The sequence below is a fragment of the Nomascus leucogenys genome, unplaced genomic scaffold (assembly GCF_006542625.1).
Source record: "Nomascus leucogenys isolate Asia unplaced genomic scaffold, Asia_NLE_v1 Super-Scaffold_576, whole genome shotgun sequence".
NCBI lineage: Eukaryota > Metazoa > Chordata > Mammalia > Primates > Hylobatidae > Nomascus > Nomascus leucogenys.
Window position 1 is genome coordinate 138,004 of NW_022095784.1, and position 72,089 is coordinate 210,092.

Sequence of the window (72,089 nt, forward strand, 5' to 3'; positions counted from 1 at the left end):
CATGGAGAACAGAAAGCAGTGAGAAAATTTAAACCACCGAAGAAAAGAAAAAAAAAAACTGTAAGCCAAGATTAAAAAACCAGAAAAACTAATCTTGAAAAATGAAGAAGTTAATACATTCCCAACCATCAAAAGCTGAGGGAGTTTGTTACTTGTATATTTGCCCTACAGTAAATGCTAAAGGGAGTCCTTTACACTGAAATGGAAGGACACTAGACAGGAACACAAAGCGACATAAAGAAATAGAGAGGTTTCTAAACATAAAAGCCAGTATTACATTTTTTTAATGTGTAACTCCTTTTTTATTCCCTAAATAGTGTAAAAGATAAATGCATACCAAATTGAAATCTATGTAAATGGGCCCACAATGTATAAAGATGTAATTTGCAACACCAACAATTTAAGGTGGGGATGGAGCAGTATAGGAACAGAGTTTTCATATGTTAGTAAGATTGAGTTGGTATCAGTTGAAACTAGATGGTTATAAATTTAGGATGTTCATTGTAATCCTCATTGTAATCATTAAGAAAATATGTTTTTAAAATACACAAAAGGAAATGAAACATCAAAATTGTTCACTACCAAAAAAAATTTAAAAAGAAGTAGTAATGGAGGAAATGAGGAACAAAAAGTATAGGACATAGAGAAAACAGATAGAAAAATGGCAGAAATAAATCCCTTTTTATCAGTTACTACTTTAAATGTAATAGTTTAAACTCTCCAATCAAATGGTGAATAGTAACAGAAAGGATTATTTTAAACATGGTCTAACTGTATATTGTCTATTTTAGATTCAAATATTTAAAAAGTGAAAGTACAGAAAAGATATTCCATGCAAATAGTAATCAAAAGAGAGCTGGGGTAGCTATGTAAAGATCAGACAATATAAACTTTAAGTCAAAAGCTATCTACAAGGCTGGGCGCGATGGCTCACACCTGTAATCCCAGCACTTTGGGAAGCCAAGGCAGGTGGATCACAAGGTCAGGAGATGGAGACCATCCTGGCTAACACGGTGAAACCCCATCTCTACTAAAAAAAATACAAAAAATTAGCCGGGTGTGGTGGCGGGCCCCTGTAGTCCCAGCTACTTGGGAGGAGGCTGAGGCAGGAGAATGGTGTGAACCTGGGAGGCAGAGCTTGCAGTGAGCCGAGATTGCACCACTCCAGCCTGGGTGACAGAGCAAGACTCCGTCTCAAAAAAAAAAAAAAAAAAAAAGCTATTACAAGAGGCTGGACATGGTGGCTCACATATGTAATCCTAGCACTTTGGGAGACTGAGCCAGGAGGATCGCTTGAAGCCAGGAGTTCAAGAGCAGGCCGAGCAACAAAGCAGACTGAGCAACAAAGACCCCACCTCTACCAAAAATATTTGTTTAGTTAGCCAAGCATGGTGGCATAAACCTATAGTCCTACCTACTTGGGAGGCTTAAGTCGGAAGACTGCTTGAGCCTAGGAGTTGGAGGTCACAGTCAGCTATGATTGCACCACTGCACTCCAGCCTGAGCAAGAGTGAGACTCTGTCTCAAAAAAAAAAAAAAAAGCTGTTGCAAGAGACAAAAAGAACACTATGTAGTAATTAAAAGATCATCAGAAGATACAATTACAAACATATACACACTAAGCAACACAGTCCCAAAATATGTGAAGCATGCACTGACAAAATTAAAGGGAAAAGTAGTTCTATAGTCATAGCTGGAGACTTCAATACCTCATTCTCAACAATGAATTGAACATATTGTCAAAAGATCAATAAGAAAATAGAGGGTTTGCACAACATCACACACCAACTAGACCTAAGAGACATATATAGAAAACTCAACCACAAAAAGAGCAGAATACACATTTTTCTCAAGTGTGCATGGGACGTTCTTTGGGGTATACCATATATTAGACCCCAAAACAAGACTCAATAAATTTTAAAAATTAAAATTATGTAAAGTATCTTCTCCAACCACAATGGAATAAAGCTAGAAATCAACATCAGAAGGCAACTGAAAAATTTGCAAATATGTAAACATTACATTTAAATAACCAATGGGTCAAAGAAGAAATCACAAAAAAATTAGAAAATATCTTCCTACAAAGGAAAATAAAAACCCAACATACCTAAATTTATGAGATGTAGCAAAAGCAGTAATCAGGGCAAAATTTATGGCTGTCAATGACTACATTTAAAACGAGAAAAAAACTCACATTAATAACCTAACTTTACAACTTAAAAAAACTAGAAAAAAACAAGAACAAACTAAATTTAAACCTAGCAGGAGGAAGGAAATAATGAAGATGGGAGTGGAGATTTATGAAATACAAAACAGAAAAACAACAGGAAGAATCACAAAACCAAAATATTTTTCTTTAAAAAGATCAACAAAATGTCAATCTTTTAGCTAGACCAACAAAGAAAAAAGAAGGATGCAAAAAACTGAATCAGAAATGAAAGTGGAAACATTACTATGAACTTGACAGAAATTTAAAGGATTATAAGAAAATACAATAAACAATTGTACACCAACAAATTAGATAACCTAGGTAAAATGAAAGAGAGTGAGAATCATGAGAAAGCTGAAAATGTTAAGATTGGATTTATTGTGTTGCAGAAAGGCTGAAACTCCCTTGTAATGAGCAGAAGCTTTATTTTTGGTTCTGTGATATTAACCTTTATTTCACTAAGATAAAGCCGATAAAATTAGAACCCCTCACTTGCATTACAACTACACGGGGGTGGTGGGTCCATGAGGAGCAAACCCCCTATGTGACCAAAGGAGCAGCAGCAGGACAGAGGACCTGCCAGGGTCGCCAACAGGGACATCTTGGCCCAGACATCATGGACAGGGTCCCCCTTGGTTCACCTGACCATGCAGGTAAGGCTGTGGGGCCAGCAAACCTCGCCATCTCACTCAGGGAAAAGACATCCTGCTCAAGCTTGGAAGTTGGAGATGAGGATGAGTGCCAGGTGCCTTCTTTGCCCCCTATACCCCTAACAAATAAGTTTCTAATGCAAAGACCCAGGCCTTAGAGGTGCTCATGGTGATCAGCATGTGGGGGAGTGTGGGAAGGACTGGGTTAGGACACACACAGACACACACCTAAGGCAACACTGAAAGAGCTCTCCTCCCCACCCCTGAGGCCACAACTGGAGCTCTTGCTGACAGGGGCACCCACAGCATCTAAAAGGAAACCATCGCTGCCTTCTGCTCAGCAAAGATGACCCCATCCTCCATCCAGAAGGAGAAGGGTCTCTGGAGAGGCCCTCCCAGGACCCTGCCCTTGCTGCACTCAGGTCCCTGGTGTTTGGATTTCTGCTTCCAAATTGTTTAAGCGCAGTGCCTCTCATCTTTTCCCCTAAAGCCAAAGAAACCTCAGTGGATGCTTGGAAACCACATCTGGAGGCACGGGCGATTACGTGTCCCAGAGCCAAGGCTTGTACATTCCCAAGCAGAGACCAGCTGCTAGGATGGCTTCTAAAGAGCCTGGCATCCCTGGAGCAACAGAATCCAGTGGCACATAAAAGCAAACCAAAGGCTAGTGTTGGAGGAAGCACAGTGGATCCTTTAAGATGCTTAAAGGACTCTTGGCCTCCAAACCTCACTTCCACAAAAGCTTATTTTTCTTCTCACAAGATTTGTGTGTCCCGCCCCCAGCATTTCTAAGACCTGGCTAACGTTTATAGTTCACTGCCACATGTCTCTCACTTTCATCTGTATGAATTTCCCCAGTGTTAAAGAATCCATTGCGCCCACCAACCAAGTCAAGCACAGAGGTCGTTCCTTCTGGAAAGAGTCCCAATCCCAGCCTTGAGGATGAGGCAGGCATCCTCCTGCTGGCTGGGTCTTCTCTGCGAATTAGGATCTGCCTCCCGGGAGGATAAAATCCGTGGCTGCTGCTCTGTGTGGCTCACCTTGGCCAGGAGCTAGATTCCTGCTGGTGGGAAATGCATAGCCTACTTGCTGTACCCAAGCCCCTGGAGCTTCCATTCTGCAGCAGTTTCTCCAGGAACAAGGTCATCCCTAAAGGTGAAAGGATACCAAGTTTATAACTTGAGTTTATAATGTATTTCAAACTTTTTTTTTTTTTTTTTTGAGATGGAATCTCACTCTGTCACCCAGGCTGGAGTGCAGAGTGCAACGGCGTGATCTCGGGTCACTGCAATCTCTGCTTCCCATGTTCACGCCATTCTCCTGCCTCAGCTCCCAAGCAGCTGGGATTACAGGCTCCCATCACCATGCCTGGCTAATTTTTGTATTTTTAGTAGAGACAGGGTTTCCCCTTGTTGGCCAGGCTAGTCTCAAACTCCTGACCTCAAGTGATCCGCCCACCTCAGCCTCCCAAAGTGCTGGGATTACAGGCGTTAGCCACCATGCCTGGCCTTAAACTTTTTAATTATGAAAATAACACACATAGAAAAGTGCATAAAACATATATTTATAATTCACCCAATAATAGTAAAAGTCATGCCCAACCACACCCAGGTGAAGACCTAGAGCCTGCCAGAAGGTTCTCTCCCTGACCCCTGCCTCAGCCCCCATGGTGCCCACCATCTTGACTTTTACCATAGTCAATTCCTTGCTGTGTTTCATTTGTTCACCTGCATATGCATCCCTACACAACGTACGGTATTCATAGCATCTGTAAATTTTTTTCTTTTTTTTTTTTTTCTGAGATGGAGTCTCCCTCTGTTGCCCAGGCTGGAGTGCAGTGGCACGATCTCGGCTCGCTGCCACCTCTGCCTCCTGGGTTCAAGTGATTCTCCTGCCTCAGCCTCCCAAGTAGCTGGGACTACAGGCACACGCCACCACACCCAGCTAATTTTTGTATTTTTAGTAGAGACAGGATTTCACCATATTGGCCAGGATGATCTCAATATCTTGACCTAATTATCCACCCACCTTGGCCTCCCAAAGTGCTGGGATTACAGGTGTGAGCCACCGCATAAAATCCTAAGTCCCCTGCCAACTGAATGTACCGCCTCTTGGGCAAAAGGACCCCAGAAAAATCTTAAAAACTGAGTTATCAGCCATGATGGGATGGGAGGTCAGATATGCCTCATTATCCCCCCTCCCTTTTGCTTGCAGTATACACACAACAACTGACCAGCATTCATGTTAAAATAGAGGCCGTGAGACTAACAGAAAAGACTCTGTGGACATAAGATGCCACATTATAAACAGGACCCAAGGCCATGTCAGGCAAGGATTAAGTCCCCACACCCCTACGCTTTAAAGAATAAACTATTTTCTAACTGTCATAAGGTTCTTCTTTTTCTCTAGCAGCAAAACAAGCACTGGCCATGAGATAAACAATATTAGAGCAATTTGTAGCTCACCACTAGACAATGACTAACTGAGCCTGCTGTTTCATCAGCCATAACTACAGCTTTGATTGGACAAGAAATGAATTTCAGTAACTTTCTCCAGATAAGAAGACCAACCACCACAGACTTGTTCTGGCCAGTTGACAGAGGCTGCCTTCAGGTCCTGAAAAGATCTTTTCATGTATAGGGCTTAATTGTAATAGATTTAAATGTTCAGTCTCCTCCCCAGGAGGAGGGTGGATATAGGTCATAGGTTACATCCCCAGGGTGGATATAGGTCATAGGTTACATACATGTGTGTTCAATACACATGCATCAGGATGCATCAGGATGCTCTTCATGAATATTCATAGCTCCTCCTGTAAGCTGTTGAATATGTATGTTCAGCCAACTTGTTCGGCACAAAGCTCCTACCTCAGCCCCTCCTCTTTGAAAATGCCTGTGGCCTTTGCCAGAGGCTACGCTTCCCAGCCTGAGGAATGGCCACCTTACAGACTCTAACCCTTATAAGAAATAAAGTCTTCTCTCTACCTTTATAAATTTGTGATTTTTTTAGTTAACACATAAAAACTCTACTGAATATGAAGTATGCAATTATCTTACATACAGTTAATGAAAAATGATGCAGTTAAGTGAAAAAATACTTTCTTGATTAGAATTTTCATTTTATGCTTATTAAAAAGAAAATTTATGATGTGTGTGAACATAGATTTTATTATATATTATGCTCTTGCATGCATTAAAAAAGAAAAATTAAGCAAAATATTCTGGTTCAGGTAGTCTTAAAACCTCTTCCTAATTGGGCTCCACATTCTCCACATTGCTTTTGACCCAGATTGTCTGTGTCTGTGTTTCCCTTGCTGTATCATTCTCTATGCAAAAAGACTGCTGCCCACTGAGAATTTCTTACCATAGTGCATCTCCACTGGGCTTTCTTGCAGACCGCTGGCAGTCTTAGCATCATAATTACCATGAAAGTCAAGACCATTTGACCTCATTAGCCAATAGGTGACATCATCTTCGAACTTCCAGAGCCTCATCGTAGCTCATATAGAGGAGCTGCTGGTGCCACTGCTGAGTGTCTGGCTGAGTCCAACTGCACAGCTGGCCTTTTTGGCAGTTTGAGCTGCTTAAGAGTTTTTAATTGTTTTCATGTATGTATGAGGCATCAGCTTGAGTTAGTAAGTTACAAGTGATAAGTATTCTTTTTAATAAGCATAAAATGAAAATTCTAATCAAGAAAGTGTCAGTTTAATTGCATCATTTTTCCTTATTGGTACATAAGATAATGGCACTCTTCACAATCAATAAGGTTTTAAATGTTAAGGATATAGTATGTTGTTTAGGGACGCATACGCAGTATTTAGGAGTGCACTGTGCTACGGATCATGAAGGTGAAGATAGCAGGTTGACAGGGTGCGGTGGCTCATACCTGTAATCCCAGCACTTTGGGAGGCCAAGGCTGGCAGATCACGAGGTCAGGAGACCGAGACCATCCTGGCTAACATGGTGAAACCCCGTCTCCACTAAAAATACAAAAACTTAACTGGGCATGGTGGTGGGCACCTGTAGTCCCAGCTACTTGGGAGGCTGAGGCAGGAGAATGGCGTGAACCCAGGAGGCGGAGCTTGCAGTGAGCTGAGATCATGCCACTGCATTCCAGCCTGGGTGACAGAGCAAGACTCCATCTCAAAAAAAAAAAAAAAAAAGATAGCAAGTGCCTTTGGAGGTGAGGCAGGGGTGGGAGAGACAGACACCTGGGCTTCTGTCTAGGTCTTTACCCAGGTGTGGCTAGGTATTCACTTTCACTTACACCGTGAGGTATGAGTCAGACATTCAGGCAGGGCTCAGCTAGGCAGTTCTCCTGCTCCCAGTGGTATTGTCTGAGGTGACTGAGCAGTAATCAGTTGATGGACAGACGGGAGGTTGGATGGGCTCAGGGGTCCCAGAGAGAATATCCTAGCAAAAAGCAAGTCAAGATATTTCACCAGAGTTTTTAACCTTGGTTTCTTCTAAAAGTTCTGTTCTTTTTTTCCAATACTACTATATAACTTTATACACTTTCCTATTCCCTGCAAATATTTTCAAGCTTGTCTTGATTAAACATAGTAAGATTTGTTTTATATGCTACATCTAATTATTTCAACATTTAAGTCTTTGAGAATCCATTGTTAATTTTTTGGGAGGTGGGGTGGTGCTGCTGATTTTCATTCATGGTATCTTACTTCATTTGTACTTGACCATCTTTGACTATGTGCAGTTATTGTACTTGGGAAGTTTTTTTTTTATTTTTATTTTTTATTATAATACTTTAGGTTTTAGGGTACATGTGCACAATGTGCAGGTTTGTTACATATGTATCCATGTGCCATGTTGTTTTGCTGCACCCATTAACTCGTCATTTAGCATTAGGTGTATCTCCTAATGCTGTCCCTCCCCCGTCCCCCCACTCCACAACAGTCCCCGGAGTGTGATGTTCCCCTTCCTGTGTCCATGAGTTCTCATCGTTCAATTCCCACCTATGAGTGAGAACATGCAGTGTTTGGCTTTTTGTCCTTTGATAGTTTACTGAGAATGATGGTTTCCAGTTTCATCCATGTCCCTACAAAGGACATGAACTCATCATTTTTTATGGCTGCATAGTATTCCATGGTGTATATGTGCCACATTTTCTTAATCCAGTCTATCGTTGTTGGACATTTGGGCTGGTTCCAACTCTTTGCTATTGTGAATAGTGCCACAATAAACATACGTGTGCATGTGTCTTTATAGCAGCATGATTTATAGTCCTTTGGGTGTATACCCAGTAATGGGATGGCTGGGTCAAATGATATTTCTAGTTCTAGATCCCTGAGGAATCGCCACACTGACTTCCACAATGGTTGAACTAGTTTACAGTCCCACCAACAGTGTAAAAGTGTTCCTATTTCTCCACATCCTCTCCAGCACCTGTTGTTTCCTGACTTTTTAATGATGGCCATTCTAACTGGTGTGAGATGGTATCTCACTGTGGTTTTGATTTGCATTTCTCTGATGGCCAGTGATGATGAGCATTTTTTCATGTGTTTTTTGGCTGCATACATGTCTTCTTTTGAGAAGTGTCTGTTCATGTCCTTTGCCCACTTTTTGATGGGGTTGTTTGTTTTTTTCTTGTAAATTTGTTTGAGTTCATTGTAGATTCTGGATATTAGCCCTTTGTCAGATGAGTATGTTGCAAAAATTTTCTCCCATTCTGTAGGTTGCCTGTTCACTCTGATGGTAGTTTCTTTTGCTGTGCAGAAGCTCTTTAGCTTAGTGAGATCCCATTTGTCAATTTTGGCTTTTGTTGCCATTGCTTTTGATGTTTTAGACATGAAGTCCTTGCCCACGCCTATGTCCCGAATGGTATTGCCTAGGTTTTCTTGTAGGATTTTAATGGTTTTAGGTCTAACATTTAAGTCTTTAATCCATCTTGAATTAATTTTTGTATAAGGTGTAAGGAAGGGATCCAGTTTCAGCTTTCTACATGTGGCTAGCCAGTTTTCCTAGCACCATTTATTAAATAGGGAATCCTTTCCCCATTGCTTGTTTTTGTCAGGTTTGTCAAAGATCAGATAGTTGTAGATATGCAGCATTATTTCTGAGGGCTCTGTTCTGTTCCATTGATCTATGTCTCTGTTGTGGTACCAGTACCATGCTGTTTTGGTTACTGTAGGCTTGTAGTATAGTTTGAAGTCAGGTAGCGTGATGCCTCCAGCTTTGTTCTTTTGGCTTAGGGTTGACTTGGTGATGCGGGCTCTTTTTTGGTTCCATATGAACTTTAAAGTAGTTTTTTCCAATTCTGTGAGGAAAGTCATTGGTAGCTTGATGGGGATGGCATTGAATCTATAAATTACCTTGGGCAGTATGGCCATTTTCACGATATTGATTCTTCCAACCCATGAGCATGGAATATTCTTCCATTTGTTTGTATCCTCTTTTATTTCATTGAGCAGTGGTTTGTAGTTCTCCTTGAAGAGGTCTTTCACATCCCTTGTAAGTTGGATTCCTAGGTATTTTATTCTCTTTGAAGCAATTGTGAATGGGAGTTCACTCATGATTTGGCTCTCTGTTTGTCTGTGATTGGTGTACAAGAATGCTTGTGATATTTGTACATTGATTTTGTATCCTGAGACTTTGCTGAAGTTGCTAATCAGCTTAAGGAGATTTTGGGCTGAGACGATGGGGTTTTCTAGATATACAATCATGTCATCTGCAAACAGGGACAATTTGACTTCCTCTTTTCCTAATTGAATACCCTTTATTTCCTTCTCCTGCCTGATTGCCCTGGCCAGAACTTCCAACACTATGTTGAATAGGAGTGGTGAGAGAGGGCATCCCTGTCTTGTGCCAGTTTTCAAAGGGAATGCTTCCAGTTTTTGCCCATTCAGACAGCAGGGCAACCAGGCACAGTGACAGGGCAACGAGGCACAGTGACAGACACACAGGGCAACCAGGCACAGTGACAGACAGCAGTGAAACTGGGCACAGTGACAGACAGGGCAACCAGGCACAGTGACAGACACACAGGGCAACCAGGCACAGTGACAGACAGGGCAACCAGGCACAGGGACACACAGCAGGGCAACCAGGCACAGTGACAGACACAAGGAGCAACCAGGCACAGTGACAGACACACAGGGCAACCAGGCACAGCGACGGACACACAGGGCACCAGGCACAGCGACGGACACACAGGGCAACCAGGTACAGCGACGGGCACACAGGGCAACCAGACACAGTGACAGAACAACCAGGCACAGTGACAGATACACAGGGCAGCCAGGCACAGCGACAGACACACAGGGCAACCAGGCACAGCGACGGACACACAGGGCAACCAGCCACAGCAACGGACACACAGGGCAACCAGGCACAGCGACGGACACACAGGGCAACCAGACGCAGTGACAGAGAGAACAACCAGGCACAGTGACAGATACACAGGGCAGCCAGGCACAGTGACAGACAGGGCAACCAGGCACAGTGACAGACACACAGGGCAACCAGGCACAGTGACAGACAGGGCAACCAGGCACAGGGACACACAGCAGGGCAACCAGGCACAGTGACAGACACAAGGAGCAACCAGGCACAGTGACAGACACACAGGGCAACCAGGCACAGCGACGGACACACAGGGCAACCAGGCACAGCGACGGACACACAGGGCAACCAGGTACAGCGACGGGCACACAGGGCAACCAGACACAGTGACAGAACAACCAGGCACAGTGACAGATACACAGGGCAGCCAGGCACAGCGACAGACACACAGGGCAACCAGGCACAGCGACGGACACACAGGGCAACCAGCCACAGCAACGGACACACAGGGCAACCAGGCACAGCGACGGACACACAGGGCAACCAGACGCAGTGACAGAGAGAACAACCAGGCACAGTGACAGATACACAGGGCAGCCAGGCACAGTGACAGACAGGGCAACCAGGCACAGTGACAGACACACAGGGCAACCAGGCACAGTGACAGACACACAGGACAACCAGGCACAGTGACAGAGAGGGCAACCAGACACAGTGACAGACAGACAGGGCAACCAGGCACAGTGACAGACAGCAAGGCAGCCAGGCACAGTGACAGGTCAACCAGGCACAGTGACAGACAGCAGGGCAACCAGGCACAGTGACAGACACACACGGCAACCAGGCACAGTGACAGACACACAGAGCAACCAGGCACAGGGACACACAGCAGGGCAACCAGACACAGTGACAGACACACACGGCAACCAGGCACAGTGACAGGGCAACCAGACACAGTGACAGACACAGAGGGCAGCCTGGCACAGTGACAGACAGCAGGCACAGTGACAGACAGACAGGGCAACCAGGCACAGTGACAGACAGCAGGGCAACCAGGCACAGTGACAGGGCAACCAGGCACAGTGACAGACACACAGGGCAACCAGGCACAGTGACAGAACAACCAGACACAGTGACAAACACACAGGACAACCAGGCACAGTGACAGGGCAACCAGACACAGTGACAGACAGGGCAGCCAGGCACAGTGACAGACAGGGAAACCAGGCACAGCGACACACAGGGCAACCAGGCACAGCGACAGACACACAGGGCAACCAGGCACAGCGACAGACAGACAGGGCAGCCAGGCACAGTGACAGACAGCAGGGCAGCCAGGCACAGTGACAGACAGGGCAGCTGGGCACAGTGACAGACAGGGCAGCTGGGCACAGTGACAGACAGGGCAGACAGGCACCGTGACAGACAGACAGGGCAGCCAGGCACAGTGACAGACAGGGCAGCCAGGCACAGTGACAGGGCAGCCAGGCACAGTGACAGACAACAGGGCAGCCAGGCACAGTGGCAGACAGACAGGGCAGCCAGGCACAGTGACAGACAGACAGGGCAACCAGGCACAGTGACAGACAGGGCAGCCAGGCACAGTGACAGACAGCAGGGCACCCAGGCACAGTGGCAGGCACACAGGCCAATGAGGCAGAATGATAGACACACAGGGCAACCAGGCACAGTGACAGACAGGGCAACAAGGTACAGTGACAGACAGAGCAGCCAGACACAATGGCAGACAGGGCAACCAGGCACAGTGTTAGACACACAGGACAACCAGGCATAGTGACAGGGCCACCAGGCACAGTGACCGATACACAAGGCAGCCAGGCACAGTGACAGACAGAACAACCAGGAACAGTGACAGAGCAACCAGGTACAGTGACAGAACAACCAGGCACAGTGACAGAACAACCAGGAACACTGACAGACAGAACAACCAGGAACACTGACACACACGGCAGCCAGGCACAGTAACAGATGGCAGGTCTCACCAGCCTGAAACAGGGCTCAGTCATTCCATCAACAAACACTCATGGAGCATCTACCTGTGGCACATTATTCTAGGACGGTTGGCAGAGCAGGGTATGAAGCAGACAAAAGCTTGTCCCTCACAGAGCTTACATTCTACTAACAGGAGAGAGATAATAGATTAATTAGCAGACTAGCATGTTAGAGCATCTTAAGTTTTGGGTGGAAAATGCAGAGGGGACACTGGCACAGGGAGAGGTTCATATGTAAACCCCCATCTACCACCAGGCCTCTCTGTGGACTCACGCACTGAAATAACATCTCTGGGAGCCCTGCTATTACCTGGCCTGCACACCCCGCTGTCCAAAGCACAGTCCACCATCGTTTCAGAACAAGAAAACTGAGGGTAGGACCTCACCAGATTCTACACTCAGACAAGTGCCAAAGAACACTCTTTCTCATAGGACTCCTCTAATTTGGTAGCACATGGAAGCACTCCAATGTCTCAGCCATTCCCCTTCCTATTTGTAAATCAGCATCCTAAATGGTGCTGCCTCAGTGAGCTGGTGACAAATGCACTTGAAATGCATTCTCCTGCACACCCATAAAGTTGATTTAATATTTCAATCTTCCCTCTTCCTCTTCCACAATTTATGTGGCTGCTTTTTAAGCAAGTCTTCTTTGGAGCTTAAATGAGCACAAGCATAAACCTCAGTTAATTTATCTGTTTCACTAGACATAATTTCATATCCCTGAAGCACCTCTCTATCCCCTTTATGGGCTGGCAGAAGGGCTCCCCTGGCCGGCACATGGGGTGACAGTCTCTAATTGCATTGCCAATGAGGGCATCTATCGTGTTGTGTCTTGCCCACTTCGAGAGGCCATAAATTCAGATGCCCAAGTAACTGAGGAACAGGTATTTCCCCCACAGAAGAGGACACTGAGCAAGGCAGCCGGGGCATGGAGGCTGGAAGAGACCAAGAGAGTCTTCTGGCAGGAGCAGAGGCAGGCAGCCAACAGCTCTCTCTCTGATGCCATCATCACCTGGCTGGTCTAGAAGATTCACGTCAGCCTTTAGCACTGAACTAAGCTCAACTCAGAGACTTGTTTTGTGTTCTGCAGGGAAAGCATCCCAAATCTGCACCTTAACCACTTTCTAGTATCCTGGGGGATACCTTGAGGCAAGATGTTCATGTAGGTTAATGAGGAGAATTGCATTGCTTATTTCTGGCTTGGTAGGGAAGCCTGGGAGGGCGATGCTGGCAGGATAGGGACCTCGATCATCCTGACAGGTCCACTATATTAGGCGATATGAGCTCTTATTCAAGCTCTGTAACGGACGTGCTAGTTGGTCTTGGCCAAGCCACTTTCCCACTATGGCCTAAGTTTCCTCACATGAATAGAATAAACTGATTTCCAGGTCCTATAAGATGGTGGACTTAGCCATGTGCAGTGGCTCATGCCTGTAATCCCAGCACTTTAGGAGGCCAAGGTGGGAGGAACACTTGAGGTCAGGAGTTCAAGACCAGCCTGGCCAACATAGTGAAATCCCATCTCTACTAAAAACACAAAAAATTAGCCAGGCTTGGTGGCATGTGCCTGTAATCCTAGATACTCAGGAGGATGAGGCAGGAGAATTGCTTGAACCCAGGAGACAGAGGTTGCAGTGAGCCGAGATCACACCACTACACTCCAGCCTGGGCGACAGAGTGAGACTCCATCTCAAAAAAAAAAAAAAAAAGATGGTGTACTAAAATGACCCCAACCCTCTTTGAATAGAGATACCAAGAAATACTGGGTTAAGTATAACAAATATTACATGCATAGCTAAGCTCATAAGAAATTTTTTAAAATCTTTGGACAGAAACAAAAAACTAAATTCTACACTCTGCAGTATATAAGCTGCTGCCATGATGCCAATAGTAGAGTGGGAAGGTATTAGTACCAATTAATTAGAGGGCTAAGTGTTAACATTTACATAGGACCAGGCAACAAGGATTCAAGAACATAAAGATGACACAATTTTATAAAAGTACATGCAGTTTTGAAATGTATTCAAATATAACTTTCTGAAATTAAAAACATAGTTTTTGGATTAAAAATCCAAAAAGATGGGTTTAATAGCAAATTACATATGTTTGAAGAGAGAAACAGTAAACAGGAATACCTGAAAAATTCAATGAGAATAGAGATCAAGAGATTGTAGTGATGTCAACAATATGGTGATATAGGAGGTCCCAGTCCTCATCCTCCCATACAAGCACCAACTTAACAATGATATACAAAGCAAAATACCTTTATGACAAGTCCATAATTTGGAAAACAAAAAAAAAGAACAGCCACATTGAAATGGGGGACAAGAGCAATTTTATCTAACTAGCATAGCTCAGGGCCTGCAGAAAGTATCTCAGTCCATGACTTCTCCATTAGTGAGAAAGGAAAAGTGAGTGGAGTATATATTTATTGTTCCCAGTATTTTGCAGTGCTGCCCAAGGAATCACTTTCTATCCCGCCTCACCCAGAGCTCTGGAAGAACTGGCACAATTTAAACACATGATCGAAGCTAAAATCAAACGAATGGAGTGGGCAGCTAATTGCAACTAGCATGGCTTTGTAAGACTGGGAGAAAGTGCACAATCCAGAGACTTCTCTACCAGGAAGGAAGGAGAGGAGTGGAGCATACACATTCTTACACAAGGTTTGAGAAGTTTCTAGAATCTGTAGCCAGGCTGATTGGCAAAGTTCTTTCCCTCTCAAAGCCAGTCCACAAAGACTGGGAAAGGTGTCTGTGTCTTCAAATGCACAAAACCAAGGCAAAACTACAAGAAACATGAAGAATCAGGGAAATATTACACAACCAAAAGGAAAAAATTAATATCGAATAACCAACCCTGAAGAAATGGAGATCTATGAATTGTCTAACAAAGAATTCAAAATAATAACCATACAGAATCTCAATGAATTAAGCAAAATCAGGAAAATAATATATGGGCAGATAGCCTGTTCTCTGCTGTGCTGCCTGTTGCATCCTTGCAAGTGAAAGAAAGGAAAGAAGGAAAAAAGAGAAAAGAGGAAGGAAGGGAAGGGAAGGAAGGAAGAAAGAAAGAAAGAAAGAAAAGGAAAGAAAGAAAAGAAAAGAGGGAGGGAGGGAAGGAAGGAAGGAAGAGAAAACAATGTATGAACAAAATGAGAATTTCCACAAAGAGACAGAGCCATAAAAAAGAACCAAACAAATTCTGGAGCTGAAGAATACATTAACTGAACTGAAAATTCAAGAGAATGTTTCAACATCAGATTTATCACAGATGAATAAAGAGAAAAAGAATGAAAAAGTTAAGAAAGCCTAAGGAAATTAAGGGACACCTTCAAGTGAACTAATGTATACATCATGGAAGTCCCAGAAGTGGAGAGAGAGAAATGGGCAGAAAACTTAAAGAAATAACGGCAGACAGCCAGGCATGGTGGCTCATGCCTGTAATCCCAGCACTTTGGGAGGCCAAGGCCAGTGGATCACTTAAGGTCAATAATTCAAGACCAGCCTGGACAACATGGTGAAACTCCATCTCTACTAAAAATACAAAAATTAGCTGGGCATGGTGGCAGACTCCTGGAATCCCAGCTACTCAGGAGACTGAGTTAAGAAAATGGCTTGAATGTGGGAGGCGGAGGCTGCAATAAGCCAAGATCACGCCACTGCACTCTAGCCTGGGCAACAGAGTGAGACTCCATCAAAAAAAAGAAAAGAAAAGAGAGAGAGATGAAAGAAAAGAAAAAAAAGAAAGAAAGAAAGAAAGAAGAAAGGAAGGAAGGAAAGGAGAGAGAAAGAAATGAAAGAAAGAGAAAGGTTGAAAACTCCTCAAAAGAGAAATGGACCTCCAGATTCATGAATCCCAAAGGATCCAAAATATGAAAAACCCAAAGAAATCTGAGATAAATTTATAATCAAATTTTCAAAATTCAAAGACAAAGAGAATTTTGAAAGCAGTAAGGAAAAAGCAACTCATATACAAGGGAACCTTCAGGAGACTATCAGTGGGTCTCTCAGCAGAAACCTAGCAGGTCAGAAAGAAGTAAGGTAATATATTTAAAACATTGAAAGAAAAATGGTGCCAACTGAAAATATTATATCCAGAAAACTTATCTTTCAAAAATGAACAGGAGATACTCACTGGCAAACAAAAGCTGAAGGAATCCATCACCACTAGATCTGCCTTACAAGAAATGCTTAAAGAAACTCTTCAAGTTGAAAAAAAAAGAATGCTAAACAGGAACATAAAGCAAATAAAAGCATAAAACTCACTGGAAAAAGCAAATATATAGACAAATACAGAATGTTGTAATACTATAAAGGTGGTATAAAAATCACATTTAATTTCAGTACAAAAATTAGACAAAACTATTAGGAATAACTATAACTACAAAAAGTGTGAGTAGACACAATATAAATGTGTAAATTATGACATCAAAAACAAATTATGGGGTGGGGAGAAGTAAACATACAGGGTTTTTAATGCAAGCAAAATTGAGTTGTTATCAGCTTAAAATAGACTGTTATAACTATGTTTTATATAAGCCTCATGATAATCATAAAAGAAATACCTATCAAAGATACACAATAGAAAAGAGAAAGGAATCAAAACATATCACTACAAAAAAATCAATGAAACACAAAGGCAACAACAGAGAAAAAAAGAAAAGAACCACACAGACTAAAAAATGTTTAACAAAATGTCAATAGTAAGTCTTTCCCTAGGAATAATTATTTTAAATATAAGTGCACTAAATATAAGTGCATACAAATGTTAAATAAAACAGAGTGGGGATGGACATACTTATAGCAGACAAAATACACTCTAAGCCTAAAACTATCACAAGAGACAAAGAAAGACATTTTAAAATGATAAAAGGATAAATTCATCAGGAAGATATAACAATCATAAATATATGCACCTGACATCAGCACATTTAAATATGTAAAGCAAACATTGACAGAAATGAAAAGAAAAATAAACATAAATACAATGATGGTAGAAAAACTTTAATATTTCCCTGTCAATAATGGATAGAAGACATCCAGACAGAAAATCAATAAGTAAACAGTGCACCTGAACAAAGCTATAGACTTAGAGAACCTAACAAATATTTACAGAATATTCCACTCAACAGCAGCAGAGTACATGTTCTTCTCAAGCACACATGGAACATTCTCCAATATTCATAATAGTCAAAAAGTCCAAACAACCCAAATGTCCATCAATTGATGAATAAATGAATAAAATGTGGGCCAGCTGTGGTGGCTCACACCTGTAATTCCAGCACTTTGGGAGGCCGAGGTAGGTGGATCAAGAAGCCAGGAGTTCGAGATCAGCCTGACCAACATGGTGAAACCCTGTCACTACTAAAAATACAAAATTTAGCCAGGCGTGGTGGTGCGCACCTATAATTCTAGCTACTCGGGAGGCTGAGGCAGGATAATCACCTGAACCCAGGAGGCAGAGGTTGCAATGAGCTGAGATCATGCCACTGCACTCCAGCATGGGTGACAGAGTGAGACTGTCTAAAAAAAAAAAATAGAATGTGGTATATTCATACGATGAAACATTATTCATCCATAAGAAGGAATGAAGTACTGATACACGCTAGAATACAGATGGCTCTTGAAAACATTATGCTCAGAGGAAAAAGCCAGATACAGCTAGGCTACATATTGTATGATTCTATTTACTGTGATACCCCCTTACCTTCAGGAGATAGATTTCAACACCACTAGTGGATGCCTGAAACCACAGTAGTTTCTAATCCTATGAGACTATGTTTTTTCCTATGCATGCATACCTCTGAAGTTTAATTTATAAATTAGGCACCATAAGAGATTAGTAACAATAGCTAAGAATAAAATAGAAAAATTAGAACAATATGCCAGCTTCTGTGAAGGCAGAGTTACGTTAAAAACAACCACCATATGCCAGCAACACTGCTCTTGCACTTTGGGTCTTGATTAAGTGAATGAAGTGTTGCTGGAACACAAGCACTGTGATACTGTGGCCGTTAATCTGGTAACTGAGAAGGCTGCTAAGTGACTAACAGGCAGGAAGTGTAGACAGCGTGGACCATGCTGCACAAAGGGAGCGTTCATGTCTGGGGTGGGACAAAGTGGGATGGCGAGAGATTTCATCATGCCACTTACAATGATGTGCAATTGAAAACTCATATATTGTTTATTTCTGGAGTTTAATCTTTTAGGACTGTGGTTGACTTCAGGTAACTGAAACCATGGAAGGTGAAACCATGGAAGGTGAAACCACAGATAAAGCAGGACTACTATATTTAAAATGTCCAGAAGAGGCAAGTTCATGGAGACAGAGATCAGTGGTTTCCGGGGAGTAGCGGGGAGCAGGAATGGGATGTGACTGCTTAATAGGTACAGAGTTTCTTTCTAGAATGAGAACAATGTTCTGGAACTGGTGGTGATGACTGCACAACTTCTGAATGTACTGGATGCCACTGCATTTGTACAATTTGTTTATTATTTTGTTATTTTTTTTTGAGACAAAGTCTCACTCTGTCCCAGGCTGGAGTGCAGTGGCACAATCATGGCCCACCACAGCCTTGATCTACAGGGCTCAGGTGATCCTCCCACCCCAGCCTCTTGAGTAGCTGTGACTACAGGCATGCACCATCATGCCACCATGCCACCATGCCATCATGCCCGGCCAATTTTTGTATTTTTTGTAGGGATGGGGTTTTACCATGTTGTCCAGGCTGGTCTCAAACTCCTGGGCTCAAGTGATCGTCCTACCTTGGCCTCCCAAAATGCTAGGATTATAGGCACAAGCCACTACTCCCAGCCTTGTACAGTTTAAAATGGTTACACTGATGAATTTTACATTGAATTTCACTTCATAGGAAATTTTTTTTAAAACAACAAGAAACTTCTTTAATGGACACATAAATTCCCTGGGGGCCTCATTGCAATGCAGATTTGGATTAAGGAGTCCGGGTGGGTCCTGAGACCCTGATCCCCTTGCTTCTCACCTATGGCTACATTTTGAGAAGCAAGGCCACTCGAAGGGCCCCCACCTCTGTGAATCAACCCCCTGCTCCATCTGCCCCTATAAATAAGGAGTGCTAAAGCACAGATGGCGGGAGTGGGCGTGTCCCCAGGTCTGAGCCTGGAGGGGGTTGCCGGCCTCCCCCAGGCATGGAAGTGGAGGGAGAGGGGGCTGTAAACGGGTTACTCTGTCAGCAGACACAGAGGAGACCAAAAACAGTAGCTTTTATTTCACACGAAACTGAGGAAGGAAGGAGAGAGGACGGCGCTGGCTCTCAGAGGGTGCTGCCTGGCAGGTGCACCACCTCCAGCTGCTGGGCTCCAGCTCCAGGGCTCAGAAGCCATCGAAAGAAAGCAGCGGCCTCCATTGAGCAAGCTGGGGTGCTGTGGGGTACCCGACTCGTGGTGCTCAGCAGTGCCTTCCCTCCCTTCCCCAGACCCCGGGAATTCCTGAGCTAGGGATACAGGGATCAAGGAGAGAACAGAGTGCAACCCCATCCCTGCCTGATCAGTAGGGGTGCCCGTCTTCCCTGCGACGGTTTTGTGGTGGAACAGGAGTGGCTCCTCAGGGGAAAATGAAAGGAGCTGAGGAGCTCCAGTCGTGAGAAGGCCAATTAAGCAGGCAGCTTCTCCGCGCCGGGGTTGTGCTGAGATGTCATCTAGGGCCGGCTCTTCCAGAACCTCGTTTGACACCTTGACACCGGGAGGCAGCGACCGGGTGTGGGGGCGGGGTGGTAGAGGAGGGGAGCAGGGATGATGCCGTCCCGATTCCGTCCCCAGGGGGCGCTGGGACCCTCCCTGCTATCCAGGCTACACCTGTGCCGTGTAGCAGCCGTCCCCGTCTCGTCTGCACAGCGCCAGATGACAGCAGCCCAGAGGATGTCCTCTGCCACCTGCACTGCTCACCTTTTCCAAGGATGTCGGGGACGCGGCTGAAGAGTCTCCCGGGCAGGTTCCAGGCCAGCTCCTCTAGCAGGCCCAGCAGGCCTTTCACCTGTGTCCCCAGGTGATCCACGGTCTTCTGTACCATCTAGAGTGAGAAGGTGGGTAACGTCCAGGACAGGAGTGGTGCCATGTTCTGCTTCATTAGCCAGGTCCTAAGGAGCAGCTGGCGGTCCAGTGGGGTGCAGTGGGAAAGGGCTGGGAGCTGCGGGACCTGGGTTTTCCTCACTCAGGCTCTGCCCCTGCCTGCCTCAATTTCTGCAGATGACAATGTCCTATGGGGCTCGCTCTCTAAGGCTCCTTCCTTTTTGGCACTCAGTCACAGGTTTGGACGAAGCGCGTGTAGATTACCTTCTCCCTTTTGGACTTTGCAGCCTGGAGCTCACATTCCTTTTGCTATTCTGCTCCCTGGTGGTGTCTCTGCCAAATGACAGGTCTGGGATTTTGAAATTTACTCAGGGTTCTTAATGGTTTTTCCCCGTGTATGCCATGGACCCCATTGGCGATGTGGTGAAGCCTACAGACCTCTTCTCAGAATAATGCCTTAAATGCAAAAAATAAAACATAGAATTACCAAGAGCACCAATTGCATTAAAATATTATTCAAATATTAGGCCGGGCGTGGTGGCTCACGCCTGTAATCCCAGCACTTTGGGAGACTGAGGTGGATGGATCACCAGAGGTCAGGAGTTCGAGATCAGCCTGGCCAATGTGGCAAAACCCTGTCTCTACTAAAAATACAAAAAGAAGCCGGGCACAGTGATGCACATTTGTAGTCCCAGCTACTCGGGAGGCCAAAGCAAGAGAATTGCTTGAACCGGGAAGTGGAAGTTGCAGTGAGCTGAGATCATGCCATTGCACTCTAGCCTGGGCAACAGAGAGAGACTCTGCCAAAAAAAAAAAAAAAATCAAGTATTTAAAATTAAACTTTTTGGCCTAGCACGGTGGCTCACGCCTGTAATCCCAGCACTTTGGGAGACCGAGGCGGGCAGATCACTTGAGATCAGGAGTTTGAGACAAGCCTGGCCATATGGTGAAACCCCATCTCTACCAAAAATACAAAAAATTAGCCGGGCATGGTGGTGCATGCCTGTAGTCCCAGCTACTCAGGAGGTTGAGGCACAGGAATCACTGGAACCTGGGAGGCGGAGACGGCAGTAAGCCGAGATTGTACAATGCACTTTAGCCTAGGTGACAGAGCAAGAATCTGTCAAAAACAAAATTTAAAAATTTGGATATAACATATGTATTGGCTGGGCACAGTGGCTCATGCCTGTAATCCCAGCACTTTGGGAGGCTGAGGTGGGTGGATGGATTGAGCTTAGGAATTCAAGACCAGCTCAGACAATATAGCAAAACCTCACCTCTACAAAAAAATACAAAAATTAGCCAGGCATGGTGGCACATGTTCCTGTAGTCCCAGCTACTTGGGAGGCTGAGGTGGAAGGATTGCCTGAGCCTGGGAGGTGGAAGTTGCAGTGAACCGAGACTGCGCCACTGCACTCCAGCCTTCTCGACAGACAGAGACCCTGCCTCAAAAAAAAAAAAAATGTATTTATTAACTCACATGATCTAACATCAGGCCTAACAACAACTGAAATTTTGACATAATGAAAGATATAAATGTTATGTTGAGCTATTCATAACTAGAAGAAGATGAAATTATCTGGATTTCTATTGATGACAAAGTTATAGTACTATTAACACCACAGCTTGCTGTCTGTGTTTATGATGAATGGGAATGCTCAATTTCAGTTAAAGGCTTGTGACAATAAAGGTGAAAACTTTTCCCCACACAAGTTAGGAATCGTGGCTATATAACATAACAGGGACTGGATTTCCACCTTCCCATCGAGTAATGATGCTGAAATGTCCTGGTGGGGTAAGTAAGGCCTTAGGGGAGGTGGGGTCCATGGGGGGCTCGCCAGCCTGGCAGCCTAGATGGGAGGGTGATGCTGGACAAGGTGGCCCCAGGGCAGGATTGGCCCGATGTCCTGACATTCCAAAGCAAGCTTGCATCTGCCCACAGGAACCATCCTAGAAGGTGGTCCTGAACCCACATGTCCTTCCAAAGCACCCTGTTACCTCCTCTATGACATCTAGATGGCATTGCATAGCCACGTGTCTGTCACACGCTGTGCTCTGAGCTGAGTCTCCTCAGGGAGTGGTGAAGGGTTCTGCAGCTGTGGGAAAACAAGTCTTGTCACGGTGGGATGCTTAGTTTTCCATAATGCCAGAGACTCCTGTAAACACTGGGCTCAAGTGAGGTCAGTCCTCAAAGCAACCTCAAGAGCAAGCAGAGGACGGCCCAGGTGGGGGTCAGTGTGCGAGTGTCAGTTATCTCAATCCCACCAGTCTCTACAGCCACAGTCACCTACAGACCCAGATGGACTTCCTCAAGGAGGTGAAGCCCAGGGAGGAAGGGAGGGCAGGCTTCAGCCAGGAAGAATGGCACCTGCAATGATGGAGAGGCCTGAAAGAGCGTGGCTCACTGTGCAAAGCCTGCAGGGAGCCTGCAGTGGCTGGAGATACAGAGTGGGCGGGAGAGAGACTGGAGAGGGAAGTCCTGGAAATAAGGCCGAGGGGGCAGAGCTTTAACCAAGAGGCTTTAATAAACCAGTTCTGATGCTTGTTTTTGTTGTTGTTGTTGTTTTGTTTTGTTTTGTTTTTGACGGAGTCTAGCTCTGTTGCCCAGGCTGGAGTGTGATGGCGCAATCTCAGCTCACTCCAACCTCTGCCTCCCCGGTTCAAGCGATTCTCCTGCCTCAGCCTCCCGAGTAGCTGTAGGAATAGTGAGGAAGAAAATGAGAGGAGGTATTTCAGCAGCAGCATTGACACTGGGAACCCATTAGTAACAGCTGTCATGTGACGAGTGCTTACCATGCACCATGTAGGGTGCTCACTTAACCTCTCCAACAACCTGTTGTTATGCCCAATCTACACATAGGAAAACTGATGCACAGAAGGGTGAAAGGATGTGTCCAGAGTCACTACTCATAAGCAGAGGATCTGCCATTCAACCCGCTCAACTCTTGACTGAGAATTGTTCTCCTTGAGTTAGCTCTTCCACCACCAACCTTCACAGCAGAAGTCTGAGATCCCTGACTCCAAGCTCAGATTTCACAGTTGGTAACCCTAAGCTGCCTGTGGGGCACCAGGGTTGGCTGGAACCTTGGAGAACGCTGACACTCAGGAAGGAGTGTGCTGCCCCAGCAGTCAAGAGAAGCCAAGAGCTTTACAGATTCTACAGGGGATGAAAAGGGTCAGCATGGCCAAAAGCAGTGGGAAGGTCTAGCAAGGTAAGGACTGGAAAGAGAGCACGGGAAAGGCCCTGCTAAATTTCACCCCAGCACTTTTAGGAGTGGAGGAAAAGCAGAGTTTGGATTACCGTGACATGAGAAGGGAAGGTAAGGTTGGGGGTGGAAACTTGGATTCTGGAAAATTTCATAAAGCTTGGCTGTGAAGGAAGGGAGATTGGATCGCAAGGTCTAGAGAAGTATTTATGGTTGTCATTTGTTTTTGTTTTTGTTTTAAGCATTGGAAAACACAACCATGCTTACAGCCTGAGGGACAGGAAGAAGACGAGAACCCAAGGAATGCACTTCCTGAATTGATGGGAGGCCCTGGATCCAGAGTGGGTGGGACCACATCTGGAAGGAAGATGGAGGGAATGCAGCAAAAATGGGCAAAGGTAAACCATCTAACTAGAGGGCCAAAAAGTGGAGGGAGCTCCCACCTGATAGCCTCTATTTACGCAGTGCAGTAAGATGGAGATCATGTAGGGAGGAGAGCTAGATGTTAAAATTTCAAGAATTCTATGAGTAGGTTGCTAAAAACAGACATTAAAATAGTGACCATGGTGTCTGGAAATGGTAGCTCGTGCCTGTAATCTTAGCACTTTCGGAGGCCAAGTGGGAGGATCGCTTGAGGCCAGGAGTTCAAGACCAGGCTGATCAACATAATTAGACCCCTATCTCTAACAAGAAAAAGTTTTTAAGTAAAAGAAGAAAAAAAATTGTGGCCATGATGAGAACATTTACACCACAGAAATCAACAACCCGCCCCCTCCTTTTTTTTTTTTTTTTTTTTTTTTGAGAGCCAGTCCATCAGTGCACCACTAGGTAAGGGACTTGAATACAAAGAGGGCTTCAAAAGAGGATGTGCAGAATGAGGGATGCAGTGGAGGAGGACCATGCAGAATGAGCTGGCATCAACAAGGAATCCTGGAAGCAGTGCTCCACAGTCTGGGTGCAGAGTGGCAAAGACAGATGGCTGGATGGAGCTGAAACCTAGGAGTCTGCAGGATGGATGTGGTGGAAGCAAGGGGCCAAGGAACTGAGATTTGGCCAGCCAGGGGTTTAGGAGAGGAGCCCTGGAATCCAGCTGGGAAAAGGAAAGAAATGAGGCCAAGAAGAGGGCCAATAAATTGGGAGAAATGGGGGCTGAAGAGACTGGAGGTCTTAGGAATCACAGGAGGAACAAGAGGTAAAGAATATTGCAATTTTAGCTTTTAGAGTTAGAGCAGCTTCAGATAGTGACAATATTGAGGCTGTGGCCATGGATGTGGGCATCCAAAGCTCAGTTGGGGGAGAGAGTTACGGAACTGATCTCTGTACATGCAATGTTTGTAGCTGTAAGGCCTTAGTGTTGGATGGGTTGGCCAAGGAGTCATCTGCAGTTGTCTAGAAGTGGGATAGGCTTGAGATAGGATGGATCTGGTGATGGTTGTGTAACTCTGAGAGGCCGAGTGATTTGTCTAAGGTCACACCATCTGAAAATGCCTGGAACTCAGGCACCCTGACCTCCAGGCCTCATCTCAGCAAGATGGGGCCCCCTGCCCTGTGATTTTCTGATTCCAACTCTGTCTAGCTCTCAGCTCTTCCACTCAGGGATGAGAACAAGACCAGGAACAAAACGTCCTTCCACTCTGAGCATCTTTTGTGGAGAACAATCTGTTTTTCAAATTCTCCTTTTCATTATTTCCCTCCAGTGAACTTAGAAAAGACTCTTCAAAAGATAATGGTGTTATTGCTGAATCTGGGGAGGGAGGAGGACATTATAATGGCGCTTTGGTTATTTTTTTAAGGTGAGTCCTTTAAAGAGCTATACTGAAATATTTACAGATAAAATGCTATGCTGTCTTGGATTTACTTCCAAATAATCCAGGCCTGGGTGGGGATGGGGGAGAGACATGCATGGATATTTAGAGCAAAGAGGATGGGCTGACAGTTGCTAATTGCTGAAGCTGGGTGATGAGCACATGGGGGCGCATTCAGTGATTCTCTCTACTTTTGTGTGCATGGTTTGAAATGTTCCGTAACAAAAGCTGGCTGCCTGGCGGGGTTGTCCGCAGAAAGCAGCAGCCATCGTGGGCTGCAGGCATCCATGTAAAATATTCAGAGAGACAGGCCCCTGGGGGCTATGCTCCATCCTGGCCCCACATTCTGAGAAGGCCCTTGAGAGGCAGGAGCAGGTCTAGAGGAGCCTACAGGAAGCGACTCCTCTTTTTTTTTTTTTTTTTTTTTTTGACAGGGTTTCACTCTGTCACCCAGGCTGAAGTGCAGTGGCGTGATCATGGCTCACTGCAACCTCTGCTTCCTGGGTTCAAGCCATTCTCCCACCTCAGCTTCCAGAGTATCTGGGACTATAGGCACACACTACCACACCTGGCTAAGTTTTGAATTTTTTGTAGAGATGGAATTTCACTACGTTGCCCAGGCTAAGCTGGAACTCCTGGGCTCCAGTGATCTGCCCGCCTCAACCTCCCAAACTGCTAGGATTATAGGCGTGAGCCACCACACCCAGTCTGGGACTCCAAATTTTAATTCAATTGTCTCAGCTGAAACTGGGCTGCTCAGCTTGGAGAGGAAAAGCTCTGAGGGGGCCCGAAGAGCTGTTCTCACCCACAGAGTGGCCGACCTGGGGGAGGGCCTGTCATCATGAGTCTGTAGATACACACACCCCCTGCTGGCTCTGTCCAGAGGCCTTTGGCCAAGCCTTTCCCCAGAGGCTCACCTGCCCTCTCCCAGACCCTAGCCACTCTCCCCTCACACACCGCTCCCAGGCTCAGGCCAGGAGGATGCAGTGTGACCCTGCCAGCCAAGTGAGAGTCTGGCTGCTTTGGAAGTCAGGAGCAACCAGAGCCTGCTCCTCTCCACTGGCCTAAAAGACCCTGTTCTCTACATGTCTGTGATGAGGTCTAACTCAGCTCCAATACCCGTCCAGGGGAAAGGCTGGGCTGAGGTCGCTCCCCACATGGCTCAGCACTAATCCTTCACATCTGGACAAAGCTGTGCTCTGTGCACCCTGGAGCAACTGTCCATGAGCTCATCAAGTCCTCCATGGAGTGCATCTGAGAGAGCAAGCTTGCAGCAGGGCCTGACATTGTACTGCCTGCTCCCTCTGCACCAGGGTCCTCACCAGGGCGCTGACTTGAATGCATGATGGCAGAAAACATGCTGGAGACCCCTGTTCTCAGCCTGGTTCAGCCACTAATGATTGTGGGATTGTGAGAAAGTTTCTTCTCCTCCCTGAGCCTCTGCTGCCTCCTCCATAAAATGGGTTAGGGTAGGCTTGAGGCCCTGACTCCCCCATGTAGCTCATCCTTCATTCTTCTCTGTCTTTCGGAGGCTGCAGAGAGGCCTCAAAAATTAGCTACAGGAGCTGGGCTCAGTAGTTCACACCTGTAATCCCAGAGCTTTAGGAGGCTGAGGCAGGAGGATCACTTGAAGCCAGAAGTTTGAGGCCACCCTGGGCAACATAGTGAGACTCTGTCTGTACTAAAAAAAAAAAAATTAAAAAATTGGCCAGGATTGGTGGCATATGCTTGTAGTCTCAGGTATTTGGAAAGCTGAGGTGGGAGAATTGCATGAGCCCAGGAGTTTGACACTACAGTCAGCTACAATTGCACCACTGCACTCCAGCCTGGGTGACAGAGAAAGACCCTGTCTTGCAAAAAAAAAAAAAAAAAAAAAATTAGTAGACACGCATATGCACCCATGGGGCTGTCAGAGGCTCAGACAAGGGGAGTGGAAAAGGCTGAAGGATTATGATGATTAACCCTGAGCAGCCAAGGCTGTGGCTCCGCAGGGCTCCCTTCCTTCCTTTCCTCCTCCTCTCCCAGGCCCCGCCAGTTGGGAAATGGACCTCCTTGGATGCTGCATTGTTTTCTCTGGCCTGGCTCCTGCTCGGGGCCTGATGTGCACCCTAGATGGTGGCCATGGGCAGGGCATCCTGTGCTGGTAAGTACAGGCTGCTGTGGAGCCCAGAGGCCCCAGGGGAGGGCTGGGCTGGGCTGGCTGCCCCAGTTAAAGAGATGTGGCCCCTGGGTCCCATCCTCTGAGGTGGAAGTACGGCTCCCTCTACTTCCAGGCCTTATGGGAAGACCTTTTGTATCTTTACCCAAACAGTAAGAAAGTGCCACAGCGTAGATGATTTCTGCATGCTCGGTGATGAGAAATGTTTTCTCAGTGGCATCTCTGAAAGGTGCTGCTGTATCTTCTGAATTGTCAAAGTCACACTCTGCTTTGAAAAACAACCCTGGCCACCTGGGGGTTAATTATATTTCACCACATTCAATATAATAGAATAATAAATTTACCACATCCAATATTTATACTAAAATGTATGATTCATTCAAAACCATCCATGCGTTTTATTTTTGAAAGCAGCAGAACACTATTCTTCAAGTGTTTCTATAAAAAACTCCAAAATGTGGGCCAGACATGGTGGCTCATGGTCTAAAAAGCCATCAGGGATAAAGGTTCCTCTGAGTGCTGCTAAAAGAAACCAAGACTGGGGCCCAGTGTGGTGGTTCATGCCTGTAATCCCAGCACTTTGGGAGGCCAAGGAAGGCTGATCACTTAATGTCAGGAGTTCAAGACCAGCCTGGCCAACATGGCGAAACCCCCCCTTCCCCAGCGTCTACTAAAAAATGCAAAAGTTAGCCAGGTGTGGTGGTGCGCACCTGTAATCCCAACTACTCGGGAGGCTGAGGCATGAGAATTGCTTGAACCCCGGAGGCAGAAGTTGTGGTGAGCCGAGATCACACCACTGCAGTCCAGCCTGGATGACAGAATGAGACTCTGTCTCAAAAAAAAAAAAAAAAAAGAAAAAGAAAAAAGAAAGAAACCAAGGTTGGAAGTCGGACATGTTAGAGATAGCTCTCAATTTATAGAAACTATAAGGGGTTGGAGATATTTAAATGACATGAAAGGGATGCAATTAGCAAAATCTAAATGTGGAAAACTTTGCAGGACAAACAGTTTCTTCAACAACAAAAAAAAATTAAGTAAAAAAAGGGAAAAGAAGACTTACATATTTAAAGAGACCTAACAGACACATTGACCAAATGCAGTGTATGTAACCTTATTTGGATCAAACAAATGAATTGTAAAAAGATATGACACAATCAAGGACATTTGAACAGTGATTGAATATTTAATGATATTTAATCACACACTGCTTTTGGACTCTGATGTTTATTGATTGTTTTTTTTTTTTTTTTTTTGAGATGGAGTCTCACTCTGTCACCTAGGCTGGAGTGCAGTGACGCAATCTCGGCTCACTGCAAGCTCCGCCTCCCAGGTTCACGCCATTCTCCTGCCTCAGCCTCTCCAAGTAGCTGGGACTACAGGCGCCCGCCACCACGCCTGGCTAATTTTTTTTTTTTGTATTTTTAGTAGAGACGGGGTTTCACCGTGGTCTCGATCTCCTGACCTCATGATCCGCCCACCTCGGCCTCCCAAAGTGCTGGGATTACAAGCGTGAGCCACCGCGCCCGGCCTCTGATGTTTATTGAAAGAGTGCTTATCTCTTAGAGGTACACAAGGAAATATTTATAGATAAAAATACATGATGCCAGGCCAGGTGTTGTGGCTCACACCTGTAATCCCAGCACTTTGGGAGGCAGAGGCAGGTGGATCACTTGAGCCCAGGAGTTCGAGACCAGCCTGGCCAACATGGTGAAACCCTGTCTCTACTAAAACTACCAAAATTAGTGCCTGTAGTCCCAGCTACTTGGGAGGCTGAGGCAGGAGAATCACTTGAACCTGGGAGGTGGAGGTTGCAGTGAGCTGAGATTGCGCCACTGCATTCTAGCATGGGTGACAGAATAAGACCCTGTCTCAAAAAAAAAAAAAAAAAAAAAAAAGAAGAAAATATACAATGCCTGGATTTCCTTTAAAATAATCCAGGGAGAGGAGAAAGGGTGGAGACTATAGATGAGATAAAACTGCCCATGAACTGATACTTGTTGAAGCAGGGTTGATAAGTACATTATATCATTCTTTCATATACTATTATTTTGTATTTTTTGTATCCAAAAGTTTTCATAATCAAAAGTTAAGATATATCGTCTAAAATCTGAAAGAATATGCACAAAATTGTAGGAAGTCAACGCAAAATTACACTAACACATGAATATTTTCCTCTTCTTCTTTTTTTTTTTTCTTTTTTTGATGGAGTCTTGCTTTGTCACCCAGGCTGGAGTATGGTGGCTTGATCTTGGCTCACTGCAAGCTCCACCTCCCAGGTTCAAGTGATTCTCCTGCCTCAGCCTCCCGAGTAGCTGGGACTACAGGCTTGTGCCACCAGACCTGGCTAATTTTTTTGTATTTTCAGTAGATACAGGGTTTCACCATGTTAGCCAGGCTGGTCTCGATCTCCTGACCTCGTGATCTGCCCGCCTCAGCCTCCCAAACTCCTTTTCTTCTTTATCTGTAGCAATGAGCATACATAATCAGAAAGAAAAATTACGTTTAAAGGTGGTTTTAAATTAAAGCCTCTGTACAAGTTGTGGCTAAAGGGGGCACCAAATTAGCCACTTGTGGGCAGGCTGCTCCCTCCTCCCTCTGGGAGAAGCACAGGTGCTGCTTTGTGCCTTTAGCTCCTGGAGAGCCTGGGGCTGAGCTGGGAGGGAGTAAAGGAGAGGGGGATGGGAGGGTGTGTACTGGGGCCTGTATTCTATGCTGGGCAGAGTCCCAGCCACAACTCATGCAGCTTGTGAGGAAGCCATTGGTGGTCATCTTTAATAGGTGGGTAAACTGAGGCTCAGAGAGATCAGTGGAGTCATCTGAGAGAATATGTGTTGATGCATGTTCCCTGCTGGGCACTTCCTCTCTCATCTAATCCCTGAGGCCAGCCCTGTGGGGTGGGTATCATTCTCCCCAATTTATAGAGGAAGAAACAGCACCAGAGAGGGGAAGGAATCACCCAAGGCAGGGGATCCCAAGGGCTGGTCTGGATCCTTTCCCCAAGTGCTTAATCCCACAGTTCACCAGGCCCTGAAAGGCACCAGGAGCTATCTTAGCACAAGGCACTTCTGCCGAGGTCGGGGCAATGACTGAGGGGCAGGAGGCCTGGATGCTTTGTGAGGGCTCTGCCTTGGCACCACCGTGAGATCTGAGCTTTCCCATCACCTGGGCAACTGGAATGAGCAATAGCCATCCCTGGCTAAGTGGGGTTGTGGCTTGTAAACTGTAAAGTCCTGTGCAATGTGCAGGGTGGTGGAATGAGCATCTGTGTACCGCCCCAGACTGCAGTCTAGTAAGTCACCTGACATGAATCACCCTGTCTGAGCCTCACCTGTGAAGGGGCAACATTAAGCTGAGGTGGGAGGTGGGGGGAAGAAAGGGGACAGCGAAAGGCAAGGAACCCAGCTAATGGAAGGAACCCCAGACAGCCTCTCCCTCCCGCACAGCTCTCCATCTCCATCCAGTCCCCCGTCTCCACCCAGAACAGCTCAGTTCCCCCAGAGAAGCTCCCTGGAAACCAGGAGGCTGACTTCTTCACCAAATGCAGAACCACTTGAGGCCACCTGGCAGGTGAGTCGGTGGCCTTTCTCCTGGGCTCGCCTGCCTGGCTCCTTAAGGCTGTGCTGGGCTGGCTTGGGTCACTCACCCTTTGGTATCTGGCTTCTTAAGCAATGTCTTATAAAGCCAGGCCTGAGCCTCCGCAGGCCCTCTGAGATGGAGCTGGCCTCCGGGGCTGCCCCACCCAGCAGCTGTGACCTCCCACCCCAGATCCTGGCTCCTTCTCTCTTGCCAGCTCTAGTCCAAGCATCGAGCTTCCCTCTCTCTCTCCTTTTTGGTCTCTCTCAAATCTTTCTCTTTTCTTATCCTCTCTCCCTCCACCCCTTGCCATTTTAGTCAGTCTTTCTCTTTCCTTCTTCTCTTTTGTCTCTCAAACTCTTTTTTCTTTCTATCTTGGTTCATAGCTGTTCAGGGAAAGCCTCTTTCTGTCTCAGCTTCTCCTTTTTTCCTTTTCACTGTTTATTCTTCCCCCTCTCCTTTATCTCTCCGTTGCTCTACTTCTCTGCCTTTTTCTGAGTCTGTTTTCTCTCACCATCTTTCTCTTCATCCCTCCCTCCCTGCATCTGCCTCCCTCTCCATCTCGCTGCTGTGTCCAGCTCTCTCTCTAGCTCATTCTTTCCTCGACATCTGCGGATCTTCCCGGCTGTGTGTCCCCTGCCGTGCCCCGCGCCCCACTCACGGGCCAAAGCGCCTGCGGCGCAGAGCCGGGCCAGCCCGGCCAGCTCGCAGAGCAGGGGCCGCATGGTGCCAGCCTGGCTGAAAGCAGCGTGGCATGTGCCCGCAGCCGTCCTTCCCGGATCGCCCTCGGCAGGCCCGGGAGGAAATGCTCTCAGTCCAAGCCAAAATTCCTGGGCGGCTCCGGGCTTTCTGGCTGGAGAGAGCCCGCCCCCTCCAGAGGCCCCTGGGCACCCCGTGTGCAGCGCAGAACCCAGAAACCCCCGGGAGCTGAGGCACCGACATGCCACCTGGGCGCCTCCGGAGGAAAGGGGGCCGCCCCCCGAGTCCCCGCGCCTCCTGGGGGCACGGGAGGAAGGGGAGGGATTGGGTGAGGTCATGGGCTCAAGGCGACTGAGCCTGGGATCAGGAGTTTGTTATGAGCCCATTTCACAGGCTGGCAGACTGAGACTAGAGAGAAGTGTCTTCCTCAGCATCACTCTCAGCCATGGCATAAGATCTGAACCCTTGTCTCCTGGGAGTGTGGAAGGTTTTCTCTGTCTACCAAGAACAAGAAATTAATTCTAATTACATGGAACAGTGTCTGCCCCTAAGAGGGAGACCCAGACACTCACTGCTCTGGTAAAGGAGTGATAGCAATGTGAAAAGGTACTTCTCAAAAAAAAAAAAAAGGTAAAATCATGACTCTCGTAAAGATATGAAATTAGCATATACTAAAGGTTTTATTTAATTCATTATTAATGAGGGGACAAGTAAGATGGTGCAAGCAGTCCAAAGTTTAGAACACAGTAGTGGAAACTTCCCCTATGGGACATGCCCATCCAACAAGTGCAACAAGAAATTAAGTTTTAGTGAAAACACCAAGCAAAAAAGCTACAGCTCTAACTTCTCTGCTGCAGAGCCCTGAGTGCCTTGTCTGGCTGTAAGAGGAACACTTTCATCACCAAGCCTAGGAGAATGCCTTTGTCCATCAAGGGTCTCCACTGGGGTTAACTGGAGCCCTTGCAGATCAAGGCTGCCTCTCTGCCTTCTGTGTTCCTGGCTGTGGCTGTGCAGTTGTCCAAAACAGTCACCACCCTAACCAGTGATCCAGTTCTCACTCCCTCCTCCAGAGCAAGATAATAGCCTCAGATGAAGAAATTGTGGTTCTGAGCCGGAGAATCTGAGACAGACTCAGATCTAAATCTTTTTAAAGCCTTCAAGGAGATGCCCACGTGAGCTGGCCCAGAAGAAGAATTTAGTTCAGGAATGCCAAGAAGTTCTCATGCTTGGTGGTAGGACATTCTTTGATAATTTAGCCAGGTGGGAAGTTGTCAAAGAACTGCCAAACCCATAAGGATTCTTGCAGCTCACAGCCAGGGGCTACCTTATATTTTGAATATAAGGTTAAGAAAAAAAACACACAAAAAAATATACAATACATTCTTGTTGTGGTAGAGCATAAACTAATTAAGTATACAGAGTAAAACATGAAAGTCTTTTCTGTTACGAATTCCCTCTGTCCAACGATTCAGGTCCAGTTCCCTCAGCTTGGTAGGCTCTGCCTGTTCCACATCCATGCATTCCCCAAATATCTAATGTATATTCAGACACAAATGTATATACATGAGATCAAATCATAGATATTTTGAAGATTTGCTTTCATTCATGTTTACCTCAGTCATAACATTAAATCTCGGCTGGGTGCAGTGGCTCACGCCTGTAATCCCAGCACTTTGGTAGGCCAAGGTGGGTGGATCACCTGAGGTCAGGAGTTTGAGACCAGCCTGGCCAACATGGTGAAACCCTGTCTCTACTAAAAATACAAAAATTAACCGGGTGTGGTTGTGGGTACCTGTAGTCCCAGGTTCTTGGCAGGCTAAGGCAGGAGAATAGCTTGAAACCGGGAGGCTAAGGTTGCAGTGAGCCAAGATGCACCATTGCACTCCAGCCTGGGCAACAGAGCAAGCCTTCGTCTAAAAAAAAAAAAAAATCTTGGAGATCAATCTATGTGAGTACAGATAAATCTACTTCATTCCTTTTAAGAGTTACAAAATATCTCATGAATGGGTGCAAGCAGCATTATTTATCCAAACAGTCCCCTATTGACGGACATCTAGATTGCTTCCTTTTTCCCTCCAATATAAAATAAACTTTAATAAACATACCTTTGCATATATTTTTATGTACATAGTACATATTCATGTATTTCTGAAAGGCTGGAAGAGGAATTATTGGGTCAAAGGGACTTTTACATTTTGCCAGATAGGCCAAAAACTGTTCTCCAAATTGTCACTAAACCCACAGGAGGGACAGGAGGGACAGGAGGGACAGGGGTCTTCCAGCGTGGTTCTAAGGTGCACTAGAGTACATGTTTGGTCTACGTAAGAATTGGGCTGCAGGGGGCGCCATTTACATAAAATACTTCTGGATTGGAGCTAACTGAAGTGTAAACCTAGCGGTCACCTACATTCTCCAGCACTGGATATTTATCATTTAAAATTTTGACAAGACAGCTCGATGATGGAAAATGTTACCTTGTTGTTATTTTTATTTACATGCTATTTATTATGAGTGAGGTTAAGCTTTATTTGCCTCTTCGATTACTTTTTTCTATTTTCCTCCTTTTCCTTTATATACTCTGACTATTAATGCAATGCCTGTTATGTATGTTGGCAATGTCTTCTTCCAGCCTTCCATTATCTTTACGTTTCTTGGCGGTGTCTTTCATCATTCAGAGGTTTTAAATATTAGGTAGACAAATCTAATATTTTCTTTTATGGCTTATAGTGCTTACAACTTGCTTATGATTCCTTGAATCAAGGCTGTAAAGATATTTTTCTATGTTTTCTTCAAATAGTTTTAAGGTTTTCTCAAGGTCTAATGTCTAATCCATCTAGAATTTTTATGTGGTTGCAAGGAAGGAATCAAACTTAAAATTTTCCCTAAATGGATATCTAAATGTCCTAATTCTCTGTATTGCGTGGTCCAACCTTTTGCCACTACTTTGAACATAAAGTAGTTTGCTAGCTACTCATTTCCAAGGGGAGTTCTGGGAAAATCTCTGTACATCACGTCTGTCACAAGGTCAAGGAAACAAAAATGCAAAATTGACATAATTTCAATAAATACTGAAACCATATTTGATGAAATTAAACAACCCTCCCTAACTTAAAAACAGTAATAGCAACAAACTTAGGATAAAAATAAAAGAAATAATGGGACATTTCCTTAACAAGATAACTACTTTTTAATTTTTACATTTATAATTTTTCAAATCAAAAAAATAGAGATGAGGGGTCTTGCTGTGTTGCCCAGGCTGGTTTCGAGCACCTGGGCTCAAGTGATCTTCCTGCGTCAGCTTCCCAAAGTGCTAGGATTACAGGAATGAGCCACCATGCCCGGCCAACTACTTTTATGTTAAATAGTTCATATGTACATACAAGAAAAAGGAGAAATGTATTCTTTATTAAATCAGGAATGAGGTAAAGATTCCATATTGGCCAGGCATGGTGTCTCATGCCTGTAATCCCAGCACTTTGGGAGGCCAAGATGGGAGGATCACTTGAGCCCAGGAGTTCAAAACCAGCCTTGGCAAAACAGCATGACCCCATCTCTACTAAAAATTAAAAAAATAATAATAAACATTAGCCAGGCATTGTGGCATGCGCCTATTACTGGGGAGTCTGAAGCAGGAAGATCGCTTAAGCCTAGGAGTTTGAGGCTGCAGTGAGCTATGATCATACCACTGCACCCCGGCCTGGGTGACAGAGTGAGACACTGTTCTAAAAAATGAATAAATAATTAAAAAATGAAAAATTTAAAAAAATTTAAAAAGATGCCACTATCAACAAGTGTTTGGCTGGGAGTGGTGGCTCACACCTGTAATCCCAACACTTTGGGAGGCAGAGGCGGGTGGATCACTTGAGGTCAGGAGTTCAAGACCAGCCTGGCCAACATGGGGAAACCCTGTCTCCACTAAAAATATACAAATTAGCCCGGGGTGGTAGCACACGCCTGTAATCCCAGCTACTAGGGAGGCTGAGGCATGAGAATTGCTTGAACCCAGAGGGCGGAGGTTTCAGTGAGCCGAGATCATGCCACTGCACTCCAGCCTGGGCAACTGAGAGAGACTTTGTCTCAAAAAAAAAAAAAAATTAAGTGTTTGGAAATCAATTTATTTCCTTATACCAACAGAAACCAACCCAAACATGTAAAGGGAAACTCCTGGGCAAAATGATGGTATGGAGCCAGTGGACCCAGTTAATAAACCTCCTCCTTCCAATATTATCTAAAGTGACCAGTGAAATTAAAGATAGGGGAGACTGGCATCAGTGGCAGGAGCTACAGAAATATGTCAACCATATGCGAAGCCTCAAAGCAAGGGGGTAGCCAGCGGGATCTAATAATACCTCTTATTTATTATTCTATTATTTGCTAAACTTCTCTGAACCTGGTATTGTGCTAAGGCTGTATATGCAGTATCCTATTTAATCCTTGCATCAGTAAACCTATCAAGTAGATATCCTTATCCCCATTTTAAAAAATGAGATCTATTAAATATATTTGATTCAAGGGTGGAGGGTGGCAGATCCCAGTTTGGAAGCTAGGCAGATCTGGTTCCAAAATTCATGGTCCTCAGCATGATCAGGCCCCTTGACTCTCAAGCCCCAGGAAAGGCACTAAATAGAGAATCTGGAGGAGTGGAGGTGAGAAAGGGACAAATGGGATATAGTGGGCACAGAGGGGCAAGCCCTGTGCAGTTAGGGGAGAATGCTCATAACCACCTGCATGAATGCAGTGCCCTAATGTGCAGACGTTTCTCTTTCACTTAATGCTCCCATGACCCTGGCAGGTAGCCTCATAATCCACGCAGATTGTGACGGTACCTGCCACGGTCATGGGAGCATGTAGAATGTGAGGCTTGGAGAAGTTAGGAGGTGGCCCAGGGCACACAGATACTATTTAAGAATTTGGGGATTTGCCTCCCAGGCACCTGTGTTGCCTCCACAGGCAATGCTACAGGATGTGTACAGGTCCTCCCAGCCTGGCTGGGCCGGGACACAAGTGGTGGGGAATCTGGCAGGGGCTTGCTCTCCCAACTCATACTCAAAGGCAAAGGGCAAAGGAAACAGGACATAGGGGCTGGTCATCTCTCTGGGGAGAGAAGTGGGGTGAGAGGACAGCCCAATTGAAAGAGCCTCAGTGGTTGGGAGGGCCTGAGCTGTACAAAGCCTCCTTGTCTTCTCCCTTTGGCACGAGAGAGGATTTCCAGAGATACCAGGAAGACCCACACCGGGAGAGTTCTCAGTGAGCACTGGGCAAGGCTAGCCCACTCTCTGCGCAGATGGACAGGGGCTACTAACCCAAGGCACAGAAGTTATAGCTGGAGAAAATGAGCCAGTGAAGTGTGAATGTGGATTTCTCTGTTGAGGGAAGGAAAAGGAGGGGGCAACTCGATGGGTTGAGATTTAAGTTTTTTTGAGGTTGGATGCAGTGGCTCACTCCTGTGATCCTAGCACTTTAGGAAGCTGAGGTGGGAAGGTGGCTTGAGTTCAGGAGTTCAAAACCAGCCTGGACAACATAGCAATACCCTGTCTCTACAAAAAAAATTTAAAAATTAGCCGGGTGTAGTGGCACACAGCTGTAGTCCCAGCTACTCAAGAGGCAGAGGTGGAAGGATGACAAGCTCGGGCAGTCAAGGCTGCAGCAAACTATGATTACACCACTGCATGCCAGCCTAGGTGACAGAGTGAGACTCATCTCAAAAAAAGAAAAAGAAGTTTTTTTTGTTTGTTTTTTGGGGTTTTTTTTTTTTTTTTGGTTCGCAAGTTTTATTCAAGAACTCATACAAAATATTCCAGATAAATGAAATTTAATCCTCGTCTTCCTCCTCTTCCTCATCCTGGTTAATTTGGAAGTAACATAACTCTGTTTGCTGTTAGCAGCTATGCCAACCAATCACGTAGATTATTCTTCTTCAAAAATTTTTGGTGTGATATTTCAAAAATCTTTTGGAAAAAGGCACCTCAGATGTCATAGTGATCCTGCTCTTGCTCCTTTCGATGGTCACCACCCCTCCACCAAGTTTCCCAGCTTTTGAGTTCACTTTGATCCTCTCTTGGAAAAGCTACTCAAAATTGGCAGCGTCCATGATTCCATCTTCCACGGGGTGGGTGCAATCAAGAGTGAACTTCAGAACCTGCTTTTTTTTGCCCCCATTCACCACAGGCTTTTTCCCGGGCACCATGGCAGCCGTGGAGGCAGAAAGAGAGCTGTTTCTTTTTAAATTGTTATTAATTTTATAAAGTTTCAGTAGCTTTGGGGGTACAAGTTATATTTGGTTACATGAATGAATTGTATAACGGTGAATTCTGAGATTTTAGTGCACGCACCACCCAAGTAGTGTTCAACATACCCAATATGTAGCTTTTTATCCCACACTCCCCACCCATCCTCCCCCTTCTGAGTTTCCAGAGTCCACTATATCACTCTGTATGTCTCTGTGTCCTCATAGCTCAGCTCTCACTTATAAGTAAGAACATATGATATTTGGTTTTCCATTCCTGAGTTACTTCACTTAGAATAATGGTCTCCAACTCCATCCAAGTTGCTTCAAAAGACATTATTTCGTTCCTTTTTATGGCTGAGTGTTAGTCCATGGTGTATATATACCACATTTTATCCATTCATTGGTCAATGGGCACTTAAGGTCGTTCTGTACCTCGGGAATTATGAACTGTGCTGCAATAAGCATACCCCTTTAATCTGCCCCCTTTCTTACATGTGGCCCTGAATCCTCCCAGGTAGGAGAAGATGTAGGAAGATGGGGAGGTCTGCTTGGTACAGGGAGAAGCCAAGTGTAGAGTGAAAGAGGTTTAATATTAACAGTTATGACTGGGCGTGGTGGCTCACACCTGTAATCCCAGCTACTCTGGAGGCTGAGGCAAGAGAATTGCTTAAACCGAGGACACAAAGGTTGCAGTGAGCTCAGATTGCACCACTGTGCTCCAGCCTGGGTGACAGTGCAAGATTGTCTCAATAATAATAATAATAATAAATATAATATCGGCTGGGCGTGGTGGCTCATCTTGCAATCCCAGCACTTTGGAAGGCCGAGGCGGGTGGATCACTTCAGGTTAGGAATTCGAGACCAGCCTGGCCAACATGGTGAAATCCTGTCTCTACCAAAAATATTTTTTAAAGTTAGCCGGATGTGGTAGCGCACACCTGTAATCCCAGCTACACAGAAGGCTGAGGCAGGAGAATCGCTTGAACCCAGGAGGCAGAGATTGCAGTGAGCCGAGATCGTGCCACTGAACCTCCAGTCTGGGTGACACAGCCAGACTCCATTTCAAAAATAATAATAATAATAATGTTAATAGTTATAATACCAATAGTTATAGTTCTAACAGCCAACAATGATTTTGACTTCATGTCCAACTTGGTGTGAAGTACTACACAGTCTGTTTTTTTTAATTTGTAAAAATTTTATTATAGATTCATTTTTTTCTGATTAAAATGTTTAATTTTTATTTTTTATGGGTATATTGTAAATATATCTATTTATGGGGCACGAGATGTTTTGATGTGGGCATACAATGTGTAATAATTACATCAGGGTAAATGGGGTGTCTGTCACCTCAAGCATTTATCATTTCTTTGTGCTACAAACATTCCAATTGTACTCTTCTAGCTACTTTTAAATGTACGTAGAAAAGGTACAGTAAAAAGAAAAAGAAAAAACATAAAATGTGCAATAAATTATTGTTGACTATAATCACCCTGTTTTGCCATCAAATAATAGATCTTATTCATTTTAACTATATGTATTTCAATACTTTCATGGAACAGGTGGTTTTTGGTTACATAGAAAAGTTCTTTTATATATATATTTCATTAGTTTTTGGAACAGGTGGTTTTTTGGTTACATAGATAAGTTCTTTTTTTTGTAATTATACTTTAAGTTCTGAGATACATGTGCAGAATGTGCAGGTTTGTTATATAGGTATACACATGCCATGGTGGTTTGCTGCACCCATTAACCTGTCATCTACATTAGGCATTTCTCCTAATGCAATCCCTCCCCTAGCCCCCTGCCCCCTGACAGGCCCGTGTGTGATGTTCCCCTCCCCGTGTCCCTGTGTTCTCATTGTTCAACTCCCATTTATGAGTGAGAATATGCAGTGTTTGGTTTTCTGTTCTTGTGTTAGTTTGCTGAGAATTATGGTTTCCAGCTTCATCCATGTCCCTGCAAAGGATATGAAGTTCTTTTTTTTTTTTTTTTTTTTTTTTGAGACAGGGTCTCACTCTGTCACCCAGACTGGAGTGCAGTGGCATGATCACGGCTCACCACGACCTCCAACTCCCAGGCTCAAGTGATTCTCCTGCTTCAGCCTTCTGACTAGCTGAGATTACAGGCATGCACTACTACCACCCAGCTAACTTTTGTATTTTTTGTAGAGACAGAGTTTCACCATGTTGACCAGGCTGTTCTCGAACTCCTGATCTTGAATGATCCACCCACCTTGGCCTCCCAAACTGCTGGGATTACAGGTGTGAGCCACCGCACCCGGCCAACAAGCATGAGCTATTTAGTGGCAATTTCTGAGATTTTGGTGCACCCGTCACCTGAGCAGTGTACACTGTATTTAGTGTGTTGTATTCTATCCCTCACCCCCTCCCACACTCCCTTTCCCCAGTCCCCAAGTCCATTATATCATTCCTATGCATTACATCCTCATAGCTTAACCCCCACTTATAAGGGAGAACATACGATCTTCGGTTTTTCATTCCTGGTTACTTCACTTAGAATAATGGTCTCCACCTCCATCCAGGCTGCTGCTAATGCCATTATTTTATTCCTTTTTATGGCCGAATAGTATTCAATGGCTACGTAGTCTATTTTTCAGTTAATCTTGGCTGCTACCCTATGCAATGGGTTCTGTGATTATCCCAGAGCTTAGCAATAGCAGTTTTCCAACCAGTGTCTTTTGAATTGATAAATCCACATTTAGAAGGGGAGGAAACTGGCCTAAATTGAGGGCCCAGCAAAAGAACTCAGCCACCTATAGTGCCTAGTATCCACGTAGTCCGTTTTGAGATGTTTTAGCAGCAGATTCACATTGCTAAGTGTCAATTCAGTTCACTGTGAAATCCATGGCTATTTCCTGAAAATGCATCAAGCTATGAATTCCCTGTGGGTTCAATGGGTAGAAGTGGGTTGGCATTTCCCTCGAGCTCTTTGAGAATTTTCTCTGCAGTGCTCTCTAGGGAGATGATCTTATTTTGGCTCCTTGAGGTAAGAGTTGGAGTAAAATATAAACTGTCTGAAGACATTGCTTGGCTGACTATTCAGAGCATTTCTGAGTTAGTATCTCTTAGTAAGGGAGGCAGAGGAATTGAGTTCAAATCATGACTTTGTCCTTACTAGTAGTGTAGCTTCAGGCAGTTCACCTCCTCTCCCTGAGCCTCACCAACAAAGAGGGAGTAATAATAACATTTATGGTCACAGAAGAATGTGAATTATCTTGCTCCCTGCCTCTAACCTGCTTTCCTGGGCCTGTCACTACGTTTTCTTTGCTGTATGTACTTGCAGGTTATAAGTCTCCTGAGGGCAGAGAGGGTTGTGAGTAATGCCAGCTAGGCCTGCAGAGGCCCTGGTGGAGGATCAAGGTTTCCAGGAGAGAAGACTGGTGACCAAGGAAGAACTGACAGCTAACTCTGCTTCCTGAAGGTGTAAAGTAGAGGCCCGACAGGGTCTTTGAACATGAGTAGGAGTTTTCTAAGCAGTGCATCCTTCATGCCATGGAGATTGATGGAGGTGGGTGGGTGGCAGGAGAATGGGCAGTAAATCTGGAGGAAATTTTGGTCAGATTATGGAAGGCCTTGAATGCCACTCCCAAAAGAGTAACGCTTCATGCTATAGGAAGAGGCACCAGCAGGGTTTTTGGCTGAAGAATTACACAAACCCATCCAATTCCCTCTTTCTTTTTCTTTTTAAGTATTTTTCCTTGGAAATGCTTTTGAGTGTACAAAAAGAGTACAGCAAATTCTTGTACAACCTTCACCAGCTTCCCCAAATATTAACATCTCACATAGCTACAGAATTATCAAAGCCAGGAAATGAACATTAATGCAATACTGTCTGTGAATCTACAGACTTTATTTAGTGTTGCCAGTAGCCCCACTAACGTCCTTTTTCTGCTCCAGAATGCAATCCAGGACTGTCTGTGCCATTCCGCTGCCGCTCTCAGTAGGATCCTTCCATCCAGAATAGCTCCTCCGTCTTTCTCCTCCTCTCATAATTTTGACAGTTTTGAAGCATCCAGGCTATTTTTGTCTTTCATAACTTTGACACTCTTGAAGAGTATTGGCCAATTATTTTGTAGAATGTCCTGCAACTCAATTTTGTCTAGTGCTTTCTCACAATGAGAATGAGGTTTTGTGTTTTTGGTGAGAACACCGCAGAAGTGAGGTTATATCCTTCCCCATGCATCACATCAGGAGGCACATGTGATATTGCTGCATCCCATTACTAGAGATGTTAACTTTGAGAGATGATGTAGCGAAGATTTCTCCATTGTAAAATCCTATTTTTCCTTTTGAACTTAACGAGTATCTTCTGAGGAGCTATCTTGGAGTCTATGTAAATATCTTGTTTATCATCATACTTTCACCCACCAATTTTGGCATTCATTGGTGATTCTTGTCTGCAATATTAATTACCACTGTGTTTACCAACAGGTGATTTTTCTACTTTCATAATTCTTTCTCCATTTATTAATTGTAATTCAGTGGTAAGGAAGAGCTGTCCCTTCTCTCCCAATTACTTATACAATTATTTCAGTATAGACTCATGGATATTTAGTTTATTCTACCAGTGATAATCCATGGCCAACATCATTTGTATCATTGTTCCAATTGTCCCAGGTACGGCCAATGTAAGCATCTTCAAGTCACCCCTTGTGTTTGTTTGAAATGCCCTTATTCTATTTTGAGCACTTCCTTTCTGACATAAGATGTTTCAGGATTATTTTACAATTTCACTGATCCCGCCCTGTACTTAATCATTTCTCCAAAGAACTCTGCTTCCCTTTTTGAGGGAATGTATTTAGAAACTAAGATCTGGGTGCTGGATGTCCTCATCGTTACTGGGGTGTCACTGTGTCTAGGGCCTCTCAGCAGACAGAACTAGGGAATATGGGTTACCAACTCTGAAACTATTTTATGGGTATTCTGAGATTGAGCAAATCAGTAAATATATTGTATTTAGTGGGAGGTAGGCCTCTCACTGTCAAAGAAAGAACTACAAATAAAAAGGGAAGGGCAAAGTGAAACGTGTTGTGTTAGATTAGAATCAGAGGCATCAGCATGAGCTCCTGATTTTTAATGTATATACAGACTGACAGATATAGAAATAAATATGACCTGGCAATTCCATTCCTAGGCATATACCTAGCAGAAATCCATGGTCATTAAAAAAACATGGACAAGAATGATCAGGCTGGGCATGGTGGCTCACGCCTATAATCCCAACACTTTAGGAGGCTGAGGCAAGTAGATTACTTGAGTCCAGGAGTTTGAGACCAGCCTGGGCAACATGGCGAAACCCTGTCTCCACTAAAAATACAAAAATTAGCTGGGTGTGGTGGTGCATGCCTGTAGTTCCAGCTACTTGGGAGGCTGAGGTATGAGGATGGCTTGAGCCTGGGAGTCAGAGACTGAAGGGAGCCAAGATTGTACTACTGAACTCCAGCCTGCGGAACAGAGTGAGACCCTGAATAGAGAAAGAGAGAAAGAGAAAAGAAAGAAAGAAGGAAGGAAGAAAGAAAGGAAGAAAGAGAGAGAAAGAGGAAGAAAAAAAAGAATGATCATAGGATCATAGCTGCACTATTATAATAGTCCTAAGCTGTAAACTACTCAAATTCCCATTGGCACCAGACTAAAGAATGAATGACCGACCACTACATGCAACATTATGGATGAAAATACAATTGAGGAAAGACATTTTCTCAAAAAATGCTGTATAATACCATTTATATAAAGCACAAACCAGGCAAAATCAATCCATGTCACAAGAACTCAGTATCAATTTTCTGCAAGAGAAACGAGGGGGTTTCTGAGCTGCTGGTAATGTTCTGTCATTTGGTCTGGCTGCTGGTTTCGTGGGTGTGTATAATTCTCAAAATGTATATACGTTATTCATCAGTAAAAAGTTTTTTAAAATATTCATCTCCTGGCTCTAAGCTTCATTTTATCTTCATTTCAACTCAGCTGCTGCAGGGGCCCCATAAAATGAATAGGACCAACCTCTAAACCTGCTCTGCTTCTCTTCCTTTCCAGACTAGGATTGATATTTTCCCTCCAGGACTGAGACTCCTGTTTAATTTTCTTTTATTCCCCCTTCTTTTCTTTCTTTTCTTTCTTTTTTTTTTTTTTTTTTTGGCGGAGTCTCACTCTGTTGCCCAGGCTGGAGTGTAATGGTGATCTCGGCTCACTGCAGCCTTCATCTCCTGGGTTCAAGTGATTCTCCTGCCTCAGCCTCCCAAGTAGTTGGGACCACAGGTGTGTGCCACCACGCTCAGCTAATTTTTGTATTTTTAGTAGAGACGGGGATTTCACCATGTTGGCCAGGCTGGTCTCGAACTCCTGACCTAAAATGATCTACCCGCCTTGGCCTCCCAAAGTGCTGGGATTAAAGGCATGAGCCACCGCACCTGGCTTCCCCCTTCTTTTCACAAGTTTGATTTTTTCTTTTTCCTGCTCTTTTCCTTTTGTTTCGTTTTTCTTTTCTTTTTTCTTCTTTCTTTCTTTTTCTTTTTTCTTCTCCTTTCTTTTTCTTTTTTCTTCTCTTCTCTTTCTTTTTTTTTTTTTTTTCAGGCCTAGGACTCTTGATCCAGTCCCACCTGCTGGTGTAGAGTGGGAAGAGATTATTTTAGCCCCACCCAACTAGGAGGCTGCACAGATGTAGGGGAGGAAAGTAACTTGCCAGGGGCTACCCTAGGTAGGAGATGGGGCTATATTCCAGAGTTGTTGAAGCTTAATACCAGCTAATGGTCTTTCAGTTACTGTCTTCCAGGTATTCACAACAAGGATTAAGGAAGAGAATTAAACTATAATGCAACAGGCTTCCATCATTTGTAATGAATTAACTTCCATTGTCCTCATTGTTAAAAGATACATTTATTAAAAAGGATAAAAATCATCAGCCTGAAGTGGCGGCTCATGACTGTAATAGCAGCATTTTGGGAGACTGAGGTGGGAAGATCACTTAAGGCCAGGGGTTCAAGACCAGCTTGGGCAATATAGTGCAACCCCCTCTACAAAATAATAATAATAATAATTAATAATAATAAAAAATTAGCCAGGCATGGTGGCTCAAGTGTGTAGTTCTAGCTACTCAGAAGGCTGAGTTCAGAGAATCACTTGAGCCCAGGAGGTCAAGGCTGCAGTGAGCCAAGCTTGCATCACTGCACTCAAGCCTGGATGATAGAGCAAGACCCTGTCTCAAAAAAAATAAATAAAATCATGACTCTCAAACAGCAGATTATAACTGACTAAAAAGAGAGGTCAAAAAAGCTACATTTATATGGAGCAAAGGAATGTTGTAACAAATGCACCAACAGAGCTCAAGCCAGCTTCTTCCAGGGTGGCAAAATGAAGTCAATTGAACCTCTACTGGTAGGACTAAATGTACAGGTCTAGAGCCAAGAATTATTTTTCATTTATATCAGTTATCTACATTTTACAAGCTGTAAAGTAACTCCCATGGAATCAAAAGCAGATAATGTGAAAGGGTGTGCTATAGGCAATATTTAATTTTCTATTGAAAGGAAATTTTTCCTACACTTTCCCTCTCTTTTGATAAAAAATAACCTCATCTATTCCTGGGTAATTCAACAATAGTAACATATCAAATACACCTGTTTATTTCTGGCACCTCTCTTTTCATAAGGGGAAGTAACAAATCTTTTGTGATTTTCAATGGTATGTCTGGGAAAGCTCAGCTATCATTCCTTTTATTTTATTTTATTTCACATTTAGGAATTTTGGAAATGCAAAATCCAAAATTGTCAGGAGATTTGAACACTTAATGTAGGATCATAGGTGTCTGAGAAATAATATTTGCCTACCCATTTGTAAGGGTCAATACAACATTTAAAAATAGGCTGGGCAGCCTGGTGTGGTGGCTCACGCCTGTAATCCCAGCAGTCTTGGGGGCCGAGGCAGGTGGATCACCAGATCAGGAGTTCAAGACCATCCTGGCCAATATGGTGAAACCCTGTCTCTACTAAAAGTACAAAAATTAGCCAGGCATGGCACGCCTGTAGTCCCAGCTACTAGGGAGGCTGAGACAGAAGAATTGCTTGAACCCAGGAAGCAGAGGTTGCAGTGAGCTGAGATCACACCACTGCACTCCAGCCTGGGCAACAGAGGGAGACTCCGTCTGAAAAGATAAATTAATTAATTTAATTTAATAGGCAGGGCACATGGCTCACTCCTGTAATCCCAGCACTTTGGGAGGCTGAGGCAGGTGGATCACCTGAGGTCGGGAGTTGAAGACCAGCCTGGCCAACATGGTGAAACCCCGCCATCTCTACTAAAAATAGAAAAAATTAGCTGAGCGTGGTGGTGGGCACCTATAATCCCAACTACTCAGGAGGCTGAGGCAGGAGAATCGCTTGAATCCAGGAGGCTGAGGCAGCAGTGAGCAGAGATCATGTCACTGCACTCCAGCCTGAGCAACAAGAGTGAAACCCTGTCTCAAAAAAAAAAAAAAGAATAAAAACCCAAATAAATTAAATTAAAATTAAAATATAGAAAATAACACGATTGTAAAGAACTTCAGTCCTCTCCTAAATAACAAATGTTGTTTCTTTAAATAATCAAAGGCATCATAAAATCAACATGAAAATCAAAAAATTATTCTGGTAAAACACTGAATCTTTGCTATCTAGGTAGATTTACATAGAAAAAAAAGAATAACCCTTCATAGTATAGGTGAAGACAGCAAACAGTAAACCAGAGAAACAAGACCATGAATATTAAAAAAATTTTTTTAAGAATTTTAGTAAATTAAAGTGTTAAAATGCATATGATGTATTTTATATGCATTATATATTGTAAAATATTATATATTATATATATTTTATATGATAAAGTGTATATTGTTATAAAAGCAAACTTTTATAAGATCTTAAACACATTTCATAGTGTTTAACATATTTCAGACTCAAATATTTTTTTTATATATATATACATAATACCAGCCTTGCCACCATGGTGAATCCTCATCTCTACTAAAAATACAAAAGTTAGCTGGGTATGGTGGTGCGTGCCTGTAATCCCAGCTACTCAGGGGGTTGAGGCAGGAGAATTGTTTGAACAGGAGAAGTGGAGGTCGCAATGAGCCGAGATCGTGCCACTGCACTCCAGCCTGGGCAAGAGAGCTAGACTCCATCACAAAAAAAAAAAAAAAAATTCATGTCAGCATGCTCTTTTGCATTCTACAGTAAACTCACCCTTGACTTTAGGACCAATCTCGAGGGGCCCATGAGGTCAGAACTAATTTCATAATGCTGCTGAGGTGTATTTATTGTACTTCACTCATTGTTGCTATTTTTAAATGAATCATTAAATAAGCTTTCTTAAAAGTTATGTTTTATAGCGTCCAGGTGTGGTGGCTCATGCCTGTAATCCCAGCACTTTGGGAGGCCCACGTGGATGGATCACTTGAGGTCAGGAGTTCAAGATCAGCCTGGCCAACATGGTGAAACCCCGTCTCTAATAAAAACACAAAAATTAAGCAGGTGTGGTGGCAGGTGCCTGTAGTCCCAGCTACTCAGGAGGCTGAAGCACGAGAATAGCTTGAACAGGGGAGATCTCTAGTTCAGTGAGCCGAGATCACGCCACTGGACTCCAGCCTCAGTGACAGGGCAAGATGCCATCTCAAAAAATATATATATATATGTTTTATAGGTACGTGCTGAGAGGAAGGAAAAAATATTTTTTAGAAAGTTATGTTTAAATGTTTAACGGTAAATACTAATAGCTATAATACACAAAAAAAGCTCTTTGGTGTCCTCATTATGTTGGAGGCGTGTAAAGAGATTCCACCAAACAAACCAACTGAAAACAAACTCCCAAACCCCCTGCCCCAAACCTAATCTAAGTAATGCAGCTTTAAGACAAAACTACAGTACTTTATTTTCCTTAAAAAACAGAAGCATACCCAGGGGCAGTGGCTCACTCCTGTAATCCCAACACTTTGGGAGGCCAAGGTGGGTGCATCACCTGAGGTCAGAAGTAGTAGACCAGCCTGGCCAACATGGTGAAACCCCATTTTTACTAAAAATTAGCTCCGTGTGGTGGTGGGCACCTGTAATCTCAGCTACTAGGAAGGCTGAGAGAGAAGAATCACTTGAACCCTCGAGGCAGAGGTTTCAGTGAGCTAAGATCATGCCATTGCATTCCAGCCTTAGAGACAGAGTGAGACTCTGTCTCAAAAAACAAAACAAAACCAAAACAGAAACACATACACAGTTGTATTTCTGTGAAACTATTGCTCCAAAGCATAGTGTCAATCACTCACGTTAATGATAACTTTTAAGTAAAGCAAATTCTATTTCATAGAGAACATGGGAAGTTGGACACTTGTAACTGTGACTGTCACTTAACATATAACAGACAAGCAAAGCTCATGAATGCACGTGACACAACTCTCTGCAGCCATATGAATCCCTTACGGTATAACTTCTCCAAGTGGCAAAAAGAAACACATTCATTAACAGATTCAAAGATGTAAGCTCTTCATAGCATATAAAAAAAGAAGCAAGGGCCAGGCTGGTGGCTCATGCCTGTAATCCCAGCACTTTGGGAGGCCGAGGCAAGCAGATCACCTGACGTCAGGAGTTCAAGACCAGCCTGGTCCACATGGCGAAATCCTGTCTCTACTAAAAATACAAAATTAGCCTGGTGTGGTGGCAGGTGCCTGTAATCTCAGCTACTCCAGAGGCTGGGGCAGGAGAATCACTTGAACCCAGGAGGTGGAGGTTGCAGTGAGCCGAGATCGTGTCGTTGCACTCCAGCCTGGCCAACCAAGAGTGAAACTCCATCTCAAAAAATAAGAAGAAGAAGAAGGCTGGGCATGGTGGCTCACGCCTATAATCCCAGCTCTTAGGGAGGCAGAGGTGGGAGAATAGCTTCAGCCCAGGAGTTCGAGACCTGCCTGGGCAATATAGCAAGACCCTGATCTCCACAAAAAGGAAAAAAAGTATAAAAAATAAAATAAAATAAAATAAAAAAATAAATAAAAATAAAGAAGCAAAAGTTTATACACTTAAATTATGCTTCATAATGCAAGTTTTAGTCTTTCATTTTTCCTAGAAATTATTTATGTACCCAGCAAATATTCATCAATTAAATGAGTACAAGGTTTTGAGTTACCTAAAGAACTTTGAAATTATTCTAAAGTGGACATACCATGAAAGATAACTTTTTTTTTTTTTTGAGACGGAGTTTCACTCTGTTGCCCAGGCTTGGAGTGCAGTGGTGCAATCTCGGCTCACTGCAACCTCTGCCTCCCAGGTTCAAGCGATTCTCCTGTCTCAGCCTCCTCCTGAGTAGCTGGGACTACAGGCCCACACCACCACATCTGGCAAATTTTTATATTTTTAGTAAAGATGGAATTTCATTATATTGGTCACGCTGGTCTCAAACTCCTGACCTCAGGTGACCCACCCACCTCGCCATCCCACAGTGCTGGGGTTACAGGTGTGAGCGACCTCACCCAGCCAAAAGATAACTTTTGAAATAAAATTTATCAGTGCAATAAATCAATTTTGCTAAACACAGATTGACATTTACATATTTAAACATTATGTAAAAGCAATGCTAGCTTATTTTATCAGTAAGTATGTATAAGTTTAGGAAAAAACACATACAAGCAGGATAAAAATGTATGCTTGCATTATACAATAATATGGGTGTACATTTCCAGAGTTCTTGTATTCATACACTGTATAAGAAGATGACAAACAATTTTGCAATGAAAAATCCTGTCCATACATTTTTGGCATGCATCAGAATATATCTGTATTCCTGAGTCAAAGGGTTTGTGCATTTGTGATTTTGATTGATAATACCAATTGCCTTACAGAAGTGACTTTAATATACACTCTCATCCTCAGTGTATGGAAATGCTTTTCTCCTCACACAGCTCTAACAAGCATGTCATAAAACCCTTTTTGTTTTTTTTTTTTTGAGATGGAGTTTCACTCTTGTTGCCCAGGCTGGAGTGCAATGGCACAATCTCGGCTCATCACAAGCTCCGCCTCCCAGATTCAAGCGATTCTCCCATCTCAGCCTCCCGAGTAGCTGGGATTAGAGGCATGCGCCACCATGCCCGGCTAATTTTGTATTTTTAGTAGAAATGGGGTTTCTCCATGTTGGTCAGGCTGGTCTCAAACTCCCAAACGCAGATGATCCACCTGCCTCGGCCTCCCAAAGTGCTAGGATTACAGGCGTGAGCCACCGCATCCGGCCATAAAACTCTTAAATATGTTCCTCAACACGATAGGTGGAAAATTGTTCTCTTAGTATTTTTTGTTGTTGTTTTTTGTTTGTTCATTAGTTTTTGTTTGTTGTTGTTTTGTTTTGCTTTGTCTTGTTTTGTTTTAGACAGAGGCTCACTCTGTCGCCAGGCAGAAGTGCAGTGGTGCGATCTCGGCTCACTGTAACCTCCGGGCTCCCAGGTTCAAGTGGTTGTCCTGCCTCGGCCTCCTGAGTAACTGAGATTATAGGCACCCACCACCACGCCCAGCTAATTTTTGTATTTTTAGTAGAAACGAGGTTCCACAATATTGGCCAGGATGGTCTCGATCTCTTGACCTCGTGGTCTGCCTGCCTTGGCCTCCAAAAGTGCTGGGATTCCAGGCATGAGCCATCGTGCCTGATAATTTTTCTAATTAAAAAAAAAATAAAATAAAATGTTGAGAACTATTTGTATTTCCTTTTCTGTCACCTCGATGTTTATATCCTTTACTTCTCTTTATTCTTTTTGAGTTGGTAGGCTTCTTCTTATTGAATAGTGGAAGCTGTTTATGTATTAGGAAGTTCACTTCTGCCTGTGATAATGATTGCACATACTTCTTGCACGTATTTCTCCCAGTTTCGTGATTGTTTTCTCAGTTTGCTTACAATAGTTTTAACACAGAACTTTTTTATATTTCTATATTGTAAGATTTGCCGGTATTTCCATTAATATCCCTTTATGACTTTTGTGGGGAACAGAGCTTTGGGTCCTAGCTGAGTGGCAAAGGGCACAGTCCCTCAGTGTGGAAGACCCATTGCAGGTGACCTTGATGCCAACAGGCGGCGGGCCAGGGGGATGATGTTGATGACAATCTCCAACTACACTTGAGGACGAACTGAGACATGGGGTCTCACTTCGACAGGGTGAGAATGGATTGGCCCAGAAACCACTCCTTTCTCCTTTCAGCAAACATTCTTTGTGAGGTCGCCACAGTCTTTGCCTATGTTTTACGAATGTGATTGAGAACAGATGAAAGATCTGCGCAAGGTCACACTGGATTCTGAAACCTGTTTCTGACTGTGTCATCCCCCAGAACATGAATGTGCATCTTAGAGGATGATCCCCAACCAACATGTGATCTGAAAGTACATATTGTTCATTAAAAAAAAAAAAAAAAAAAAAAAAAAAGGATGGGTGCAGTGGCTCATGCCTGTAATCCCAACACTTTGGGAAGCCAAGGTGGGTGGATCACTTGAGGTCAGGAGTTTGAGACCAGCCTGGCCAACATAGTGAAACCCTGTCTCTTCTAAAAAAATACAAAAATTAGCTGGGCATGGTGGCAGGCGCCTGTAATCCCAGCTACTTGGGAGGCTGAAGCAGGAGAATTGCTTGAACCTGGGAGGCAGAGGTTGCAGTGAGTCAAGATGGCACCACGACACTCCAGCCAGGGTAACAGAGTGAAACTCCGTGTCCAAAAAATAGTAATAATAGTAGCTTATGTGGGGAATGGGGTTGCTTGTTTCTGACTGAGGTATAATTTCATTTGTAATGCAGTGTTGAAATGATTGCTTCTCCTAAAAGCAGATCTTGAGAAAAAAAGAAGAAGAAAGAAACAATTGTTGAATTCTCAGTGCTGTTTGATCGTGAGTTCCCAGGAGGCCAGATAAGCAGAGAGGACTGCGGAGGGAATTCTGCTGGGTGACAGCTGGGGCAAAGGTTAATGTGTAATTTGGGGGTCAATGTTAGTGAGGAAACTTGCCTCACAGGAGTAGAAGTGTGGATTCAGGACCAACAAGAGATGAGTTTCTTGTGGCACAGGGGTGAGGTTAGATTAGCACTTTTAGAATATCATAGGCAGAGAGTTTCACTTTGAATAATTGCCACTCTTGGGAATCTCCAATTTGCTGTAGTCGATGCATAGGCCTTGATTAGAAAATATGTATATTCAGAACAGAAAACTGAGGGACTGTCACATGTAAGTGATTGCAGTAATGTGATTTAGACAAAAACAAAACAGAACATCAAGCACTGGCCTGGAAGTGAGGACTCCAGGCAGATGTTTCCCAGCTGCGCCGCTTGTTTGTTCTGTCACCTTGGGTAGGTAGCTTGCCGTTTCTGGGTGTTAGTTTTCGCCTTCTGTAAAATAAGGCTGCCGGTGAAGGGCTCAGAGCATTTGCGGCCCAAGCAGTGGAAGGCAGCCCCTTTCTGCTGCAGGCCATGGGAAAGTGGCCTTGTTGGCAAGCCTGCTGTCTGCATTCCATGCTCAATTCCCTGCCTCGGAGACAGGCACGTCACCTTGCACCTAGATCCCAGGCCAGCAGGAAGACATGCCCATCCCAGAACCCCGAGGCTGCTGACAGAATTGGGTGGTGATTAGGACTTGCTGGGGGCCACAGCAATCTGATTTCCAATCTCCATCTCTCTCTAGCTGTGAGATCTCTGGTTAGTGCTGCCCCTGATCTGAGTATCCTCTGTACAATGGGGATAGTACTCACTCCCCTTGCAGTTACCGAAAAGATCAAATGAGACGTGTGTAAATGCTTAGAACAGTGCTGGGCACATATTACATACACAGTGCTATTTTTTATTATTGGCTTAATTATTGAAATCAAATATTAACCTCCTACCTAATGTAGGCATTCTCTCTACAGCGTATCAGACAACTGGCTATTCTCACTCTGCTTGGATGCTTCCAGTGACAGGTGACTCACTACTTCTCCCAGTAAATTGTTTCACTAGTAGATAGTGCTTCTGGAATGTTATGGAATTTTAAAGCTGAGAGGAACGTTATAAATCAAGTGTAACTGCCTCACGAAAAAACTCAACTTCAAGAGGTGAAATGAGGCTGGGCACGGTGGCTCACACCTGTAATCCCAGCACTTTGGGAGGCTGAAGCAGGTGGATCACCTGAGGTCAGGAGTTCAAGACCAGCCTGGGCAACATGGTAAAACCCTGTCTGTACTAAAAATACAAAAGTTAACCAGGCATGGTGGTGCAGGCCTGTAATCCCAGCCACTTGGAGGCTGAGGCATGAGAATCGCCTGGACCTGGGAGGCAAATGTTGCAGTGAGCTGAGATGGTGCGCCCAGCTTCCCCCTCCTCTTAAATTAACTCCTTCTGGTGAGAAAACAGGAGAATCATGAGGTAGAAATGTAATAATTTCCACATAAGAAATGCAATGGTAGAGTCCATTTTAAATATGTCTTTCACAGGTGTCTGTTTTCTGTTGCTATGACTGAATACCTGAGACTGGGTACTTCACAAATGAAAGAAATTTATTTTTTACAGTTCTGGAGTCTGGAGGCCCGAGGTTGCAGGGTCACATCTAGTGAGGGCCTTCTTGCCAGTGGGGCCTCTTCAGAGTCCCAAGTCAGTACAGGGCATCACACGGCAAGGAGGCTCAGGAGAGATGACCAAACTGGCTTTTCTTTTTCCTTTCTTTCTTTCTTTTTTTTTTTTCTGTACTTCAGTGGGGGCAAACAATTTGGCTTTTATAACAGACTCACTTTTGTGGTAACTAACACTTTCCCTTATTAGTCCATGAATCCATGAATGAATCAATCCATTCATGAAGGACTCTATCACCTCCCAACGGCCCACTTCTCAACACTGCAGCATTGGGAACAAAGTTCCCCACACATGAACTTTTCAGGGACACATTCAAACCATAGCAACAGGAAAACCTATTTCACTGTGAATATATTAATAACAGGGAGCGATTTTATGCTACAGTCACCTCTGCAATTTACAATAGTTTGGCTGTGAACACATGGTACAAACGCAGGCCTTGAAATCTAGGTTTGATTCCTGGTTCCTACCGCTCACTAGGTTTTTTAGTTTTAGTTTTTGTTTTTACGCTCACTAGCTCTGACAGTAAACAAGGTACTTAAAGGTACTTAATTCACTGGGCCCCAGTTTTCTCTCTTTTTTTTTGTTAGATGGAGTCTTACTCTGTTGCCCAGGCTGGAATATAGTGGCACGTCTTGGCTCACCACAACTTCCGCCTCCCAGGTTCAAGCGATTTTCCTCCCTCAGCCTCCCGAGTACCTGGGGCTACAGGTGTGCACCACCATGCCTGGCTAATTTTTGTATTTTTAGTAGAGATGGTCTTGAACTCCTGACCTCAGGTGATCTACCCACCTTGGCCTCCCAAAGTGTTGGGATTACAGGCGTGAGCCACCGTGCCTGGCTGGCCCTAGTTTTCTAACTAGGAAAAATGGGTTAGCAGCACCTACTGCCTAGGGTTTAAAGTGAGAATTAAATTAAAGAATGCAAGCAAGGCTCTTGGCATAACAGCCGGCATATAGTGAGTTTTTAATTCATGTTTTATCTTCCTGTTAATAACACGGAAGCAATTCTGTGGCACTCCTGCAGATTTAAATGATATAGTGGGATTTCATAAGGCATCCCTCCCTGGTCAAAGTGTGTTTTGCAGCAGGCATGACAGGACACCAGAACAACACTAGTGACACATCGAAAACTGAAATTTCATAATGTATTTCTTTTCAGTTTCCTAGGAAATACTCTGACATGCAGAACATACGCCCTCAAGCTTTCTGGCTGTGCAGATGCTAAAGCTTCATAAATGATGTAACTACTGCCATTCTGTGTACATGTGCAACGTATTAATGCTGCACCGTTAGCCAATGGCAAGAAAACCCCTGGGTCAGCAGAGTGTTTACAATATTTGTACATTGCTATGAATACGGTATCAAAGGCAGGTGCCAGTAACATGAACAGGATGTGGGGGTTTAAGGCAGTTAACAATCATAGATACTATTCTCACTCTTAATACATCATCCTTGGATAATATTTGTGAAATATTTGGGAGGTGAGGCATGCTGTTGAGAATATTGAGAATATTACTTTGGATGTTTCATCCAACACCACTGACAGACAGCTTGGTGAAATATCGAGGTGTCCAGGGACCTAGGTCTGCCACCAAATTAGCTACCTGTGTGACATTGGTGGTTGCCTTCCTTCACATGCCCTAGTTCCCTCCATGGTGGGAGTTGGGGGAGGAGATTTCTGCTGTCCCTTCCAGCATTCTGATTACAAGCAGAGCTCAAACATGATTTCATCTCTTATCCTGTGCCATTTAATGCAATTCTAGCTAAGTTGAGCACATTTAAGATGTGTTTGGAGGCATCCAAGATGAGCTACGCTAAGTGGCCAGCCTGGGCTTTCTTTTTCTATTGTCACCTGTCTTGTTCACACACCATGCAGATTCCAGTTGGCTCTCATGCTGTTTTGAAGACAGATTTCTTCCCACTCCAAGAGAGCAACATGGAATGTAGGCAACTCAGCTCTTGTTGAAAAATTGTCAACAAGTAAAGGAAAAATATTTTTTTCTAAATAAAAACAATTATACATAGATTCTATTTTTATTCTTATGGTAGTTGCATCAAATTCCTCACTTAATATTTATTCCAATTGCTTTCTTACATTTTTTAGCATCTATATTTCCCTTAATAATGCAGCCAGTACAGGCCAGGCACAGTGGCTCACGCCTATAATCTCAGCACTTTGGGAGGCTGAGGTGGGTGAATCACTTGAGGTCAGGAGTTCGAGACCATCCTGGCCAACATGTTGAAACCCCATCTCTACTAAAAATACAAAAATTGGCTGTGCACGGTGGCTCACACCTGTAATCCCAGCACTTTGGGAGGCCAAGGTGGGCAGATCACGAGGTCAGGAGATGGAGACCATCCTGGCTAACACGGTGAAACCCCATCTCTACTAAAAAATACAAAAAAATTAGCCAGGCATGGTGGCAGGTGCCTGTAGTCCCAGCTATTCGGGAGGCTGAGGCAGGAGAGTGGCATGAACCCTGGAGGTGGAGCTTGCAGTGAGCCGAGATGGCACCACTGTACTCCAGCCTGGGCAACAGAGCAAGACTCCGTCTCAAAAAAAAAAAAAAAAAAAATTAGCCAGGCGTGGTGGCATGGGCTTATAATCCCAGCTACCCTGGAGGCTGAGGCAGGAGAATCTCTGGAACCCAAGAGGCAGAGGCTGCTGTGAGCCAAGATCACACCACTGTACTCCAGCCTCGGTGATAGAGTGAGACTCCATCTCAAAAAAAAAATAATAATAATATAAAATAATGCAACTGGTTCAGCATTACTCTCCTGCCCAGTTAATTTATCCCCCCCAACACTCATACACACATTCATGTGCCACTGTGGAAGTTGTATAGAACAAATATAGTTTTAAACCAGGATTGTTTTGAAAGCAATATCATCTCTCTTTTTAGTTTTCTTTGATGACTGTCTACTCTCTTCTTCCTGTATGCCTCCTGCTGCACTGCCTGGGTTGTTTTCCTTTCATTTTCTGAGATCTTCTTCTGAAAGTGTTTTTAATGTGCATCTGTGTGTGGCAAGTGCTCTGAGCCCTTGAATGCAGGTGATTTTTCCCATCACTCTCTCCCATTTGTATGATAATTTGGCTGAATATAAAATTCTACCTTCAAGACCAGGGCAGTGGCTCACCAGTAATCATAGCACTTTGGGAGGCTGAGGCAGGTGGATCACCTGAGGTTGGGAGTTTGAGACCAGCCTGGTGAACACGGTGAAACCTCCTCTCCACTAAAAATACAAACATTAGCTGGGCATGGTGGCAGGTGCCTGTAATCCTAGCTACTCAGGAGGCTGAAGCAGGAGAATCACTGGAACCTAGGAGGTGGAGGTTGCTGTGAGCCAAGATTGCATCACTGCACTCCAGCCTGGACAACAGATCGAGACTCTGTCTCAATAAATAAATAAATAAATAAATAAATAAAATTCTACCTTCAAAATTACTGTCTCCTAATACTTTATAACTACTGTGTAGTTACAGTTAACCATTATACTACAGTCTCCTAGCATCTCATGTAGCTACTTGATGTCTATCTCAGTGTCATTCATTTGAAGATCTGTTCTCCTTCTGGAAGCTTTTAGAGCTTTCTCCTTGCCTTTATTATTATTATTATTATTATTATTATTTTGAGAGAGGGTCTCACTCTATGGCCCAGGCTGGAGTGCAGTGGTGTGTGATCACAGCTCACTGCAGCCTTGACCTCCTGGGCTAAAGTGATCCTCCTGCCTCAGCCTCCCCAGTAGCTAGGACTATAGGCAAGTGCCACCATACTAGCTAATTTTTAAAAAATTTTTTTGTAGAGATAGATAGAGTCTCAAAATGTTGTTCAGGCTTGTCTCGAACTCCTGGCCTCAAGTGATCTTCCCACCTTGGCCTCCCAAAGTGTTGGGATTACAGGCATAAGCCACTGTGCCCAGTCTCCTCATTATTTTTATTTATTGTTATTTTCTACTTATTATTTTTAAATTTTATAGTTGTACCTAGGAATTGATTTTTCTTTATCTCTTGTTAGCTCTTTATAAGTCCTTTCAAATAAGGTCATGTTTTTTGGAAATGTATCTCCATTATTTGTTCAAGTATTTCCTCCACTCTATTTTTACTTCTTACGCCAGCTGAATTTATTGCTCAGGTGTTCACACTTTTATGTTTATCATCCACATTTCCAAGCTTTTGCTTTCCTTCTCTATTTCATATGTTCTGGTCTTATTGTGAGACTGCCACAATCATGTGTTCATATATTCTTTCTTCAATTATATCCATTATATTTCATTTGTCAAGTTTGATAAATTTCCATTTATCAAATTCTTTGTTTTAACTATTTTATTTTTCCTACCTAATATTTTCACTTAGTTTTTTTATGGTGCTTATTCTTGCTGCATATTGCTAACATTTTGTCTTATCTCCCATTTAAGAAGCATTTTTAGATTTTGGGACCTTCTGCTTCAACATGTGTGATCAGATGGTACGTGCTGCTTGTGTAGACTTTTCCTCCTCAACTGTCCAGTTATTTGGCCATGGGCTCATTTTCCCTTGGGAAAATATTTGGTCATACATACCAGGAGGGGCCAAGGCCAGCCTCATCTGTATTGGTCCCAGCGATGTGAGGACTGAGAATCCAGGGATCACAGACCCTTTAGTGAATCCCTGTCTGAGGCCAATCCACTAGCCCCTCCTTTGGCTGGAGTTTTCACTTTTAAACCCTTAGGAGGAAATAAGATAATCTACAGTCCTGGCGATTTGGTTGGAAGCATGGTGAAGGAACTCCCTGAGGGCTGTGTCTGTTTTTGTGAATTCTCTCCCATGCCCCAGAAGAGTTTGTGTTGCTGATATGGGTGGACACTGCTCCGGGCACTGTTAACTGTCATGCTGAAGGAGTCAGGCTGATGATTGTCTCTCTCAAGGCAACTTGAGGGAACAAGAGCAGAATGTAAAGGCTGCCCAACCAGTTCTTCATGATGCCCAGGCTACATCCCCACACTAATTTCAGTAGTCTTCAGGAGGGGGTAGTGAGAAATTCCCTAATTTCCCTGCTTAGTGTTAGGAATCCATGTGTCTCTCTCTTGTCCTTCCACTATTTGCTTAGGGTTGATTTTGAAGATCTTGGCAGGGATTCTCTGCCATGTAGTATCTTATTTATGTATTTATATAGAATGAATGAATGAGGTGATGTGTTATTGTCCTTTTCTTTTCCTTTTTTTTGAGATAGGATGGTACTCTGTGGCCCACGCTAGAGAACAGTGGCATGATCACGGCTCACTGCAGCCTGGACATCTCTGCGCTCAGGGGATCCACTTCGGCCTCCCCAGTAGCGGGGATCACAGGCATGTGCCACCACGCCTGGCTAATTTTTTGTAGAGACTGGGTCTGGCCATGTTGCCCCAGGCTGTTCTTGAACTCCTGGGCTCAAGCCATCCTCCAGCCTCAGCTTCCTGAAGTGCTGGGATTACAGGTGTGAGCCACCGTGCCCAGCCAGTATCCTCATCTTTATAATATTTTACAGTATCTTCAACTATAAATGGGGATAATGGTCACCTCAAAGAGCAGTTGTGGATTTTGGATATTTTATATCAGTTTCCAGAACAAAATAAATATTTGAAAAGTATTGAGTTCTTTTTACTTCCAAAAGACCTAATGCCTAATTTTTCTTCTCCAGGAGGGAGGAGTATGTGGATAGGTCAGTTGGCTAATTCCATCAGCATTTTCAGCCCTGGAACAATGCTCTTTGCCAGATTGTGTTATGACTCCAAATACTATTTACGTTAACTACTAACCTCCCAGGAACAGTGCCTAGCAGTTTTTCTTATTGACGGTGTTGGTACATATAGAAACCAACCCTAAGCCTCAGAAATCAAGGCTGAACCATGTGATTTCTAGTTCTAAATTTTCTCTATTTTGCTACTCAAAGTGGTCTATCCATCCGTGTGGTCAAGTTTGAGGAGCACAGGCTGCAATGTGGGCAATCACAAACCTTCCAGGAAAACTGTACTCGTGCTTTACGTGTTATAGTTTACAAAGTTTCTTTCTTTCTTTGCTTTATTTTCCCTCCCTCCCTTCCTTCCTTCTTTCCTTCCTTCTTCCTTCCTTTCTCTCTGTCTCTTTCTCTTTCTTTCCTTTCTTTCTTTTTTTTCTTTCTCCTTCTTTCCTTCCCTCCTTCCACCCTCCCTCCTTCCCTCCTCTCTTCTCTTCTTTTCTCTTCTCTTCTCTTCTTTTTCTTTTCTTTCTCTCCCTCCACCTCCAGGGTTCAAGCGATTCTCCTGCCTCAGCCTCCCAAGGAGCTGGGATTACAAGCAGGCACCACCATGCCTGGCTAACTTTTGTATTTTTAGTAGAGACAGAGTTTCACCATGTTGGCTAGGTTGGTCTCAAACTCCTGACCTCAAGTGATCCGCCTGCCCCGGCCCCTCAAAGTGCCATACAAATTTTAGGACCTTTTTTTAATTTCTGAGAAAAAATATCGTTGGAATTATTATTATTATTTTGAGATGGAGTTTCACTCTTGTTGCCCAGGCTGGAGTGCAATGGTGCCATCTTGGCTCACCGCAACCTCTGCCTCCTGGGTTCAAGCGATTCTCCTGCCTCAGCCTCCTGAGTAGCTGGGATTACAGGCATGGGCCACCGCGCTTGGCTAATTTTGTATTTTTAGTAGAGACGGGGTTTCTCCATGTCGGTCAGGCTGGTCCTGAACTCCCGACCTCGGGTGATCCACCCGCCTTGGCCTCCAAAAATGCTGGGATAACAGGCGTGAGCCACCGCGTCCTGCTCTATCAGTGGAATTATGATGGGGATGGCGTTGAATCTGTAGATTGCTTTGGGTAGTATGGATATTTAAACAATGTTAAATCTTTCAATACACGAACATGGTATGACTTTCCATTTATTTGTATCTTCAGTTCCTTTCATCAATGTTTTAGAATTTTCAGTGTAGAGATCTTTCACTTCCTTGGTTAAATGTACTCCTAGGTATTTAACTTCTTTTTAACTACTATAAATGGGATTGCTTGCCTGCTTTTTTTTTTGTTTGATAGCTTGTTGTTAGTGTATGAAAATGCTACTGATTTTTGCATTTTGACTTTGCATCTTGCAACTTTACTGAATTTGTCTATTAGTTCTAACAGGTTTGGGGTGGTATTTCAATTCTTTTAATGATGAAACCAAGGTCCAGAAAGGTGACAAACTTGTCTAAAATCCTGTGGCTAGAGCCAGGTTAAATCCCATCTTCAATCTCAACTAGTAGGGTAATACTTTCTGATTTTTAAGTGTGTCAAATGTATCACCAGTATGCACGGTGATTTTAGGTAATAATTATCCTTTCTTTTCATATGTGTTAGAAAAAATCTAATGAACTAACCAAGTCTGGAATTTCATAGTTATTCTTATTTAGGAAAATTTTTTTTAAAGTGAATTTCTCACCAGGTGCAGTGGCTCACGCCTGTAATCCCAGCACTTTGGGAGGCTGAGGCCGGCAGATCATTTGAGGTCAGGAGTTTGAGACCAGCTTAGCCAACGTGGTGAAAACCCGTCTCTACTAAAAATACAAAAATTATCCAGGCATGGTGGTGGGTGCCTGTAATCCCAGCTACTTGGGAGGCTGAGGCAGGAGAATCGCTTGGACCTGGGAGGTGGAGATTGCAGTGAGCCAAGATCGCACCACTGCACTCTAGCCTGGGAAATAGAGTAAGACTCAGTCTCGAAAAAAAAAAAAAGTGAATTGCTTGAAATCATAAATAATAAATTCAGATGTATTGTAGACATGATTAAAGTTGTGGAGGTGGCCCCTATGTGCTTGAGATTTAGGTAACTCTTTCCTACCTTATATTATAGATGCCATTCCTCTCATTTATAACAATGTTAAGATTTCTTCAGTTTCATCGTGTGCAATGTATTAATACAAGGAAAAAGTAACATCAAGGGTGGGCAGGGCAGGTCCCTCCCGGGGGCTCCAGGGTAAAACCCAGTTCCTGCCTTTCCAAGTGTCCAGAGGCACCTGCATCCCTTGGCTTGGGGCCCCTTCCTCCCCCTTCATGGCCACAGCGCAGGCTCTTCCTGTCTCTCTCTGGCTCTCACCCTCCCGCCTCCTCTCGTGAGGGCCCTGTGAGGACACTGGGTCTCCAGGTCACCCAGGACGCTCTCCCGTCTCGGGTCTGTCACTCAGTCCCATCTGCAGGTCCCGTCTGCCATGAGAGGCGACATGGCGACAGATCCTGGGGATCAGGACGGGGACGTCTTGGGGGCTGTAACTGCGTGGCCAGCACATTTCCTTAGGTCTGAGTCGGGAGCAGAGGCTTCCGTGGCAGGCTGGACTGCGCTGGGGGGCACGGCGCAAAGGGCCTCGAACGCCAGGCTCAGGTCTGGACTCCTTCCTGGCACCGCGGGACCACGCGGCCCGGCCCACAGGCCTGGGCTGACTCACACCCGTCCCGTCCCACACTCGGCACCGCAGAACCATGCGGCCCAGCCCACAGGCCTGGGCTGACCCACACCCGTCCCGTCCCACACTCGGCACCGGGGTCAGACTTCCTCCAATGAAGTTCTGCCGCTTTAACAGGGAGATCTGGGTCCAAGCTGCCCCACACACGGACGCTGGAGCGCGAGGCGGCTGTAGGCAGGGTGGGCAGGGAGCAGGGCGGGCAGGGAGCAGGGCGGGCGGTGCTCACAGAACCAACACTCGCTGGATGGATGTGGTGTGCTCTGAAGAGGGGTCATGAGCAGCCACAGTGACCAGCAGCAGTTAGATGCAGAGCAGACGAAGGGAGCACAGTGGCCCTGAGGGCTCCGGGCTGAACAGACGCAGCAGCAATTGTTCAGGAGGGGAGGAGCGGGAGAATTCATGAAGACAGAGACGGAGACGGAGACAGAGACATGGAGAGAGACAGAGACAGGAAGACAGAGACGAAGAGACAGAGAGAGACATAGAGACAGAGGCAGAGAGGGAAACAGAGACAGAGACAGAGAGGGCAACAGAAAGGGAAACAGAGACAGAGGCAGAGAGGGAGACAAAGAGACAGAGGCAGAGAGGGAGACAGAGAGACAGAGGCAGAGACAGAGAGACAGAGACAGAGAGGGAGACAGAGAGACGGGGCAGACGGGGAGACAGAGAGACAGAGGCAAAGACAAGCAGAGAGGGAGACAGAGACAGAGAGAGAGACAGAGAGACAGGCGGAGACGGAGATAGAGGCAGAGACTGAGAGACAGAGACAGAGACAAAGAGGGAGACAGAGAGACAGACTGAGAGGGAGACAGAGAGACAGACTGAGAGGGAGACAGAGAGACAAAGACAGTGAAGGAGACAGAGACAGGGCAGAGAGGGAGGCAGAGACAGAGAGGGAAGCAGAGACAGAGGCAGAGACAGAGAGACAGAGACAAAGAGGGTGACAGAGAGACAGAGAAGGAGACAGAGACAAAGACAGAGAGGGAGACAGAGAGACAGGGGCAGACAGGGAGACAGAGAGACAGAGGCAGAGACAAGCAGAGAGGGAGACAGAGAGACAGAGACAAAGAGGGAGACAGAGACAAAGAGGGAGACAGAGAGACAGACTGAGAGGGAGACAGACGGAGCGGAGAGGGAGACAGAGGCAGGGGCAGAGAGGAAGACAGAGGCAGAGAGGCAGGCAGAGACAGAGAGGGAGACAGGCAGAGAGAGACTGAGAGGGAGGGAGACAGAGAGAAAGACTAGGAGCAGAGGGAAGAGGGAGAGAGAGAGAGAGAGAGAAAAGAAAGAGACAGGCCGAGCGCGGTGGTTCACGCCTGTAATCTCAGCACTTTGGGAGGCCGAGGCGGGCGGATCACGAGGTCAGAAGATCGAGACCACAGTGAAACCCCGTCTCTACTAAAAATACAAAAAATTAGCCGGGCGTGGTGGCGGGCGCCTGTAGTCCCAGCTACTCGGAGAGGCTGAGGCAGAATGGCGTGAACCTGGGAGGCGGAGCTTGCAGTGAGCCGAGACCGCGCCACTGCACTCCAGCCTGGGCGACAGAGCGAGACTCCGTCTCAGAAAAAAAAAAAAAGAAAAAAAAAAAGAGACCAGCCTGACCAACATGGAGAAACCTTGTCGCTACTTAAAAAAAAAAAAAAAAAAAGCAAAATTAGCCGGGCGTGGTGGTGCATGCCTGCGGTCTCAGCTGCTTGGGAAGCTGAGGCAGGAGAATTACTTGAACCTGGGAGGTGGAGGTTGCGGTGAGCCAAGATCGTGCCATTGCACTCCAGCCTGGGCAACAAGAGCAAAACTCTGTCTCAAAAAAAAAAAAAAAGACAAGAAAGAGAGAAGACAACATAGAAAGAGGCAGAGAAGGGGTGAAAGAGAAGAAGGGGGAGGGGCAAGGACAGGCTGAGCCAGGGCTGGGGCTGGTAGGAAGGCAGTGGTGGTGAGGAAGGAGCCACCGCCATCAGACACACCCCGGGCTCCTCCCGTGTGTCCCCTGAAGAGTGTGGCACGGACGCCGGCCCTGGACAGGCGCCTCCCCTGCCTCAGTTTCCTCCTGTGTCTGGCTGGCATGGCGCAGCGGCTCACCACACCTTGGCCAAGACCAGATCACACAGGGGTCCAGGGCTACTGCGGGTGAGGACAGAGACCCTGTGTGCACCCCGCTGACCAGCCCCAAGATGAGCAGGGGCGCCCCCTCCCCTGAACACAGCTGGTAGGCCAATTTCCAGGCCACACACTGGGGGCTACAGGACAGGAATCCACCCTCTTCCCGTCCCAGAGCCCAGGAGTCTGAGGTCAAGGTGTCTCAGGGCTGCGCTCCCTCCCACGGCTCTGACCCGCCTCCAGCCCTGGGGCTCCAGACGAACCTGACCTGTGGCCACACACCCCAGCCCCGCTTCCGGAGTCGCACCAGCTCCCTGTCTTTCCTGTCTCTTCTAAGGACCCTTGTGCTGGATTTCAGAGCTACCTCATCTCATCTTGATCCTTACCCAATGACATCCAAAAAGACCCTACTTTCCAGGAAGGTCCCCTCGCAGACTCTGGGGAGGCGTACTTGACGGACCCAGTCACCCCAGCACAGACCCAGGGTCCAGCTGGCTTTGCCCCGCTCTGCTACAGCCCTGAGTGGGGAAAACTGGGCCCGGGGTCCACTCGGCAAGTGTTTGCAGGGCCTGGGTCTGGGTGAGCCCTGGGACCTGAATTGGCTCCATTCTGCTGCAGCCACACCTGACCGCTTCTCTCTGGATCTGGCCGGCTTGTGCCCATCGCCCCACCAGCTCTGAGGCCCAGGCAGATCTCACATGCCCATTACAGAGGGGGAGCGGAGGCTTGGGGGAGCTGAGCACCAGGTGACCCTCGCTCCCTGGCAGGCCTTGGGCGTGGTCTGGCCCAGCAGCAGCCCCTGGCCCCAGGTCCCACACGAGAGGCTGTGGTATCTGAACTGTCCCAGGGAAGCCAATCTCTGTGGCACTGGGTGCTCCAGAGCTGCTGAGAGGAAGCTGGGGCACTGGGAACCCCTTGGGGAAGGCTGTGAGGGTGGGGGTGGGGTCTGCCTGATGCCAAAGGGGGAGGCTGTGAGGGTGGGGGTGGGGTCCACCTGATGCTGCAGTGGGAGGCTGGGAGCCTCCCACGACCCTGGGGAGAAGGAGGTCGAAGGTTCTCTTCCTTTGGTGTGTGAGTTGTTTTCAGGTGGCTGTTAAGGGATTGGGACTCCAGTGTGCAGGGTGTCTGGACCTGCCTAGAGGGAGGGCCATGGGGGCGGGGCGACGGCTGCCAAGGGCATCTCTCCCAGCACCGCCCTCCCCAAAACTCCCTCTGTGACATTGCCCAGATGCTCGCCGGGACCCCAAGGGCAGGGCGGGGCTCACTGCTGACACGAAGGGCCAGTCACTAGCTCTTCCCCAAAACCAAGCCACATCTCCGGGCTCCTACCACCCCACCATAAACCCTGTGGCCGGGGGGGCCAAGCCGAGGTCACTGAGTCCCAGGCAGGCTTGAGCGAGAGAGGTAGCAGGGCAGCTGGAGGGGTGGCCCAGATTCCACCATGCCCCCCACGGCGCGCTGAGCTCCTGGGGCTCCTACCTGAGCAAAGTCGCAGGTCTTTGGTGGCAAGCTGGAGGCGGTGGCCACGGGGGCATAGCTGGTGTCTGGGCAGGGCTGGCTCCCGAGGAAGGAAGCAGAGCTCATGAACGGGCTGGAGGGAGACGGGGGGAAGGTGAGAGTGGGCATGGGGGTGCTCAACTCCCTCAGTAACACAACTGCACCCCCATGGCCACAGCCAGGGGCCCCTCGAGGCCCCACTGGAGCGTGACCAGGCCCAGCAGGACCCATGGCCCCGCTGCACACATGGAGGGGCCTCCAGGGGTCTGGTGGTCAAGCCTGGGGCTGCCCTCCCACCCCCACTGGGCACAGCCCGGCCTAGCTCCTACGGAACAGCTGCCTGGTGGGCGGGGGGCGGGGGGGTGTCCAGGGCCACCATCCCGCCCTCCCCGCTCCATCAGCAGGACTTGGCTAAGGGTTCATTCTGGCGATTCAGAACCCCAGCCTGGCCGTCCCTCCCCCACACACAGGCCCCTTGACCCATACCTCACTCCCGCCTCGAAGAAGGAGAGCGCTATGGGCAGAAACCCAGGATCACCGTCCTCCAGGGAGGGCTCAGGTCGGGATCCCCCGCCCTCTGTCACCCTGAGGATGGCAGAGGACACAGCGAGGAGAAGGTCCTGGGGGCCCCCCGCCCAAGGGCGCCTCTCTCCAGACCCCGGGAGTAACATGCGGCTGACTGGGAGTGCTGGGCAGTGCTGCAGGGAGCCTTCTCTGCCCTTTTCCACTCCAGCCCCTTGGCTAGCTCCTGCGCTCGGGAGAGGGGTGGCCGCTGTCCCCAGGGCCTCCTTCCCTCCCGCCAGGCTCCCCAGGCTCTCCCTCCACTGGCAGCAGGCCCAGGTCTCTGCCCAGTGGGAGCCAGAGGCCTTGGGTTGGAGGCGGCCCTGGGCAGACCTGCTCCCGGGGCAGGGACCGCCTGGGGGCCACTCTCCTCCTGCACAGAAAGGTTTGCAAACACCAACAGGAAAGAAGCATCCACTCCACTCCCGGGCCACAGACAGCTGCTCCACAATCTCCTGGAGTCTCCCAAGACTCTGGCTACACCTGCTCCCAAGCCCTTTGCACAGCCTGCTCGCCTGCTTGCCTGGCCAACTCCTACCCCCCTTGCAAAACCCAGCCCAGCTGTTGCCTTCTGTGGGAAAAGTGCCCTTCTGGCTCCCTTCACCCCAGAAAACCTCTCACCCCCTCCCACCCTGGTGTCACCTCCACAGGAGGCCCCCCCGGCCCCTAGCCCACACCTCCCTACCCTCTACCAAGCTGGGCTCTCGAGGAGACGGAAGCCACGGATCACAAAACAGCGTTCAACAAACAGGGGTCTCAGCCTGGACCTGGCCCGTGGAGTGAAGCCTTCCAGGACCACGTGCACACCACCCTCCAAACCCCTCAACAGGACTTTGAGCCCTCGCGCCCTGCACCCAGAACTCCGTTTGTAACTGTGACTTCGGAATGAGCAAGCCTGGGGTCCGGGCGGGGAGGGTCCCAGTACTCACCGGCTGTCGCTGGAGAAGGCAGGGTACGGCGGCAGCGAGAAGGTGTTCCAGTAGGGGCAGTGCAGCATGGCGCTCTAGAAGAGACGGCGGGCATCAGTGAGCGGGAAGCAGAGGGACCTGTGGTGCATCCTGGCTGAGCCCTCTGGGCAGGGTGACAGGCCGAGAGGCTGGGAGGCCCTGCAGTCAGGGTCCCATCCCACCTCTGCTGGTATCTCCTGGGGAGTCATTTAACCGCCCCATGCCTCAGTTTCCCCACCTGCACAAGACCCCACCCAAGGCTTGTGGTGTGGTCTGAAGGCACTGAACCACCTGCGTGAAGGGCTCAGCACAGGCCTTGCTCTACCAGCAGCCCCATGTGCAGGCCCGTGGCCCGGGGGTCTGCATCTCACACAAGACCTGGGGGTGCTGCTGGCCCCAGGACCCTGCTTGGAGGCCCCATTCTAGGAGGTGGAGGATCGGCCTGTTCGCATGAGGGAGACGCGCACCTGCCGCCTGCGGTGGAGGGTGGGTGTGGGGGGCTCCTCAGGCAGGGCCTGGGGCAGGCGAGGACCTCACACCACCTCCAGGCCCCTCGGACGAGCTGATGTGCCCGGGAAGCTCAGGCTGCTGCTGCAGGACGGGGCCCTGACTTCTCAGAACCTGCACGGGGCTGGGGTGCAGGGAGCCTGCTTTGGGAAATGGTGACCAGTGGCCTAGAGGCACAGCCCGAGATCAGTGGAGGCGCGAGTGGCTCCAGGTTGGCCGCATCTCTGGTGGGTCTGACTCCAGGCCAGGCTTACCCAACACCCTCGCCAGGAGCCGATGTCCCCATCCCATGGTTCTCTGGGAAAAGCTCACTGTGCCTGCCCTTGGGAATGAGAGCGGCGTGGGGCACACGGCAGGCCCCAAAACCTGAGGATGGGGAGCACACGGGACGGCAGTGGGCCCGGGGTCAGCACCTGCGGCTTCGTGGGCAGGGCTGTGGATACCTCGTGCCCTGCAGAATGGGCACCCCTCAGCAGGGCCCCCACCTGCACAGGGCCAACCCCACCTGCAGCAGAGAGACCCTGCCATCACGGACGCCCCCACGGTCACGGGGGAGACCCTGCCGTCACGGACGCCCCCGCGGTCACGGGGGAGACCCTGCCGTCACAGACACCCCGCGGTCATGGGGCAGACACCACCAGCCGGGGGCACCATCCTGCTTATCCCAGCAGGACTGGGGGCCATGCTGGCTTCCAGAACAGGGCGGGGGGTTCGCCTGCTTCCCCGAGTCCCCCAGTGACCTCTCCCAGGCCCACACGAGCCCTGCTTCTCTGTGAGGCCCTGATGCAATTCCCTGGGGCTCGGCCACACCTGCCCCTCATTCACCTCACACTGGCCGGGAACCAGCCCAGATGGCCGGGGGCCACTTTCTGTACCCGCAGGTGCTGGGTGGGGGATTCCAGGACCCCCGACAGCCTCGAGATAGGCAAAGCCCTCAGGGTGACCACTGCCCCGCTCCTCCAGCTTTTGCATAAAATAAGTTTATCAGCAAAAGTCCACAGCTCCTCCCCTGCACAGAGGCCGGCAGCCTGGGCGTCGTGAGCTCCTGCACCCGTGAGAAGACCCCATGCAGGTGGCTTGCAGGAAGCAGGGCCACGAGCCACGGGGGCTCCAGAGCCCGGGTCTCCCGAGCCCGGGTCTCCCGATCCTTCCCCTCCTCCTGCCCTTTTGGGGAGAGAGAAAGCCAGCCCTGGAGAGAAACAGGAACTTCCCAAGGCCACGTGGCACATCTGGAACATTCTGGAACAGAACTCTGACTCCAGACCAACCCAGCCTCCTCAGATGAGCTGGAGTCCCTGTCTCAGGCACACACGGTGCCTTGGGCCAGGCTGGGCATGGCCACAGCCAGGGAACTGCAGCTGCAGGAAGGGGGCGGGTGGCTTGGGGTCCCAGGGTGGGAGGACCTGGGGTTCCCTGGCTCACCCAACATGCTCCACCTGTGTCCAGGCCAGGCTAGGGGCTGGGACAGGGGGAAAGTCATGACTGCCTCTATCCCAACCTCCTCCCTCCCACAGCCCATGGCTCCTCTGAGACCTGCCATCCACAGACACCCTAGTCCCGCCCCACAGGGGTGCCATGGGCATGGCAGGCCAATAAGAGTCTTCCCTGGGACCTTCTCTGGCAGCCAGAGGGTACGGCTTCACCTTTAGAGGGCAGGCCCTCGCACATAATTGGTCCAGAGATGGGCACCTGACCCTGCCCAGCCAATCAGGGCCTGCCTGGGGGATTTTCTTTCCCTTCCTTATTTTGAGACAGAGTCTCACTCTGTCACCCAGGCTGGAGTGCAGTGGCACGATCGTGGCTCACTGCAACCTACACCTCCCGAGTTCAAGCGATTCTCCTGTCTCAGCCTCCCGGGTAGCTGGGATTAAAGGTGCCAGCCACCACACCCAGCTAATTTTTGTATTTTTAGTAGAGATGGGATTTCACCATGTTGGCCAGGCCGGTCTCGAACTTCTGACCCCAAGCAATCTGCCCACCTTGGCCTCCCAGAGTGCTGGGACTTCAGGCGTGAACCATGGTGCTGGCCAGTGTATTTTTATTTCTAACTGAATACTCTGGGCACTGGAAGAGGCTGGGCCGTGTGTGTGTGAACTCAGTCAACCCTGCCCAGAGGTGTCCATGATGTACCCGAATGTGACGGAGCCCAGAACAGGGAGGGTGGGATGAGCCTCACACATGGGTTGGGGAGCAAAGCCGGTCACGCGCATAGGTGCGCCCCGGCCTGAGCCCTGTGGCTGGTGTCCAGTGCCCCCGCCAGGGTTCCAGCCCTGTCGCGTCCCCCGACTGTCACTACTAACACCTTCCTGCTCCCCCTCGGATCCTTGAAGATGGCTCCTCTGTCTCCACATCCCATAATTCGCTTAATTGTTTCCCCACTGTGGAGCCTCTGGGGAGATTCCAGTTTCCTGCCGCTATAAATAGTGCCGCTCTGTCCTCCCCTCCCTCCTGGATTAGTCCCCAGGGTGTGTTTCCGAGATAGAATTATTGGGTCGGAACAAGCGCCTGGCGGGTTTCAGGGGATGGAGCTGTTCCGGCGGGGATGTGGCTTGGCCAGTCCCCTTTATGGTGGCCCAGGAGGCTGACCGACGGCCGGTACTCGAGCTCCACCGGGGCAGCTGTGAGGATCCAGCCTCAACCCCCAGGGACTCAGGAATTAGGGAGGGGGACAGGAGGGGTCTGGGCCCCAACAGGGACCCTGCTATGAGAGGGGTACCCTGGCCCCGGCTGGGAGCCCCCTCTGGACGGTCAGAACATGGCAGGAAGCTGCCCAAAGCCCTCTGAGGATGGACTGCCGAGGGGTGTCTGTGATGTTCGCCCCACAGGCCAGCCTGGGCACTGGGCTAGGGAGTGCCCAGGAGACCCTAGAGTCCTGGAGCAGGTCCTGCTGCTTGACAGGAGAGGGCAGCCCCTCTGTCTCCTGGTAGGAAACCCCCAGGCAGCGCCGGACGCGGTGGCTCACGCCTGTCATCCCAGCACTTTGGGAGGCCGAGGCGGGCGGATCAACTGAGCCCAGGAGTTTGAGACCAGCCCGTCCAACAGGGCAAAACCCCGTTTCTACAAGAAAATTTTAAAAATTAGCCGGGCACGGTGGTGCATACCTGTGGTCCCAGCTACTCAGGAGGCTGAGGCAGGAGAATCACTAGAGCCCAGGAGGCAGAGGCTGCAGTGAGCCGAGATCGCAGCACTGCACTCCAGCCTGGGCAACAGAGTGAGACCCTGTTTTAAAAATATAAAATAAGATAAAATAAAATAAGATAAAATAAAATAAAATAATAAAATAAAATAAATAAAATAAAATAAAATTAAAATTAAAATAAAATAAAATAAATATATATATATACACACATGTATATATATTTTTAATTTACAATTTTGTTTTTCTTTTTGAGATACAGTTTCGCTCTGTCACTCAGGCTGGAGTGCAATGGCGCGATCTCTGCTCACTGCAGCCTCTGCCTCCCAGGTTCAAGCGATTCTCCTGCCTCAGCCTCCCAAGTAGCTGGGATTACAGACACCTGCCATCACGCCAGGCTAATTTTTTGTATTTTTAGTAGAGACAGGGTTTCACCATGTTGGCCAGGCTGGTCTCAAACTCCTGACCTCAAGTGATCTGCCCGCCTCACCCTCTGAAAGTGCTACGATTACAGGCGTGAGCCACTGCGCCAGGCCTATTTTTTATTTTTTGAGATGGAGTCTCACTCTTGTCGCCCAGGCTAGAGTTCAGTGGTGCAGTCTCCACTCACTGCAGCCTCTGCCTCCTAGATTTAAGTGATTCTCCTGCCTTAGCCTCCCGAGTAGCTGGGATTACAGCCACCACACCTGGCTAAGTTTGGTACTTTTAATAGAAGCGAGGTTTCACTATGTTGGCCAGGCTGGTCTCAAACTCGGGACCTCAGATGATCTGCCCACCTCCACCTCCCAAAGTGCTGGGATTACAAGCATGAGCCACCATGCTTGGCCAGAAACATATTTTTTAAGTAATTCCCTCACTGACAGGTTCCTACAAATAAAGTTGAACCCCGGCTACAGCTGACGGTGAAGGAACTGGAAGCTCTGCAGGAAAGAGAATCTCCTCAAATGTGCTTCTTGAAAAGCTGGGGTCATGAGTAGCCTCCCCTTCACATCCCCATGGGGACCCTCTCCAGGGCCCACGGGGACGGGTGGAGCCAGGCTCTGGGCCAGGAAGGTCAGCTGGAGGTCGTGCCGTGTCCACTGGGGCAGCGTTCCGCACGTCGTGACCCTGGGCACTCGGAGCGGGGCAAGCGCCCGTTGACCCTGTCGGGTGGGCTGGGACTGGGGCTGGGGCTCACCTGCAGGGGCGGCGGGCTGTACAGGAGGCTACCCGCCCGCGGGGGTTCATGCTGCGGGCAATCCCTGTCCATGGCGGGCCCTACTGCAAGCATCGGGCGGCAGGCAGGGTGGGGTCCTCGGCCGGGCAGCAGGCAGCGGGGCTCTGGGACCCGGGGCCGCCGGGGTGTCTATCTGGGCTTCTCGCTCCGTGGTGGCGGTGGTGGCGGCGGCATCATGATCTGCAAAGGGAGACGTGGACGTCCTGAGAGTCGATG

The 72,089-nt window shown here is 46.6% G+C and overlaps 2 pseudogenes; both read right to left on the reverse strand.

Annotated features, from left to right (window-relative positions):
• Positions 1–19,843: 19,843 nt before the first annotated feature.
• On the reverse strand, positions 19,844–31,684 carry LOC115833685 (annotated as a pseudogene).
• A 5,786-nt stretch (positions 31,685–37,470) lies between these two features.
• On the reverse strand, positions 37,471–37,845 carry LOC100594052 (annotated as a pseudogene).
• Positions 37,846–72,089: the final 34,244 nt, after the last annotated feature.